Genomic DNA, 72,089 nt, shown 5'->3' on the forward strand with positions numbered 1-72,089 from the left:
GCACGCTGGTGGGCTAACAGAAGCTCAAGGAATGGTGTTGTCGGTTTGAATTATAAATGTTATCGATTGTCATGTATTATCTATTTTCCCAGCGGACTCGTCACCACGATTTTAACATTCTGTACACTTGTTTTGAGCAAGATGTGACTGCCATCATTTACTTTTGTTTTGAGCGAGATGTATGCACTGTTTGAGTGCGTTGCTGGGTTGCCATGGTCCCGCACACAAGCGCTTGCGCGCTTAAGTGGGCCATCGATTTCACTGTACAAAAGACTGTGCAATAAAGGATTTATTATTATAAAAAAAAAATGAGAACTCGTGCAACAGGCGCAGGGATGCGGTTGCGAAAACGCGCCAGCGAGGCTATTCCGTTTTCTCTCCTTTTCGTTATCGAAACCCCAACTTTGCGCCTCCTGCAGGAGTGGTAGGTGTATCCCGCTACCATGATTAGCGCGGGCTGCAAATATCTTGAAAATCTCACTAATTCAGTTGTTTACGTTGACTTTCAGTAAGTCTCTAATTGGAATTGTATGTTTATTCTCACAAACTAAGATATAAATAACAAATTTTAGTTAATTATCTGACTTATGTCGAAAAGCCCCCTCTAATATGTAACGGAAACAGTAACTATAAAGTGAGTGCAGAACAGGGTTGCCAGCTATTGCCCCTGCTTTTAATGATACACTGAGCAGAATCGTAAAGAAAGTAGAAAAGTGTAATTTAGTAATCGGCGTGTCGTATATGGAGAAAGGGTAACAAAAATACCAATTTATACCAGGATTGTTGTTAAACAGAAGACATGTTATTGTAAGCAGATAGCCGGGTTGGATTACAAAAGCTGACTAAAATTTTTGGTGAGGAAGGAGACTTTCTGTGCTTGGAATTCCGTTGCGACAAGTCCGTAATAATTTGTTTTTAACGATGAAAAGGGAGACCGAGTGGAAATACAAGACACTCCACTAGAACATCAGGAAAAGTAAAACGATCGGGGTGTATGATTGATTGAGAGAAAACACCATTTAGAAGAGAAAGGAAATATGCTCAGGAAACAAAAAAGAAACTGGGCGATAATGAAGCATGAAGCATTGCGGAATAAAAATAGTATTTATGAAGTGCTTTTGGGAATATAGAAAAGATTCAAGATGCCGGATTTCTTTCTTCTGAAATCTCGGTAGTATGCACGGAATCTGAAGCCCTGTCGAGTGGAGAGTTTTGACAAAGCAGCGTTGGTAGATTAACACTGAAGGCACATGGCAACAGACCAAATGAGGGAGTGCAGGAAGACATGAGCTTGACATCTTTCGAGGTTAGAGACACGACCAAAAAATGTCTATTTGAGCAAAGACTAGGCCCAATGGCGGGTACACGATGGGCAAAAAATGTAGATGAACATTTATATAGGAAACGTCTGAACAGTAAATGGTCAAATGGAACACCGTAAGGTCAAATTTAAATACCTACAGTCAAGTGCTGTGGCAGAGCAGACTACCTCGGCAGAAGAGGAAGTGAAGGAGGCCGAAAGGTGACTGCGGGCGAAAGGAACGAAGGAAAAATCGATTTCGTCTACGTATAGGGGACGAAAACAGAAAATAACGAATGTACATTTGTATGATAATTTACGAGGGAGTTCGCTGTTGTGTGATGCAAGAACGGGGATCGAGAAAATTAGGACATATAGGATTCAGTAGGAAGAAATAATTAGGCGGTGTACCGTATGCAAGCGGGAAGACAAGACAGTAAAACATACGGTACTGAAACCCACGGGGCCTATTCCTCCGCCTCGGACGGGGCGACAAATTCAAATAAAATTAAATAGTTTATTTTCCCATTCAGCAAAATGGAGGGGAGGCCGAAGAAAAAAGCTGATAGATTAGCTTGACATGTCCCTCCACCGCCCTACAGAGGCAGTGGCGGCGGCAATGGAAAAATATGCACAGAAGAGTAGAAAGTAAAATTGTGAGTAAAAATACAAAAGGGCGTGTCAGGAGCAATAGGTAAAAGCATTAAACAACATTGAGAAACTGACTAGCTTGTCCCTATCGCTACACAAAGCTCGACCTTCCTTAGAAAACCCGAACTTAAAAAAAAAAAAAAGTCAACCCAAGTTAGAAGAGGACATACTAGAAAAAAAAAGGTTGTTTAAAGCGTAGATCTTCATTGCCTATTTAAATTGCAGGAATATTTTTAAAAAGAATGAACACCGTACGAGTGAACCACAATAAAGTGCACAGAAACGGCCAACATCCCAGAAACGCGATGGAATACGGTATGTAATTCAGTACACCGCGAGATAAACTAAAATGCATAACACAAATTGAGGGCGACCAGCGCCGCGCGAAACTTTTGTTTTTTGTCGTTTTTCGTGGTTGTGAGAAGTTCCGTAATTGTTTAATTGGTGCGTTATGTATATATAGCTTATTACTTGACAGATGAGTTAACAGTTTGGGGAAGATGTCTCTCAACATTTGATCTCCGTATGCAGTTCTGTTGTGGTCACCTGCCAGCATTCCCGCCTTCGTGTTTCGTACCCAGGGATGTTTTTCGTCAAGTGTGCTAATTTAGAAATTGTTTCAATGCGATTTTTGCTTTGAATTTAGTACGTAGAAATGAACCTATAGTTATACATATTCTGAACTGTCAGTGCGTCTAATCTTCTAAATAATGCTTCCCTATGTGAGTCGTAGGGGTCGTATCATTATTTTCTGAAGTAGGTGTAAATTTTGTTTAGTTTAGTCATTGTGGTCGTGCCCCAGAAGAGGTGCAAGTAGCTAAGGAACAAGCGAAACAACGATCTGTATATTACTTTATTAACGAAGAGCGGAAGCACGAAGCGGTTTCTATATGTTAATCTAATAGCACCAGCTAATTTCGAATGTATACTTGTCAAGTGTTAGTCCCAGGTCATATGCTATTTGAAGATCACACCTATGGTTTTCAAATCTTTAACCATTTCAATCGGTGAGTTATTTATCAAAGATCAGCAGGCAGGCTTTTACACTCGTTATACTTGAAAAATATATTGGAAACACCACAGGGGGGTCCGGTGGCCGGAGAAAGTGAAAGACGCCGTTCGAAAGGGTGGTATTTTCAATGCTCACCAGTGAAAGCGGACCGGCCACTGGCCGGGGAATTGCTCAGGCTTCGGCCAGTACCACCGTAATGACGATTGAAGAGTACCGGACCGTACATCCCCGTCTACCGGCAGCTAATTTGAGCCTTAATTGTGTCTTTCAACACAGAAATCTCGCTGCGTAGCCATACCGAGCAACAGATTTCCGAGACGCTTTGCGGAACGTGGTTGACAGCCAGAATATCATCGGAATCGTTCGATTCCAGATGAGTCACGTCTGGATGGTGACCTGCGCAAACACTTTAACCAAGGCCAATCTTGTAACCAAAGCAGAGCTCCGCGTTAAGGGGCGCCGATGCCTAATCATTGACCCGGACACCAGGGACGCAAAACTGAAGTTTATTTGGCTACCAGTTCACTTGGAGAACCAGTGTATCGAAGAAGCACTGTCGCCTTATGGCACGGTGCGTTTGATTGTTAGAGAAAAATTGCGCTGCGCCGGAAAGGGACAGAGCGACACGCACCACAAAAAAGTGACGTTGACCCTTCACTACGGAATTAACGCGAGCCAGATACCGCACCAGCTCACATTGTTCGGTTGTCGAAGCATTGTGCTCGTGCCTGGCCGCCCTCCACTATGTCTAAGATGCTACCGAGCTGGTCACATTTGTCGTGAGTGTAGGACCCCGCGATGCAGTCATTGCCTGCGCTATGGTTCTGCAACAAGTAAGTGCGTCACGACCTACGCGGACAAGCTCCGACAAGCGAGAAGCCCAGATGAAGATGTTGTTTTAGAACACCTAATGGACATAAGCGAAGTGGCCGATGCAACCCCAGGAGGAGTCATCCCTTCCAGCACCACTTCAGGGGAACAGTTGGCAGCCCCACTGCACCCACCACCTAACGTGAGCACTGAGTTGGCGACGATCACCGCTGAATATGAAAAGTCTGAATCGTTTCTGCAAGACGACTCTCGCAGAGCTCCCATGGAGTTTTTGTCAGACAGCAAATTCACCCCTTTAAGTACGACGTCAGCGGTTGCTTCATAGGAACCATTACCCCGACGAGAGCGCTCGACCACGTCCAATTGAACATATCTCGAACGACCGGCCCAAACATCGAGAAAATTATCTCACTCGTCTACCAAGAATGTCGCGATCGGCCACAACAGCGACTAGAGGGGCGATACAAAACGCAGGCCAGCGGGGGCGTGTGAGCACCCTTACACTAAAGGCCCGTTCACACTCTTGCGACCGAGTACGACTGAGAGAGACGAGATCTCTTACAACTTCTTAAATGTGTCTAGAATGAGGGAACACACTGGCATTGTGGCGCCATCTATGCGGTGACCCTGGAACTGCATTTCACAAGAGCGAAGGTTTTGCGGGATTTCCGAGGTCAAATGTGCGTAATACCCATAGAAAGGCTCGTTTAGAACATTGACAAAAGTTTTTCGAGCCAAAAAAGAAAGGATAATGCGCGAGAAATAAAAAAAAAAATATGCCGGACCGCCGAGTTTACACTGCCTCCCAATAGATGGCGCCAGTGTGTTCTCTGGTTTAAGAAGTTTTAAGGAACCCAGGTTTAAGAGGTCGCAAGAGTGTGAACGGGCCTTAAGGCCACACTGCCTGCTGACGTACTGGAGGGCGCTGATAAACTACCTCCTTAACTAACACCTCCCTGGCACTTCCTCCCCTGAGCTTCGTTACCATCAACGTTAGAGCTTTGTGTTCATGTGCACGTCTATCCCAGCTGTAAAGGGTCCTCTCAAAGGAACAGCTTGACTTTTCTGCCGTCCAGGAGACAAAAATTTCCTCCGGCGAGGACACAGCTCGTGCTTTGGACCTTTTCCTCTCAAGTTATGAGGTATGTGTGAGCCACGCGGATGGCTTGTCGGGAGAGTGCCTTTTGTTCTTTACGAAGAGTCTTGAATACTCGTCATTTTAACATGCTCTGGAAGATAAGGGCAGGTTCATATGCTGTGATTGTTTTTTTTTTAACGGTATCTCCTGGCGTTTAATTTTTGCTTTTATGGCTAAAACGATGTTCGACGGAGACTTTTTTTATAATCTCGGCCCCTTCCTTTACGTTTATAGGCAAGTTGTTCTGTTTGGTGATTTCAATTGTGTCTGTAATATCAATGATAGATAGTGACTCCTACAAGACCTGACAGCAGTGCTGACATAATAAACAACCTCACATATGACTTCCACCTATTTTATGTCGGAGCTTCTCAGGTTGCTGGTGCCCGATTCACTAAAATTGATGCTTCCAGTACCGCGAGGCTTGACCGAGTTTACGTTTCAAGACAATTTTTTCAGATGTGGCTCCTTATGAAGTAAAACCTACGTAATTTTCTGATCATTGCCATGTAAAGGTTCGCAGTGGGGCAGACGTACGTAATAAGTCACGTCTAAAATGGGAATTAGGGAAATTGAACACAAGGCTTTTTGGTATTAATGATCTTCAAAACCATGATTGTGAATATTTGAATATGTCAACAAATGAAAAATTTTGGCATTTTTGCCTAATGGCAAAAAATATGCTTGTATTTCGTATTTCATGCAAAGAAATACGAAACTGCCCTTTTGCGAAACCTCACTAGCCTTCTCGAAATAGAGTATGAAAAACCTGGTGAGTTTCAGGAAGAAATCCTACTTGTCAAAAGTCAGCTGCAGCGCTATGTGCAGAATCGCTATAATGGTGCACTGGTATGCTCCAGGTGTAGGCGTTTCTTCCCATCTGAAACACCCTCGCGGCGTGCCATTGATGATAAAAGGCGCCATAAACTTTCAAAAACTCAAAAAAAGTTGAACTTTTGATCAGCGACGGAACCCTCTGAACCAATGATGGCGGTATAATGCGCCCATTCAAGTCGCACTACAAAAACCCATTCTGGAAAACACCATCTTCTAACAGTCAAATGGCAGAGACTTTAGTTTTCATGTTGCCTAAAGTAATCGAAATTCAACGCGAACTACTTACTGGACCAATAGCTCTGGAGGACATTCAGTGTGCGATAGATGAGTTGCCTAACTCTAAACCGCCAGGACCGGATGGACTCCCAGCCGAGTCTTAGGAGTATAAGGAAATACTGTGCCCTTCCTTACACAACGTATTTCTGGAAGCTTACGATTGTGAACGCTTATCACCATATTTTTGTAGCAGCCATGCAGTATTAATCCCCAAAAGTAAGGATACCGATAAACTTATACACGTAGAAGGATACCGCCCCATTACTCTCTGCAATGTGGACTATCAAATATTTCCTAAGATTCTGACAAAACGGCTTCAGTTCGTCGCTTCTGGTGTTGTGGGCGACCATCAGATATGTGGAATTAAGGGTCGAAGCATAGATACCATTATAAACGTCGCACGCTCGTTCATGGAGAGCTGTACTTGCCATAACGATTAGGTCGCCATAGTTCAAGTAGACTTGGCGAAAGCCTTTGATCGCGTATCCCATGACTTTCTTTTCGCCATCTTTAGACACATTCACCGGGGACTAACGTTGTTCAAAGGAATCAAACGATGTTACCGAAGTTGTGCTATCCGTCTCATTATTCATGGTTCACTCTCGACTCCTATAAATTTAAAATCGTCTGTTCATTGTTTGTGAATGGGGCCAGCTGAAGGTGAAAAACACACAGAGGAAAAATATATCATTCGCCCCGCTGAACTGGCAACATTTCATGATGCCTCTTTTTGCTTCCCTACTAATCCTTGGTTCCGGTTTTCTTTTTCTTTACACGAACTTAGATTTGTCAATCCTTTACAATTGATTTAGGTTTTCTTTTTCTTTACACTTAATTCGGAATTTAGTTTCCTTAAACGCATCGACCTTTCTGCTCTCGGATTGTTCTCATCCTTTTTCTTCTGTCTTCTTTAAGCGGCCTTCCTCTTCTACCTTTGCCTGGAACTCATGTCACTCAGCAGGCAAATCTTCTCTGAGTTGTGTAGTGCATCGGAAGGGGCACTAACACAGTCCTCGCCTTCTTCTTCGAAAGCTAGGGCTTCCAGTAGATCACGGGCGAGTTGATCTTAATGTCGCCCCAAAATGTTTAAGTTGCACAACGTTGCCTCGCATTGGCATACGCGACAATGGGCTGCAAGGTGTCCTGCTGCTGTCCAGTTTCGTAGAGATGTGGCATGCTTCCTGGTTTCATCATTAATACAGCGCCCTGTCTGCCCAATATAACATCTTCCACATGTTAATGGAATGTTATAAATGACTTCTTTTTGGCACTGGGCGTACCTATTAAACAAGGATGTCCTTTATTCCCTTTTTTGTTTCCTTTCTACTTAGAACCTCTTCGTTTGAGTGGACTTTCCAACCCTACAGTGGGCGGTTATTGCTTCTATTCCGCGGAGTAAAATGTTGGCCTGCGCCGACGATATAGCGTTTTTCTGTGCTGTTAAAAAAGTGTCAATAATATCCTTACCGTAAGTCAAACATTTTCAAACATTTTGTCAACCATCGGAAGCGTTCGTAAATAGCTAAAAATGCGATGGCTTTTGGTGCGGACAGTGCGCCACAGCCTATACGATGAGTGCTGGTATTTCGTGGAGCTGTCTAGTTCCTCAGTATTTAGGAGTTCCCTTGAACTGCATTCTTAAAAGTGGTCACTACTGTTCTGAGCGTGTGGTAAAGAACAAACGTAAAACCAATATAGTGAAATCAAATTGGTGGTCAATCCTTGGAAGCGGAAAAGTCTGTAACATCAGTCAGATTAGCAATTTATGTTAATCTGACTGATGTTATGTTTCCCTATACCTTTGTATCGAAGAATATTTGGTAATGGTCAGGAACAATATGTCTTTTGAACCTTTGAAGAAAATACGAATGTCACCTTCTACAAGAAATTTTTTTTTTTTTTTAGCTTCATTCATCTAGGTTATTAGACAAGCTTTGGCTTGAAGGAAAAGGCATTTTCGTTCCGTGGTCAGTGAACTGCCGCTGTGAACTGTGAAAAAGACAATTAAACATAAGTGCCTAAACAATCCGTTTCTTATATTTAAGTAGTGAAAGCGCACAATAAAGACGAATACAAAGACGGAGAAGCAAACAGGACGAGCGCTCGTCCTGTTTGCTTCTCCGTTTTCATATTCGTCTTTATTGTGCGCTTCCACTGCTTTTCAACATGCATAACCAAATCGCCTGCAATTGCTACGTTAGTTCTTACAAAAGAAGCTATCCGAATGACAGCTTCTCTAGTGATCTGTTTACACTGATGGGTTTGCATAGTCTCTGGAAAACGAGAATGATTGACAGAAATGCTGACGCTCCACGGACAACAAACTTGAATTTTATAAAAACTGTATCACATTTACGAAATATATTTGACCATCTCGGTGAGGGCCCAAACTGGTATGCTCTATTAAATCGATGTATTCATCTTCCGAATTTATAGACTTATTATTCAATATAAATTACTGTGCTGAGTTGTGAAACCACACTCGAACCTATGAGTGGAAATAAACTCCCGCGATGGTGTGACCTTAGATGAACAAAATGTGTCGACGCCTGAACAAGAGACCTGGCGACAACCTTAGTGTATCGTGATTTCAAGTGCCTTGTGTTTTCTGACCGAATTTTATGGGATAAAAGAAAAATACAAAAAAAAGGATCGGTGGCTGAGTAGGCTAAAACGCACACCCAGTCCGACGCGCGTGGAGCACATCGTACAGGCGTTTGGTCGTGCATCACAACTGCGTGAGCACGTTAATTACCCCCCAGGTTAGCAGTCGTACTGCGCTGGCAAAATAGCTTATCTACAGTGTAGACCAGTGTCGCTACTCCCGGCAGACCTTACGCTGTATAAACACTACGCTGTATAAACCCCACACGCTTTTTTTTTTTCATTTGTAACAAATATACTTTACCCAGAGGGCTTTCATGGACATCTTTTAAAAAACGTTTAATTCCGTCAATAACGCAGGCTCTGCTTTTATTTCTGCTTCTTTTTGCTGTCTGCATATAAGTAATGCGGTTATTTTAAAAAATGCCTTATAACAAACAATAAATGCTATCGTGGGGATTATCATAATTTGTAGGCACCCTAGGCTTTTTTGGAGTGTTTTAGATAGTTTTTACTGTTGCTTAGATTGTTTGCGGTATGGGCTGTGAAGGGAGGTTTGTGCTGTAGGGTCCGCACTTCCCGCATTTACAAATCTAAAAAAAAGTAAAATTTTAATTAGGGTTTTATTAATAATACGCAGCTTGGTAATGTACGCTGGTTGAAGAAATAGCTAGAGAACTAAAAAATGAAAGACGTTTACAATAATCTGTAACGCCGAACTAGAGCGCAACTCGAGGAGGAGGACGGGAAGGTGCGAAAAGGAGCTGGTATGCCTCTCCTCCTCTCCTGCTCGCCTCCCATTCAGCGGTAATTGTTCGCTAAATTTGCCATTCAATTTAGCGGAGAAACTTTTCCGCTCAGTTTCCGAGGAACTTTTTCCGCTAAATTTAGCGGGAAAAATTTTCCGCTCAATTTAGCGGGCAAATTTTTTCGTCGAATATAGCGGGGAATGTTTTCCGCTAAATTTAGCAGGGATTAGGGAGTTTTCGTAGATCTATAGGGAGTTTTCGTAGACCGTGTTTCCGCATCCGCTAAGAACTTCGCAAAGAACAAACCGCTACTGCGCCTGCGCACTGGTCGACTTGGGAGTAGAGTTCCGGGTATCGTAGCGAGTTGCCGAGAGATTTGCGGGATGGCGAAAACGACCCGCGAAAACTCCCTGTTTTCGCCGTCCCGCAATGCTCTCCGCAACCCGCTACGATGCCCGCAAATATACAGCCAACTCTATCGGTGCGCAGGCGCAGTGGTTTCTTCTTTGAGGATAGCTTAGCGGAGAGGGAAGCGCGGTCTACGAAAACTCCCTAACTTTTCCGCTAAACAAAGCGGGAAAATTTTCCCGCTACGTTTAGCAGGGAACGTTTTTCGCCATATTTAGCGAGTAAATTTTTCCGCTAAATTTAGCGGGAAAACGTTTTGTTGGCATTAGCGGGGAAAATTTTCCGCTAGATTTAGCGGTTAATTTTTTCCGCTAAATTTAGCCGAACATTTTTTTTCACTGGATTTAGCGGGGAATTTTTACCGCTAAATTTATCTTAAAAATTTTCCCGCTAAATTTAGCCGGGAAAATATTCTGCTAAATTTAGCGAAGAAATTTTTCCATTAAATTTAGCGGAGAAATATATCCATAATGCAACTCGCAGTGACATTACGAGTGACGTCACTGTTGACCTTCGTGACGTCACGCGTAACATCAAATGTGACGTCATCATGGGAAACGTCCCATAATCCACCCAGGCAGCACAGAGTATTGCGCCAACATTGGATTTGATGTGACAAAGAAGGGCCCAACAATGGCCCAACTGAGCCATATGTTTCCCAAAATTGGAATCACATTGGACAATAAAGGACTATCAAAGCCAATAGTTTTCCAATATTGGTGATACGTTGGCATAGGCTGTTCAACATTGGACTGTCAAAGCCAATAGCTTTCCAATATTGGATATACGCCGGCATAAGTTGTCCAATATTGGACTGTCGGAGCCACTGGCTTTCTCATATTGGCTATACGCCGGCATAAAATGTCCAATATTGTACTGTCAAAGCCAATAGCTTTCGAATATTGGATATTGGCCGGCATAACTTGTACAATATTTGACTGTCAGAGCCAATGGCTTTCCGATATTAAATATACGTTCGCTTAAGCTGGTTAATATTAAAATGTCAAAGGCAAGAGTTTTTCAATATTGGTGATGTCTTAGTATAGGCTGGTCAATATTGTACAACCATAGTCAATGGCTTACCGATATTCGTGTCGCCTAGGCTATAGACCCGCGACTCTCTTTTTTGCATTGCAGAGGTAGGAAAGTGGAAAAGAGTCATTCATACGCTCGCTCGGGGCGAGAATTTTATTTAGCAAACTTCATGTGGCGTTCGTCGCCGGCGCTTTGTAACCGCGATCACAAATGCATCTTTAGTTGCCTATAGGACTATTGCACTTTATTTGCCGGCTGCCCTCCCTTTACTTTGCCTTACATCGGCGTTGAGAACTTAATTCTGTTTTTTTAGATTTAATTATTTATGTATTTTCCAGTGTATTTTGTATGTATATGCATTACGTAGCGCTATCGTCTTCTACTTTGTCCGTGCCCCTGCCATGTTAGTATTTCTTTCTGCTTGCTCTATTGTTTTTATATTTAACATTTTTGTGCATATTTCGTCATTGTCGGCGCAGGTGTCAACAAACATAAAGCCGCCGCTTACGCCACAACCGAAGTGACTTCTACTCTCAGTTTTACGAGGGTCTATAGCGCTATAAAGTCGCCTATTAAACTCGAATGAAGTCTCGAGAGTGCTGCTTCGACTGTCAGTGCACATGCCATTAGTGTAGGCAGAGCGACGACGTAGCAATCGTGACGCGAGAGCCTACTGCGCCTCGATCTGGCCGGCCGCGCTCGCTCTGCGGAAATGTGAGCGTGGGACTCTCAAGCCTCGTTAGCTTACTGAAGTTGCAAGACGCTACTTTGTCGTCGCGAATCCTTTGCCCTTCGAACGTTCGCGAAGCCGTTGCGCCCGTCGTATACCCTGCGCAGCATCTTTCAGAAACCGTTCGCGCAGCATCGCAACCTTCTGTCTGCGAGCGTCGGCGATGCATCGTGCGTTGAAAGTCGGACGACGTGTTCTCCGTGCCATCTTCTGTGTGTATATTGTTCGTGAAAAATTTTGAAGTTTAAAAACGCGAACCTAGCAGTGTACAAATAATTTTAAATTTAGTGACAAAAAATAGATATTATTTATATATATATATATTTATTTATTTCTGGCCATTGTGCGCACAAAATTGTCGCACTAAGTTCTTAATTGCTAAATATTAATGTGGGTTGTACGACGTAAATCATAGTGTCTTCAAACTTGCCCCGTGTAGAATCACTTTTGGGCTTTACAGCTTCTTTAGAAGTTCAAAAGCTGGCCTTCAAGGAGCTGTCCCCGACCAGCGTGTGCTTGGATGCCCTCTTGGGGGTCACTTTTGGGTTGGTCAGTTTCTTAGGAAGTATGGAACTGTTTTGTTCACTCGGTATTGACAGCAGGGTAAACGCTATGCGTGCTTTAGGCTAATCGTGTCTCCGGTTAGGGTCACGAGACTACAGCCTCGAAGTTGGTGATAAGGCAGAGCACGGAACCTGCCAGCCCAAGGCTACGCATAGCATCCACTGCACTATCAACCTTGGGTACGAGTGACAAATCCGCTCGTATTCATTGTTGGGATGACCCTTAAGATTAGCCTTTGTAAGCGCACCCCCGTTCTGGCCTGCATCCTTTCTGCTCCTTCTTTCGTTCTCTCTCTCCCTAAGCTGAAGGCATGGTAGGCGGTGCGTACTCGCCGGACCACTGAATCGTATAGACGCTTTCAGGGAGTCAGCTACTCGAGCTGCCACCAGTCGACGCGCCTTTGGCGCGCTTTTCTGGCCGCCATATCCGGCCTTCACTTTCTGGCCGTTGCTCCGTGTTGTGTGCTGCACTGGCCACTACCGGAGCTTCGTTTTCGTGTTCTTTTACGTTCCGCGTTGATCTTGTATTTTCTTTAGATCTTTTCGATATTTAGGACTTTCATTTAATCATTTGATATTTATATTTCAACATATCTCTTGTAATTTCTTATTTATGGCATGGAATCGGACAGCGAATGGGCCGACGATACAAGAATAAGAGGCTTCAATGACCATGCAAGTTCATCCCATTCTTACGTTTTTGTCGCTAATAAAGGGCAGTCAACACTATTGCAACTGATGTAAATTGCAACTGACGCAGTAAGGTTATCACAGTCGTGCTTCTCGCTGCATCTGCGCGCTCGTTTCCGCAAAGCCGACCCGCATGTAAGCGAGTTAGCGTGCGACGAGACGAGCGACGGAGATTTCTCACTGCCGCCCATCGCATCGCTCGGTTTTGGAATTTCTAGAAAACGTCGCTCACCGTCTTGGTCGCTTGCTCCGTCGCTTCCATGCGGTTTGCCTCGTCGCGCGACAGACAGCGATGGCGAAGCGGGCCGCCGTCGCTTATCTGGTCGCTCGCCAAATCGCTTACGTGCGGTTTATACTCAATTAATTTCGATGCACACAGCATTGAACCATTGGCGCCTCGATATTAAGTATAAACCGCGTGCGAGCGATTTGGTGAGCAACGAGACAAGCGACGGTGACCCGCTTCGCTGTCGCTCGGGCAGTCGCGCGACGAGGCAAACCGCATGGAAGCGACGGGAGCAAGGGATTTAAACGGTGAGCGACGTTTTCTAGAAACCCAAAAAAGCGAGCGATGCAACAGGCGACAGGGAGAAATCTTCGTCGCTGACTCTCGTCGTTGTCGCCGTCGCTCGTCTCGTCGCACGCTATATTGCTCACATGCGGGTCGGCTTTATGGAAACGAGCACGCACATGCAGCGAGAAGCACGGCTGGATAGCCTCAGCCTTACTCCGTCAGATGAAATTTGCATATGTCGCAATGGTCGCAATGACTGCCAGATTATGGCTGCAGAGGGCATATGTCGCGATGACTGCCCTCTGCAGCCATAATCTGGTATCGTCGATCCATTCGCTGTCCGATAAGAAAATACAAGAGCTCTTTTGAAATATAGATAACAAATGTATAAATGAAAGCTCCAAATATCGAAAAGACCTAAAGAAAACACACGACTTCAGCGCGGGACGTAAAAGAACGCGAAGACAAAGCTCCGGCAGCGACCGGTGCAGCACACAACGCGGAGGAACGGCGAGAAACTGAAGGGCGGCTATGGCGGCAGGGTCACGTGACGTCAAGATGGCGGCGCCCATGAAGTGTTGCCTGAAAGGGTCTACACTTTTTATTGCTTGAATCCGCTCTCTGTGCGCGGGAAACGGCAGAAGCGTGATCACGTGGTTTGACGGATGACGCATTAGCGGTTGACAAACCCGGTATGCCGGCGAAGACCGGACCTTGTTCCGCGTGCGATGCGGCCTGCGGGCTTGCTGTGGACTTCGCTTCTGTGGGAAATGGTATCTCGTTCTAAAAGTCCTACCCGTTTCGATTTCTTCAAAGAAGCGCAAGAAATTCTTGTGAATTGTTTAGTGTTAGGTTCGGCAAACGGCAGCTTGTGCTACATCGTGTTGAATCTTAACGGATGACTTTCTTCTAGTTTTTGTGCTTGAGTAGTTGGTCTGCAGTGCCCGTGTCGACGCATATTTCGGTTTACATCGTTCAAGTCCGGTATTTTCAACGTAAGTGCGCTGCATCCTACTTGGTGATCACTTTTCGTTCTTCTAAGGGTACTCTTCCGGATAATCTCTAGAATTAGGCAGTGCCTATCTGATGGCAGCCGGGAGAATAATTTCCCCGCAATCTTACCGACAGTCGCCTGCCATTATCTGTCTGAAATAATGTAACAACTGACGGTAGAATACATGGCTTCCTCATTCACGCTGCGTTTCGCGAAAAGAGTTCTCGTGGCCACCATTTTGTGACCACGTTGCGTCGACATTCGTTACGCGAATTGCACGCTGTACGGGTATTTCGTCGCGCGTGTATTCCTCAGGCGCGCGTTTCCTCGACATTCATTAAAACTTTGGTTTGGGCTAGTTGGTCCATGGTAGGTATAAGGTTTAAAAGCGCAAACAGACAGGGACATTAGAAAATAACACAAACGACAGGGACAAGGCGCTACTCTCAACTGCGAGCTGCTTTTAGAGTCAACAACGTTCTTGAAAAAAAAACAAAGAAAAATAGAGCGGGGTATTATAGAGGTTTTCTTTATTAAAAAGAAAAATGATACGTGCATCAGAGCGCCATCTGTTAGCCTACTTGATAAAGGAGTGACTTATCTAGATGGTTGTTTGTAAGGAGTTTTATTGGCTGTTGGCGTTGTTTGAAATGTAAACGGTAGATGAGTGTACCATATAAGCGTTGAACGGTCTGGCAATAAATCAGTTCAGAGTAGCGCCTTGTCCCTGTCGCTTGTGTTATTTTCTATTGTCCCTGTCTGTTTGCGCTTTTAAACCTTATACCTCGACATTCGTTACGCGAATTGCACGCAGTAGGGGAATTCCAAAGCGCGTGTACTCCTGAGGCGCGTGCTCACTGAACCAGCCCACCCATGCACGCCGCTTCATGGTGAGTCTGCAACAGTTCTTTGCAAAAGAAAAAGAAATGCTACTCTGAGTTTCTTCAGGAAACATCGCGTGTTGATGAAACGATCTGTCGATGAAATGTCGTTCGATGAACTGATTTCACCGCCAATGAGGGGCGAGTACCGGTAGAATTTCGGGAAAAAAATTCTGCCAACTGTCGGGAGACTGGACGCTACCCAACAATTACCATGGTTGCTGTTTGCTTTGCAATCTTCTCAGTTGTATAACAGCTGAGTAGTACCTCTTAACATATTACAAATTGCTTAGTTTGTACTTTTCTACAGAATAAGCTCTGTGTAATAAACTTTTAGGAGATTTCAAAACAATCCCAGGCAGCACAAGGTGTTGGGCCAATATTGGAAGAGCATTGGCAAAAAAAGGTCCAATGATGGTCCACTTTAGCCAATCTGCACCCAGTCTTGTCTATGCCATTATATAGCATCTTCAGTGATGGCTCAGCTTCTCCAATGACCAACCAATATTGGAAGCACATTGGCATAAAATGGGCAATCTTGGCCTGTCAGTTCCATTCACTTGCGAATATTGGATGAACACTGGCATAAAATGGACAATGTTGGCCTGTCAGTTCCATTGGGTCGCGAATATTGGATGAACACTGGTATAAAATGGGCAATCTTGGCCTGTCAGTTCCATTGGCTTGTGAATATTGGATGAATAGTGGCGTAAACCGGACAATGTTGGCCTGTCAGTTCCATTGGCTCGCGAATATTGGATGAACACTGGTATAAAATGGGCAATCTTGGCCTGTCAGTTCCATTGGCTTCCGAATATTCGATGAATACTGGCGTAAACCGGACAATGTTGCCCTTTGAGTACCCTTGGCTTGCTAACATTGGATGAACACTGGAATAAAATGGTCAACGTTGGCCTGTCCGTGCCGTTGGCATTCCAATATTTGATGGGGACTGAAAATGGACACTGTTGGTTTGTCTGCAGCATTGGCTTGCCAATGTTGGATAAACACGAGCTTATAATGGTTACTGCTGTCTTGTTAGTACCATTCGCTCATCGTCATTTCAAAAACACAGTGGCATATAGACGCTTTGCAGCAGCTGTGCATGGACGCCGCCATAACTGACCTTCAGTTTTTGTTTCCTTTTATTAGGTTTATTTCACTTCATCATTACTATAGCAGGCCAGGCTTTTACATATTAGATTCAACTGTGTCCTTTTCTAAAGCATCGGCCTTTGTAGAGGATCGTCAACTACCGTTTCAGATGCTCGGCATCTCGGTAAGACAAGAGAAGGTCAGCAATGGCGGCTGTAATTTGGCGCGTTTGTAAAGCGTCTATAATGGTAAAAGTGTGTTAGTCTCACAACACCATTGGCGTAATAGTGGAAGCATGTTGAAATAGGCTGGTTTTTGGCAAATTTCGTTTTACCTCAACAAGTTGAAATTGCTCGAGCGATTGTCAATTTAATGTTATTTTTTCAAAGCGCGATTCAGGTGCTTTTTTGCAAAGTAAACAAAACATTAACTACGTACAGAACTTAATGGCGATGTTGTGCTCCTTCACTGTGCATACTAAGGAGTCGTGAGCGATATGGGCTCATCAGAACCGCCCACTGGGAAAAAAAAAGAAGAATCGATGTGCGCGTTATAGTCACCATAATAGATTATTATGTTGACTTTATGATCTCGACAGAAAAGCTTCGTACTCTAACTACGGGCTTGTGGGCTTCACCTCGTGTCAGGTGAAGAACTTCTTTGCGATTGATTGGAGCGAGACTCTATTCTGAAATGTGGTTGTACAATGACGGCTCTATGACTTTACGGCACTACTGGTGCTACAATAAGAGCCCTAATGCCTCCTACATGGCGCCAAGGCACTGATAGCAGACGACAATGTTGGTTTGATTTAGAGTCTAGCCCCTTTCTTCCGCATTTGATTTATCCCTGTCTCTTTTCAATTTTGACATTAGGCTCCAAGCTGATTTCAGAGCTTCGTGTCTGTCAATTCTCTCCGTCCTCTTGCTGTAGAGTTTATCATGTATAGACCAACACACTGTTTACAAACAAGCCTGTGCTTGCCCACACCAGGTGTGGGCATTGCGCAAGCGCACAAACCAGATTCCCGTGAGTTGAAGCTTCTGCGCATCCGCCGTGGCGACAACAGGGCCACCGCAGAGGAGCGACGTCAGAGCCGCGTGTTGGTCTATGAGCAATCTCTTATACCATAGCCTTTTGGAAACCCGGATAGCAAATACCAGCAGAGAGAAACGAAAGAATTCGAGAGAGAGAAGTATGCAGGGGAGGGGTCGCGCCGACGACCTCGGAACTAACGTCCCTGAACGGCTTCCCCTCCCATTTTCCCCACGCCGTCACTAATCTCTCCTTTGTGGGTGAAGTGGACTCGACGACCTTGAGGGAGGAGTACACTGCGCATTCCTAAGCTGACAGTGCCGGGGAAGCTACGCGCCGGCCGGACCAGTCAACACCTGCACCGCTCTCTGCGCGTGGTTACGGGAGAGAGTGTGATCACGTGAATACAAATAAACCTGAGTTTGGTTCACTGAGCTTCTTAGCTTCCTCTGCACTCTCAGCTTAGGGGTGATGGAGTCCAGACCGCGAAACACACGCACACACGCACATACGCACACACAAGCACACAGAAAGTGGGATCGCGAGCACCAAGGCCACACGATAAGTCAACGACTGGAAGGCGGTGGGGACGGTCTCCTCAATTTCCAACACGCGCATCCGCGAACTGCAAGTGGGCAGGTGCGCTTCGCAAATTATGCATGTTTGTTTTATTTTTATTTTTTTTGGCACAAATAGCTTTTTTCTCGAAGAAGCAAGAATGGCAAGTTAATCATGCTGATACCAGGACACCGTGGGTCCGTTTCCAGGTTGTCCGAGTGCATTTGATTGCTTAGCAGACTGCTTTTATCGGGCGAAGCGGCTCGGCATCTCCGCTATCCATGGGCAAGAACGGTGGTTCTAGAGTTCCGATCACCAGCAGCGCATTTCGTCTTAGTGCCAAGTGCGATCTTCAACATGCGGATTGCCAAGACCATGGATATTCTTTCGGCAGCACCTACATACCGGTGATCTTCCTTTGTTGTGGGCATACATGTGACCACTAGCTTCGACGGACCGAAGACACGACGGACCGCTTTCTCTTCCATGTGAGTGACAAGGAGAGGTCCTCTTGACCACTGGGGATGGGTATTCTTGCTACGCAATCTACGTTTTGTCACTTTCCGATGAGTTTGAACCATGTCGGACTCTCTGCCAGGGATCTCCGACGAGTTCAACGCGGAATCCACAGCGATCGGCCCGAAAAGCCCTGTACAGCGCTATTTGTAGTGCTTTTTATTCTAATAGACCGCGAGAGACATTCTGATTGGTTATTTCTGTGCTCGAAGTTTGTTTTATTTAATTTTTCTTGTTAAAATACGGCTGCCATTTCGGCGGCAGTTGTGTGCTGCAGTAAAAAGTCCTCCAGGTATGTCCAAAGCCGAATACCACAAAGCGTTGAGTAGTGCTTATTTGACAAGGTTGGGCTTGTTGGGTGCAAGTTGAGTGTCAGCTATGTCACCGCGCTCTGCGAGTGCAATTGCCACTAATTGTCTTTACACGGCAAGCTATTTTATATTCGTGATTTTTTTTTAATTCTTCGTTGATTCAAGCATAAAATTTTGTTCAACTGTCATGTTCTTACGTGTAGAAATATCGGTGTGAACTTAGAGGGCGAGATTATAATTCTTAAAACTTCTTAAAACTAGATGAAAGGTTAAGGGACGCCATGATGTTGCAAGATTAGAGCTAAGCAATTGATAAAATAATCTTCGTACTATTCGAATTTTTTTTTTAAATCACTATAAATATCTGAATCTAGATCGATCGAGCTTTGAGTAAGGAAAAGTCAGACGAACACAACAATAGTAAGCGCCTGGGCCGTCTTGCTAGAAACAGCGTCTCAGAAATTCTCTTCCCCCGAGACGGGGGAAGAGAATTTAAAGCACTGTCAAAGCCAGCGTACGAGCTGAACGGGACTCAAACCTCGACTGAAGACGCTCGCGCGTTCCATCCTTTACAGTGTTTTCTTTTACCCAGTCTGAGCTGAGACACTGACTTCAGCAAGCTGGCCCCGGTGTCTTACCTGCGCATCTATTTCTTTTAGAAGGCAGTACTAAGTTTTTTATATACTAAATAATGAAAAATAATTCACTGGAAAAGACACTTTATCATATAAAAAAGTAAAAATAAAAAAGTCGGTAGGCTTTTTCGAGATTTTATACTTGAAGAGCAACTGAACCGATGAATCGAATAGTTAATTAAAGGGCACCGATTACTAATGAAGTTATGTTTTATTTTGATATTCATTATTGACAGGCGTAAGAGAGCTGAGAGCCTCTGAAACCCTTCACCTGAATCCAACCCCCGCTTCTGTCTCGTTCAGAATCCTGTGGTCATGCCCCTGTGTGGTATCCCCTTCCTCGCCCAGCCCTCTGCCCTGTCATCTACCGAGCCTGCCGCCGACCCTGCCACCGAGTCTGCCCAGGCTCCGTGGTTGCACAATATTTTAAATATATTTATTCGATCTAAATAAATTATGAACTGTCAAACGTTATGAACAATTCATTTGCATGCTTTCATGGTTTCTAATGTGCCCAAATATGGTCAAATCGCCGCATTATTAGATTTTAGTATAAGAAAGAAAACGGTGCTTCAGGAAAAAGGGAAAGATACTTGCTTGGTTCTCTGCACTGTTTTTGTGACACTGGTTAGAACACTGGCTGAAAAATAGCATCTAATAATGTCATAGACAATGGATGCAAAAAATTGCCAGTGTATTAAACTGGATGCCAATATTGGAATAGCCGATATTTAAGCCAATGTTGGAAGAGCCAGTGTGTAAGGCGTTGGATGCCAATGTTGGTTCAGCCAACGGTGAAACTTCTATGCCAATATTGGATAAAAAAGCGGAAACCACGTTGGTCCAACGTGGGCTAGAACGTTGGCAAACCAGTGGTCCAACATTGGCATCAATGTTGGACCACCATTGGATCGGGTACCGTTTTCAAAAATGCGAACGTCAGACCAATATAGGAACCATTTTTTGCCAACATTGGGCCAACGGGGGTCCAACAATGGTGTGCTGCCTGGGATCCCTTGTGTCTGTGCACCTTCCTGTTTGCAAACAACTTGGCGAGCGCACTTGCAAAGAGCTGGGCGAGTGCAACGATGGCCAAAAATCAGCCTGACGGCCAACATTGGATCGGGTCGCGCCTCCTGTGTTGCCCAATATTATGCCAGTTTTTGCCAATATGGGACCACCATTGGCTGGCACCATGGTTTAGCAATGGCCCAACATTGCCACCTACGATGGGGCCGACATTGGCTGGAACGATGGCTGAACAGTGGTCCAGCATTGGCACCAATGACTTGGCCAACGTTGGATGTGGTAGTGCTTCCAATATTGTCCAATATTGAGGCCGGTGTTTGCCAATATTAGGCCAATGTTGGACCAACATCGGTGTGCTGCCTGGGCACCATGCGAATACACCGATGGCGACGGTGACGCCGACTCTGACGCCTCTCAAGCCGGAAGCGGGCACCTAAGAGCTGCGTTATAAAACACGGTTCTATAATGCTTGAAACCAAAGCTAAAAGAAGCGCCAAAAAGAAACAAGTTTGAAATAAAGAAATAAAAAAACTTGAGAATATGGTCAATATTTATTACCGATAGTGTAGTCTTCTAATTTGTGTGGAGCGATTGCCAAAGAAGATAAACAGCTTCCTAATCGTTTCCCGCCTAAATGCATTTATACACCACTTTTTCGCAGCATGCTCTACCGCCAAACCTTCATGACGCCAGGTGCAACATTCACCCTGTTAAACGTCCCGCTGAATAGTGCTCCGACTGGTGTTTTGATCCGCGCATCCCAGAGCACTAATAAGCACGTTAGAGCAACATACCCCAAAGTTTCTAAATGCCTGATAGCTTCATGATTGGCCCTGTATTTTGTAGCTTTGAATAGAGTACATCGTAGGATGAGACCAAGCATACACTTTCAAAAATGCAATCTAGTCCTGCAAAACGAGCCGCAAGTCTCGGTGCCTGCATATGCAATATTCGAGTTTTCACCACATGTGTGTTTAGGTATCATAATTTACCACGCAAAGTTTCAAGATGAAGTTTCTTTTTTTCATAAGATTAAGAATTATTTTAATAAAAACAATGGGAGTTTCTGCAGTAAAATGAGCGATGAGCGTAACCTGTGGCACCATCTACCGACAGGTGTAGCGAGCAAAAGATAAAATGCGTCATCTGCTAGCTGCGCCTGTCGGGAGAAGGCGCCACAAGTTACACCCAACGCTATGATTTGTTTACCCCTAGGCAGGCAATGCGGTGGAAGCTGCGTTCTCCAGGGACCAGTCTATTATTTGTCACATGATGACGCTCTCGCCAATACCCAGCTTAAGTGATTTGTTTAAAAAAAGCCGTGAAAGCTACACTTTTCCGGTTTTGGCCGATCAGTTATACAACCAGAAGGGCGTAGTATAGGGGTCTAATCATAACGATCAGACGGCTAACGAAGTAAAATTTGTTTTTTAACTTTTTAACTAGTGAAATTAGACGCATCACTCTTATTAAAAACTTCCTGTCCGTCATGAAAAAAACAACATTACATTGGCATTTTTAGAAATACTTTGAACGTGTTGGAAGCGTAGTAGGGCGCTGAAGGTACTACTCGCGCAGCAGGCGCAAGCCTGGGGCCATAATAAGAGACGGAAAAATCGCGCAGGCGTGTTATCGCACTCGCCTTGCTCTAGATTCACAAGTGGAAACTTTAGCGCGCTGCTTGGCTTTTCACGCGCTTTACGTCTTTTCAAATTTACCGATTTTATGGTTTTCGATGACGTTCAGTAATTATCTAATTGAAACCCTTCTTCCTAAAAAGGGTTTCAACTAGATAATTACTGAACGTCATTGAAAACGACTAATTTTACTAATTTGGAAGTTAATTAACAAATTTACCTAAGTAGTTGACAGATCGTTTCGATTATGGTTATGGTGCCTGTAGTAACTAGCGATAGATGGCGCCACGTCTCCCAGCGGTGCCGCGTTTTGAGCACGAGCGCGGAGCGCGCGCAATAAAAGATCATTCGTTCGAATCTCCATGCTGGCTGATGCGTAATGCTTCCTACATGGTGGCAGCGATTTAAGCCAAATTAGTTCCTAGCGGTTCAAAGAAACGAAACAACGCTGGACAGTAGGCCCGGAGAAGGAGGCGACCGCGAAGAACGCCAAAGTGAGCGAACGGCGACCACCATGACAAGCCTACTACCGCCGCCGAAACCGCTAGACATGGCAAGCGAACCTTGGAACGCATGGAAGAAGTGGCTAATGGAATTCGAGCTGTTTGCGGTAGCAACGCACCTGATGGACCAACCTGACAAAGTGCAAGCAGCAACACTTCTCGTCTGCATCGGAGAAGAAGGTAGGCGAATTTACACTACCTTCATATTCGATAACGAAGAAGATAGAGAGAAACTCGAGGTCCTGAAGAATAAGTTCGCGGCGCACATGAAGCCAGCGATCAACCTCACGTACCACGAATTCATCTTTGAAAAAAGAGACCAAAAGGAAGGTGAGAAGTTTGATGAGTGGTTGACGGAACTGAGGGTGCTTGTACGCAACTGCGAGTACGGTGGCGTCGAAGAACGTTTGCTAAGAAGCCGAATAATACTCGGAACTAAACACCGACAGTTGCAGCAGAAACTGATTAACGACAATCCTACCTTTGACAAAGTCCTGGAGATATGCCGAACAAGGGAACGAACTGAAGAACAGTTCAACGAAATCCACGGAAGGGACAAGCGACACGAGGACCCACTGACAGTAAAGGTGCTTAGAAGATCAGACCAAGCCACGTGCCACCGTTGCGGCTTTGTTCATCGCGCGAGCACGTGCCCAGCTACTGGAAAACAGTGCCTTAGTTGTGGCGAGCTAGGCCACTTTGCAAAATGCTGCAAGAGCGAGACCCACACACCAGACAGCCGTCACCGACGCCAGTCGAAAAAAGGACGAAAATTTGATCCCAAAGTACGACAAGTAGAGCGCGAGGAAACGGACGACAGCGATGAAGATTATCTGCTGTGCCATTTAACCGTAGATAAGATAGAGAAAGAAGACCGATGGAGCGAGACAGTCACAATAGAAAAAGATAGCGTACGCTGCAAGCTCGACACCGGGGCTAATTGCTCAGTCATCCCAGAAAGACTGATCCGTCTAATATCAAACAAAAAAGTCCAGAAGTGCGATACCACACTATCATCGTTTTTTGGCCACAAGAAAAAAGCATGTGAAAGAACAACACTGACAGTGTCGAATGGAGGCAGAGCTGTCCAGGAGAAGTTCTTTGTGGTCAAGGAAGAGGTACCGGTGACGTTGGGAGGAGAACTGAGTGAAAAACTTGGAATGATCAAGCGTCTGGCTTCTGTGTCAAGAGAACACGAAGACACAAATGCAGCAGATACAAATCTTTGTGACCCTGCCGGACCATACGCAGACATTTTCAGCGGACTGGGAAAGGTCAAGGGATTTGTGTACAACATGAAGGTGAAACCAGGTTCACAAGGCGTCGTTCGCCCAGCCAGGAAGGTGCCTGTGGCACTGCAAGAAAAGGTCAAGTGCGAACTTCAAAGAATGGAGAACCAGGGAGTTCTGACAAAAGTAAAAGAACCGACAGAATGGGCCAGTTTCATGGTAGTTGTCGCAAAGAAGGACAAAGTTCGTATCTGCATGGACCCAGTTGACTTGAATCGAGCCCTGAGGAGAGAACACTACCCGATGACGACAATGGACGACATTGCCGTTCGAATCGCGGGAGCGAAAGTGTTCTCTGCGCTAGACGCATCCTCAGGATTCTGGCAGATCGAACTTGATGAAGAGAGTTCAAAGTTGTGCACCATGAGTACTCCGTATGGAAGGTACAGGTTTAAGAGAATGCCCTTCGGAATAAGCACAGCACCTGAAGTTTTTCAGCGTGTCATGAACGAAGTACTAGATGGACTCACAGGAACAGCAGTCGTGATGGACGACATATTGGTGTGGGGAAAGACTCGCCAGGAACATGACGAGAATCTGCGACACTTGCTCCAACGCTGCCGTGAAGTGAATCTACGACTTAACCCAAAGAAGATCCAATTCGCGAAGACAGAAGTCCGCTACCTCGGACAAGTGCTAACTGGAGATGGAGTTGCTGTTGACCAAGAGAGAATCAAAGCCATACTGGAGGTCAATGAACCAAAAGATCGCAAGGAACTTCGAACATTTCTCGGAATGATCACCTACTTGTCGAGCTTCATACCACGACTTTCCGAGCGTGCGGCACCACTACGAGAACTGCTGAAAAAAGAGATTTCATGGGTATGGACGGTAGATCAGCAAAGAAGTTTCGAAGACTTGCGAGACGCTTTGACGAAGGCACCAGTGCTGGCTTACTACACTGCAGAAAAGCCGATTACGCTGTCAGTCGACGCAAGCCAATGCGGAGTAGGGGCCGTTATCACCCAAGACGGAAGACCAATAGCGTACTCATCGAGATCTTTGACAGCCGCAGAAATGAAATATGCGCAGATCGAGAAAGAGATGCTGGCCATTGTCCATGGTTGCAGCAAGTTCCACCATTACATATTCGGCCAACCAAACGTAACAGTAGAATCCGACCACAGGCCGTTACAGGCTATTTTCATGAAACCGCTGCATCAGTGCCCGATGAGACTGCAGCGAATGAAGATGGCTCTCCAAAGATACTCATTGGAAGTAAAATTCATACCTGGAAAAGACTTGCAGTTAGCGGACGCACTGTCACGGTTTCCCACGAAGGAAACAATGCAAGAAGAAGAAGAGAAATTTCAAGTCAACTCACTGGAGCACATATCTGTCACACAAGATCGGCTAAATGAAATAAGAGACGCAACTGCAGCCGATGTTAGGATGCGTCTACTGCGCGAGTATGCACAGACGTCATGGCCCGAGCAGAAAGAGCAAGTTCCTCAACTCGGAAGGCCATTCTGGTCCTACAGAGAGGAGATCCACGAGGAAGACGGCCTTGTGCTGCGGTCAAACAAGATAATAATTCCAACGGCCATCAGATCCAAGATTCTCAACTTGCTCCACACGGCACACGCGGGCAAAGACAGAATGAAGAGAAGAACCCGAGAAATTTTGTTCTGGCCCGGAATCAACGCTGACATTGACCGCGAACATGACAAATGCAGCAAATGCGAGAAGTACAAATCAAGAAACGCCAAGATGCCACTCCTCAGCCACGCACTGCCAACGCTTCCTTGGCAGTTGGTCGGGACCGATTTCTTCACTCATGAAGGAAAAGACTACATAATCCTGGTGGATTTTTACTCATTTTATTTTGAGGTAGAAGAAATGAAAAGTACCACAGCTTCCAAAGTCAAAGAGTTCTGCCTTAAGGTATTCGCAACACATGGACTGCCGTTGAAACTTACGAGCGACAATGGCCCACCATTTGGCAGCCGGGAGTTCAAGCAGTTCTTGAAAAACCTGAAGATAGAACAAGTTACATCAAGCCCTTACCACGCTCGATCAAATGGCATGGCTGAACGAGCCGTGAGACAGGCCAAACAACTCTTGCGAAAGAGTGCCAACACTGAAGAGTTTTACCGCTCCCTCCCTGAGTGGCGCAACACTCCACGAGACGATGTCCTCCAATCGCCAGTACAGAGACTGATGAGCCGACACACAAGAACACTGTTACCTGCGCGATCGGAACATTACCTGCCGGCTGTTGTGCCACCCAAGGCTGTCACACGTCGTCTCACAGAAATAAGGCGGCAACAAAAGGCGAGCTACGATAGAAGCTCAAGAACAATGCCAGACATTGACACGGGTTCTACAGTCACCGTCTACAACACCCTGCGGCGCACATGGTCACCTGCCATAGTCGTGGGACATCCAGTGCCGAGGTCCTACGACATTTTAACCCCAGGGGGTCGGGTCCACCGAAGAACCCGTGAACACTTACGAACGGCGACGGATTCTCGGCGAGAGCTGACCTCCACGGGGAAAGACACAGCCTGCACGGAACAGAGTCCCAGTGACTTTAACCAGAGTCAGCCTCACCCGGGAGCGCGGCCGCAAAGAGGAACAAGGAAAAGAAGGCCACCACAACGATACCAACCATGTTGATGGTAACGCTCTAAGCTGACTTTACCAGAGAAAAGAGATGTAGTAACTAGCGATAGATGGCGCCACGTTTCCCAGCGGTGCCGCGTTTTGAGCACGAGCGCGGAGCGCGCGCAATAAAAGATCATTCGTTCGAATCTCCATGCTGGCTGATGCGTAATGCTTCCTACAGTGCCCTACACTATGTCCCCTTGGCCGTCTAAGTCACCTGCACAAAGCGCATACGTGTCGCTTTCAGAGCTTGTTTTAAACAGATCTGTCCGGCTAAAAAAAAAACACCATGTATAAAGAGAAAAAACAAAGATGAATGGTTCTCAAGAACATTCCACAACCATTTTAAACGAAATTTCGGCACGTTTTTACTGCATTCCTTTCAGTTTTACGAAAAATGAAGAAAACAACTTGGCAGATGTATTTCATTCTTTTGCTCAAACCGTTTCAAGGAAAAACTAGTTCTAGGAGAAATGCAGTTATGTTCACGTGCAGTCTAGACCTTTCTGGCACCTGCCGGAACATATTTCGAAATTGTTGCTTGTCCTTTCCTGCCCTATTTTTTTTTTATTTTTTTGCGACAACATGCATAAATTGAGGCGGTGCAGCGTCGTGTCAGGTGATTAACACAACGGATGTTTTTGGCAGGTGATAAACTCTACTATATTGTACCTTTTTGCGGGAACCTTTATTTTTGTTTTTATTTTTACAACTAGTTTTTCGATATTATCGTTATATGTAACTTTCTGAAGGTCACAGAAGACAGAAGTACTCGAATAACGATGCAACCTTACGTCCTCTTTCCTGTACAGCTTGTTCCTAAAAGGAGAGTCGGCGTTTATGTTTTCTATACACATAATCTAATGAAGCACCGCTGAACACTTAATAAAGAGTTTTGTATATGGTTTTCGCCGTCCCGCAACGCTCTCCGCATCCCGCAACGGTACACGGAACTCTACAGTCAACGCCATCAGCGCGCAGGCGGAGTAGCGGGTTCTTGGTTACGGAGGGCTTAGCGGAGGTTAAAACGCGGTTTGCGAAAACTCCCTAGTAGTTTAGCTACATATAGCGCTAGCGGTCCGGACCACATGAGAAATTTTCCGAACTAGCCGTTGCCGTGATCAATCGTGTGCTTTTGTTTGGGAATCCCCACCTAATCATGGAAGTTGTCGGCCGCCATTTTCTCATTGAAATGCTTCAAAAGCTTTTAGTTATTATTTACATCATGGATCCCGCCCTTTCGGGTGCATAAAAAACGTAAAAAATACATGCCGCAAACATTTTAGTTACTTTGAATTTATCCGAAAAACTCTCAATTTCGCGCACACAATGACCAAATAAGAAAACAAAATATACGGTATTTCACAAATAACTTTCATGAAAAGAGAGGGGCAGTGGTTCGGAGGAAGTTGCACTTTACTTTCCTTTAAACTCAAGAACTCCTGTCAAAAGGGGTTCTCCTGTTATCTCGTCATAATTCCTTAGAGACGAAAGGAAACATTCTCCTCTGTTGTGGGTGAGAAATTCCTGCTCTCTTAATTAAAACTCAAAAACTGCATTTTCTGATAAAGTGCTCAATAATAAGGTATATATTATGACTTAGAAAACTGAAACAATATTCATGTCAGCGGACACTTCCGATAAAAGAGCGCTGCGGAGAATTGAACGCGCATGTGGACAATGTGTGTGGAATTTATGTGGCGTTTCATTCTCTAGTAGTTCGATGGATCCCTTAGTCGCTAAGCGTCGGTAACACTTCACCGTCTGACGTTGAAACTAAAATGTGACGCATTTATGCGCGCCAAGAATAAGACAAAAATGTGGGATGTTTCTTCAAGCAAGATATGGTGTAAAACGATAGTAGGGTGAAAAAGTTTGCTTTAGTCTTCGAGCTTTTTCCAACCTATGTGGGCCACGGTTCTTAACTTTTTCTTTCGGCAAGGCATTCCATCGACAAGGGTTTGAACAAAGCAGTTTACATCTCCTTTACCATAGTTTGGACAGCACAGGAACTTGCGATTTTTGTATTCATTTCTCTTCATAAAAAAAGTATGCCGATCAATGTGGAGTACCGCAACTGGTAGTGTTCAGCTTATGTCAGCGGTAACAGTACTTAAAAAACGATAGAATGCGCCCAAACCTTAATTATGTGACACATATTTGGCAAACGCCAAACATTAGTAAATATCTACAATAGTAAAGTTCATCCTGCACATGATTGTGAAGAAGAAGACGACAACGCTGGGGTAGTGGCGTGTCTGACCATTGCGCGTCACGCTCCTCGCGCACTGCCCGGCTCCTATAAAATATTTGTATCTCAATTAGCGGATGCGTCACTGTCATTTACTGCCGGCCGCACATCTGCGTAACAATATTAGAATTAATTAGAGTTCAAGTCCTAGTGGCGATTGAAGATATCCTTCCCCATTAATTTACTGAAGACAGCGGACACATGCCTCTGCCTTCCTCCACAACTCGAATGTCCTTACCAGCGCGTGTCTCGCGCATCGAGTAATCTTCTTTATTTTTTGAGTAACCAATAGGCGTCTGTGTCTGTCCCCATGAACATGCCTTCCTTAGCGAAGGTGCATGGCCGAGCATTAAAAAATACCTGGGTATTTTACGGTAATCAAAACTGAAGGCTCCAATCTACGCGGTGAAGGAGGCTGGACAGCGAAGCTGTGGTATTACCTGCAACGATTGCCCAGTGCGCTATACACCTTTTCAACAACGGCGCAACCATCTTGAATTTCGTTACTTCTGGTATGCGTTAAAACATTCGCTTGGAGTCTCCACGCCAGGAAGTTGTTCACGAAAACTGCGTGATTGTCACACATTCTTGATCGGCATCACCTATATTTTTTCGCGCATTCCTGGCTGAAATGTTTCTTTATTTTTTCGTTCCGTATACCAGATACGAAACCCACGTGACTGAGGACGAAAGAAGACGAGAAACGCCTCTAGACAACTTTTATGCCAAACGTTAACAGGTGGTGCTCCACGCTTTGACGTGCCAGAAAACTTTCGGTTTATAAAAAGTATGAACAAAAGCTACCTTAACACCCCCGCACAAAAAGTAAATAAAACGTTTAACCGCCAATTTTCAGGTGAACGCCAAAACACCGAAGGAGTGCGAGATGTGTTAAAAGTTTTCGAGTAGTTTTTTTGAAAAACAACTAGCCTCCTCCAAGATGTAATATTGTACAGCCGCTCTTTAAAGGTGCTCTTTAAATCTCCAGCTTTATTGTCCCTGCAGCATTTATACTTTTTAGTTCTGGTGACGTAAACAAGCTGAACAGGCTTTAAAGATGGTGTTACCGCAAGTCGCTTGGGACTCAAGCGGCAGTTCGTGTTTGTAAACAGCAAAAGTGTCAATTCACAATGATTGACGAAAGAAAAGTAAAGCACTGTACCAAGTAGTTTTTTTATACGAAATACTTCATACGCCGCCGTTCGCGCGACAGTTTATGCAACCCCCATCTTTACCGAGAAACGCATGCGGTGAAATATACGTGCTTCGCAATGTTAGTGGGGCTAGTTACGTCACTCCAGACGTTGCACTGCCGTTGCCGCGGCAACTCATGCAACCGCAGTCTACCGCTAGCGCATGCGGAGAGCGCGACGTGCTAATCATCTGTCACGTGGTTTTGACACTTCTTTGGTGGCTTTCCTATTGAAATAAGTCTCAAAACCACATTATAAGAGATAAGCGCGTGTGAGTTTTCTGTCGACGCGTAAAAACTAACTCTATCCTGCGACTCATGTGCAATTTCGCTGTGAAAATAAACATGAACACACTGGAAACGCTTTCTAGCGGTAACGTTGCCATTGGACGTGGGCCGACTTTTTTCAAGTCTCTTTTTTTTCAGTGTTTGTTGCATAAGATGCGAGGTTCACTGGTGAAGGTTCTAAATGGGCAGGTTTTAGCCGTACGAGAGCAGTTGTGTCCGGGTGTCGGGTGACCAGCACAACAAAACCCTTCAGGGTTTTTTTTTGAACCACTCGGTTGAGTTGGAATGTGTCATGAGCGCATACTTTATACTACAATGAAAACTCTCGACCAGCACCCTATTAATAAATCCGTCAAAAACTTCCAGTGCCATTCGGTGGAAACGGGTTAATTTCCACTCATTTTCGCCAGAAACTAGCGCAGTTTACCAGTTTTTTGGTGGCAATATTACCGGCCGCCCCTTTCGCTGGATGTTTTACCAGAACCACTTTCGATTACCCGCCGGTGGAATCCTACTGGAAGCCACTCTCGTTTGCCGGACACCGAACTTCACTGGAAGCCGACGCAAGGGGAGCGGCGGAAGGCAAGAAAGCCAAGACGAGAAGGGGGACGGTGTTTGTAATGGTGGCCGCCACTGCAGCGGCATTCTCGTGAGTGCCTGTTTTAGCTCGAGAAGACGCTGCAATCCTGCAAGTGCGTGCAGCGAACTGTTTTGACGATCCAAAAAGGTGGGCAGTTTCACCCGTTTTCATTCGAAACCAGCGTAGTTTACCAGTCTTTGCTAGATCATTTTCCGGAAAACTGATTTCGCTGGAATTCCACCGGCAGCGGGTTTCTAGATTTCGCTAGAATGTCACCGGCAGACACTTTCGTTTACCAGACAACCCAGTTTTGCTAGAAATCTTACCCGAAACAGGTGACTCGCTTCCCTGTTTACCGAACTTCACTCGACGCCGACGCGAGGAGAGGGGGACGCCGAGACGAGCCGGGAACTGGCTGTGTAATTATGGTGCGTACAACAGACCGAGGACGAGTCCCCACGAACCCTGTCTCCCTCGCATTGGATTCATGGGGAAAATGCGAGAGGGTCGTTTTGCTGACTGTTTTAAACAAAATTGGTTTCTTCGTCCGTCAACGAGCAACGGCCGGCCAGAAACGGATGCTCAGTCTCGGCTTCTCGTTCCATGTGTGCGACCTGTATATTCCCGAGCAGCGGGGTGTGGAGGTGAAAAGAAAATATTTTTCAGTGACCTGAAAGTGCCTTCCGTCGACGTCCGAAATAAAAATGAAAACACGGTAAGCCCCGGTGAATTCCGGCTTTACTGGAAGTGAAAAGGTCCCATCATTCAGTAAAATATATTTTTTTACTGGAAATAAAATTCCGGTACAAAAATGGTGACATTCCGGTAAAAAACTCCTGTTGCAATCGGATAAAAATGCCGGTGACATTCCGGTAGTTTTTGGCTTTACCGGAAGTGAAAAGAGCCCCATAAATCAGTAAATGAATAGTTTACTGGAAATGAAATTCCGGTAAAAAGTATTTTTCAATAGGAAGATCATTTGACTTGGGATGGACAGTTGCTGTCCGGGATCTTGTAACGCCGAAGTGTTGAGTAAACACGGCGAAGATGCGGAACTTAAATTGTCGCCCTCTGTTGGTGATAATTTCTGAATGACATTCGGAGCGTGCCACCCACGAGGTCACGAACGCTTCGGCTACACTTGCTGCTGCTGAGTCCGGTAGTGCTTGTGCTACCGGCAATTTTGTAAGGCGGTTTGTAAAAGTAAAAATGTATCGTTGCCCCTGCGAGGTTGGAAGGGGCCCTACAAGATCAAGTTAAACCTTGCCGAAACGGGCAACTGGTGGCAAGAAGCTCGGCTATGGAGGAACGGGATAACGATGTACTTTAGCTAGCTGACATGTCAAGCTTATGCCCATCCAGTCCCGCAGATCTGACTTCAGCCGTGGCCAAACCTAGAGGCTGGTCACCAGGTTCGGCGTCGCCCATACAGCGGGTTGCGGCAGCGAATGAATAGCATCAACAAGTTGTCTTCGTAGCCCAACTTGAGTAAACGGGCGATGTGTTCCTGTTGATGTGTCGCAGAAGATGGTTATGTCTCCAGGGAATTGGACGTCTTGGAGTCGAAGGAATGTACTCACCGTGCGCTGCTGCTGCAACTCTTTGTCGGAAACCTGATGATGAGCCATCTAGGTGACGTAGACGTGTAGAGCTGAAGAAGCGGCATCCATTCTGCTCAGCTTATCAGCAGGGACGTTGAACTTCCGTTGTACAAGCCGAATTTCCGCGGTGAGGTCTGGCAAGTGTGCGAGCTGCCGCGTATCTCGACGCCTGGAAGTGAAACCCGAATTACGGATGGTGTACGTTAGGAGCATAGGGTTTGTCCGGATGACAAAAGGACGACCTTCGACAAAATGTCGAAAGTGTTGGACGGCCAAATACACTGTAACCTTTTGCTGTAGGGCCGCGCGGACAGTCGTGACTGATGCCTCGCTCATGATCGAGATTTGCGGTCAGACGGTGAAGTACGTCGCGATGTTTGTGACGAGTCCCTGCGGTCGGTGTCTCTCACGTTGTGCGTCGCCGAATCAACGTTAGCGACGGAGAGCGCTCTAACCTCCATCACAAATCTGCCAGGCCCGTGATATCTGTCAGTCGAGAGTTATCGCAGTAGCATGGACCCTGTAAACGTTGCAGGGAAGACGCTGCAGAAACATTTCTTGTGGTAGGGTGTCGTCTATTGCTTCTCTCATCAAAAAGTTGGGTCATTCGTTTCAGCAACTTTGAATGACGGCGGTCGCCCAGCACATCCGCTGTAAGTATATTTGTTGCAAGCGGTAGCGGACCGACACCGCGGTTTGCTGCTGGAAATTCGCCTTGATCTGGTCGAACGGAGTCAAGGCCACGGAGTGCGAATGACTGATATTTACTTCGTCGCCTGCTGCCGGTGACAGACCAAGTACGACATGACGATACTTGCGCTCCTGGCTGGTGAGGCCGGCAAGATGTATTTGGGATTCAGCCTGCACAAAGCAGACTCTCTGTTTTCTGCCCCAGTACGGCAAATGTCGAACCGCCACTGCAGAGAACCACCACTGCAGGTATTGAGCTCACCGATGCCGGTATCTTTCCCGGCAGGTGACAGAGATGCGAGGGAAATTCTCAGGTGACTTGACCTGCTCCGTGGAAAAACTATGTAGCGCTCAAGCCGATTCTGCAGAGCAAACTTGTCTTTTATTATCTCTTACTCTGGGACAGCAGGACATTTTATGAAAATAGCTTTACATGCTGCTCCTACAGTACAAAGAGACGGTTTTTTCGCCTGGCCTTTCAATTCTCGTTATCCTTTTTCTGAGCTGAAAAATGTGCCATTAATTATGGATGAGACGGCGGGCTTTTGGCAGTGGTTTGCCTGTAACGTAAGATACGTCTAGTTTTTTGCCCCCCCGAGCCGTCTATGTGACCTCAATATCCCTCACGAGGCTTTGTTAGCCGCTGGGTTATATAGCCGTAGTGACGAGATAGACGGCATAGGAAGTCGAAACTTACTCGCAATATCCTCAGGCGCTCCAAACATTCTCTATCGTAACAGCTGCGCACTTGTATTCAGATGAATGAGGTCGGCAGCAACATATATATGGCTGTTTTCATCTCACGTCAGGCATGATTTTAAGCTCGAATTTTAAATTTTTATAAAGCAAATGTGCTCCGGCACCATTCTTCATACGAAAGACAGCATAAAAGAGAAGCTTGGTGGATTTATTGCTCTCAAGTTATTGACCATTCAATCGGTCGAGGCGAAAACTGACGTTCCTTCAGCCTGTCGAAGATGGCATGTTTGATCACTCGGTATTTTGCTACTAATAAAACCAGTGCACTAGGACTCTTAGGTGACCAATTTTAAAATAGTTTTCATTGTGCCCATTAAAATAAAAAAAAATATAGTCTTTACAATTTAAAAAACCTCTAACTGTGTTCGCATATTTTTGGAGAAGTTTGAACATTTTTACACGTTACTTATTTAAAATATATAAATTAACTTAATATCATAAGATGTCGTAAAGCTACTTATATTTTTTATTATAAAATCAATATTCTATGTAAAACAAAACATTTGCTGCATACGTTTGAATTACCCAATGATCAAAAACTCTTACGAATTCGGGATCGATTTTCTCAAAAACTATTTTTTATTGTAGTATTAGTAAAGGATGCCAAAGTTTTAATAATAAAAATAAATAAAAAGCGCGGTATATTGTTTATGTATTCGAAATTAAAGCTTTAATCTCCTTAAATGTGCGTTGTTAATAAGCCTTCACGTGAATGCTAGCTATTATGGCCCATATCGTGGCATGAGTAGGGTTAATGATTTTATACTAGTATTAACCATCAAATTTAATCATTAATAAAAGAAAAATATACTTATTACGTAAGAGCAATTTTTGATTTGGGGCTGTTACAAAACTGTTCAGAATTTCACATTATGCAAAAAACACAAAAAAATGAAATTCCGCAAATGCTCAACAAACGAAATAACATATCAAAGAGTAAAATTAAATATAACCTTGCAGGAAGCAATGACAATAAAACACAATTATCACACGTAATAGAAGTATTTTAAGTCACGCTTGTAGAAAGTCATAAAACTTAGAATTACTAAATAATTATTTGCACTCTAGGGATCGCCGTTTAAACAATCAAGGTATTGAATTTCATTTACGTGTACGCACATTTAGTCACCAAGCTCTATGTTAAGAACTTATGCAAACTCGGTGCCAAAAAAGTGGAGCAGTATTATTCAGTGTATAAAACACTTCAAATATGGTTACCTAATGTTTCGCGCATGACGAATAAAGACAAAAAAAAAAAAAACTAATATATATATATATATATATATATATATTGGTACAAGTTTAAACGCAGTCAAATTGACGAAGTCGCCGGTTGGCAGAAATTATGACAGGCTGAGCTGATTTTAGGTGAAAAAAAAAACAACATTACGATTTTCCCGCTCAAAATGACGCCGGTAAATCTTCAAGTGAATGGAAAAGCTTGACAGATCCTAGAAACACTAAAAAATTATAGAACTGTGTCGAAATGTTTTCAAAGCTCGCACTGTGGTTTCACCAACAAAAAACGTCCTTTACTGTCCGCGTTCCAGTTACCATGGCTCTAAGTTCGTGTTAAGTTCGTGTTCAGATGCGTTTTTGTTAGAACACACCTGGGACAGAACGCAAACGGTACATTGCACGGGACTGGCGCTTCTCTGCAACACGAAAAGGTGAGTAATGAAATAGTCAGAAACCTAAAAAAGATTAAAAGTAGATTGTTACAATGAAGCACGTTTTCAGATACTAGTTCACAGCAATACAGGGTTAACTCTCCATAGGTCAGAATTCAGGTAATTTACCGTTGAAGAATTTGAACGATGCCGTCTTATGGTGTATTCGCACGACGGAGTTTCTTCCCGAGGAGAAGAGTAAGCGTCGTCGAGTTGTGAGGTCACGTGCTTTACGTCACGGATATTCGCTGATCCCTCGAGCTCGCGGTGTGCTCGCGGGGACCCAAGGAGAATCTGCGACAGGTCTAGAGAATATCCGCCGTTCCGTTGGTATCCGTCGGAGCAACCGGGCCCCCTTTTTTGTCCCCCTGCTTTTGGGGAGAGATAATTATCAATTAGCCCCGAGAAGTTCGCGTGGCGCCCCCTTACGGCAAACCGGGGCGACGACACGGCGAGGAGAGAATTTTTCCCCGACTCGCCCCGTTCGCCTTGTGGAGGCTCTGACGACGCTAGCTGCCGGCGCGCTCATTTCTATTTAATATTTTTTGCCGTGTTTTTCGTAGGAAGTGTACAATTTTATATGTGCCTTTATTGAGGTGCTTTTAGAATGGGTTCTTTAGACAATTGTTCTCTTAGCTTGTCAAAAGCCTCTTGTTCCTTTTTGCTCCAATTTACCCTGTTTGGTGCCCTCTTTCGTGTCAGTTCGGTTAGTGGATGAGAAATCTCAGCGTACTGAGGAACGAAATCCCGATAATAGCCGGTAAGGCCGAGGAATGATCGCACCTCTTTTTTCGTCTCTGGCTGTTTAGCAGCTTGAATCTTCTCCAGTGTCTCGACCTGCGGCCTCAGGAGACCATGACCAACGATGTGTCCGAGGAACTTCACAGAGGGAAAACCAACTTCGCTTTTTGTAGGTCGGATGGTTAAGCCGGCATCCTTAACCCGCCGGAAGAACAACTCGAGCGTCTCCAGGTGTTCCTCCCAGTTCTCTGTGGCAATGAGGACGTCGTCGAAGTAGTGGTAGACCTTTGGGAGACCCTGGACCACTTTTCTCATCAGCCGGGTGAAAATGGCCGGCGCGGTTTTGATACCAAAGGGCATAACACGGAACTGGTACAATCCCAATCTGGAAGAGAAGGCCGTCATCGGTTTTGCTTCCTCATGCATTGGAACCTGCCAGTACCCCTTCGAGAAGTCGAACTTTGAGAAGTACCGGCTTCGTCCTAATTGTGCAAACATCATGTCCACCCTTGGTATTGGTTCGTTGTCGGAGATCAGAGCCCTGTTCAGTTGTCGGAAATCAATGCACAGCCGCATTGACTTGTCTTTTTTCTTTACCACCACAACAGGTGATTGATACGGAGACTCCGATGGCTCAATTATGCCTTGCTGTAGCATTTGCTGGATTTCACTTTCCACAGCTTCTTGTAAAGAGAATGGTATCGGGTACTGGTTCACCTGAACAGGGGTGTCTGTTGTAAGCTTCAATTTGCATTCCACCAAATCGGTCTTTCCTGGAACATCTGAAAGACTCCCCTGGTGTGCCGCCAAGAGGGTAGCAACCTGAGTTCGTTGATCGCTAGTTAATTCCTCGGAAACTTTCACGTCTCGGTAAGTTTCCTTTTGGTGCAGCGTCAGCACAGGTACATCCTCTTCCTCCACTTCCTCGTGTTGGAATGCGGCTGACGCACGTTGGGGTGTCTGATCGGTTAGTGGCCTTTCTTCATACTTCTTCAGCATGTTGATGTGGAACAAGCTGGTTCTGGTCCCTAGGTCGATGACGTAGTCGACGTCGTTTCGTCTTTCTAAGACGGCAAAGGGACCTTTCCAAGTCAAGATAAGTTTGTTAGCGTCAGAGGGAAGGAGTAGAAGAACCTTGTCTCCGACAGAGAGTTGGCGCACTCTTGCCTTTTTGTCATAGTATCTCTTCTGTACGGCCTTCGCTTTCGTGAGATGTTCTTGGGCCATCCGGCATGTTTCCTCTAACCGCTGGCGCAGGTCAATCATGTAGCCATATGAGGTCTTCGTCTCGTCGTCTATACGTTCCCCTGTCCAGAGCTCTTTCAAGATGGCCATGGGTCCTCTGACGTATCTGCCGCACAGTAAGTCGAAGGGCGCAAACCCGAGGCTAGTCTGTGGAAGTTCGCGATACGCGAATAACAAAGGCGCTAAGTACCTGTCCCAGCTTTTAGGGCACTCCTGACACATCCGGCGTATCATTTGCTTCAACGTACCATTAAAGCGTTCTACAAGGCCATTGGCCATAGGATGGTACGGTGTGGTCGGCAGCTGTCTGAACGAGAGCAGACGACTGAACTCCTTCATGAGTCCAGACAGGAACGATCTGCCACGATCGCTAATGATTTCGCGCGGAAACCCCACGCGTGAGAACATTTCGAGGAGAGCTTCGGCTACCTTCTCGGTCTCAATGCTTGGCAGAGCAATGGCGTCAGGGTAACGTGTCGCGAAGTCCACCATGGTGAGGACATAGCGGTTTCCCTTCTCTGAGATTGGTGCTAGTGGGCCCACAATATCGATGGCTACCCACTGAAAAGGTGTAACAATGACTGGCATGTTTCCGAGAGGCACACGGCCTACTAAGTGCTTTGGCACAGTTCGCTGGCAGATGTCACACGACTTTACGAACCGAGTGACATCTCCCTGCACACCCGGCCAGTAAAACTCCTCGAGCACCCGATATGTTGTGCGCTTAATTCCCTGGTGTCCAGAGAGAATCCCCTCGTGCGCCATTTTCAGCACGAAGCTTCGAAGGTTGCTTGGGACGACGAGCTGTTCCATTTGCTTAGCCGATGGTAACCTGTAGTGAGGAAAAAAGAATTCCATTTGTCAACACGAACTTAACATCAGCTGCTCGTGACACCACCTCGCGTCCAACAGCTTCAAAGCAGCCGTTTAGCGAAGGGTCTTCTCTTTGCTTGGTTCGCAGCTCCTCTGGATGAATGTCCACTGGATTGACCGTTGCCACAGGGAGCCGGCCAGCTGCACCCTCAAGCTGCTTGTCCTTCGGATTCATAGCAGCCAAGAAGGAGGGCGTCTTTATACCAGTTGGTTGACTCGTCAGACTACTGTGGCTCTCATTTGAGGTCTCTGATGCAGGCTCTTCTTTCTGGGTTGGATCATACTGCTCTGCTTTCCAGTTGATATCAGGAGTAGAAACATCCCGTACGCCAACAACGTTTCCTAATACGACGTCGTACAGCGGATTTTCCATGCACGTTGCAGTCACTCTGCCCCTGAAATAAGGAGAATCAATGTCCACCTCCGCTTCTGGTAGACACCTGACTGTGCGGTCCAGCAGGTAGAGCATTCGGCTTTTTCCTGTCAGTTTGCCATCAGGAACTAATGACCGCTTTACTATTACGGAGTTACATCCGGAATCCCCGAGAACAGTGACAGGCTGTCCCTCAAGCAGTCCTGTAGCCGTCGGCATATCTTCTGCTTGAACCTCGGACCCCTTTGTCCTTGCCGTTCCCACCGGATATTGCTTCGACAGACAGGCGTCGGAGCCCAAGTCCTCAGGACGATTGCAGTGCATCACTGAGCACGACGCTTTACCGCCAACGTCTGACTTTTTGTTAGGACAAGCCTCGGCTTTATGCCCATTATCGCGGCAATTCCAGCAGAAATTCGCATTTTGTTTAGGTCCTTTTGAGTTGGACCAGCAGTCTGCGGCCCGATGGCCCAGTTTGTTACAGAGGAAGCACTGCGGCTTCCTCTTTTCATCTCGATGGGCGGGAATTCTAGCTAACCCCGAAGGCTTGCTAGAATCTTTTTCTTCTTTATTTTTTCCAAGGTTGGTCAACCCTTGGGCCTCGAGGTAGTGGTCTGTAGCCTCCGCTAGCTTATCGAGGCCCTGGCAGCCCCTTTCCTTTAAAAAGTTCGCGAGCTTCTCATGGCATTGTTTCAGGAACTGTTCGGACACTATTTTATCTCGAAGTGCGTCGTAAGTGTGTTCCGTTTTTGCCATCTTTTGCCAGTGGTCAAAATACCCTAAAAGGCGGCCGGAAAATTGCCTACCCGTCTCCGCGTCCTCCGGTCTCGCGCTCCGAAACTTAGTGTGGTACCCTTCCTCGGTGTACCGAAAACGTTGAAGGAGTGTCTGCTTCAACTTATTATAGTCCATGGCGTCGTCAGGAGCCATGCGTCCGACCACACTTAGCGCCTCTCCTGTCAGGCATAGGCTGAGGGACAAGGCCCATTTATCCGGGGGCCACTCCTGACTAGTTGCCACCCGCTCAAATCTTTGGATATACGCATCAAGTTCGTCGCGCCTCTCGTTAAATGCCGGTATTAGCTTGTGCGGGCTCCGATGTCCATGTACAGCACCAGTTGACGTACCCTCGCCAGCCGCATCTGGAACTACCGCTCCTACGATCCCCTGTTGCTCCTGTAAGCGTAACTTCAGCTCTAGTACTGCGCGTTCTGCATCTAATCGAGCGCGAGCATTGGCTTCCGATTCTTTGACAGCCTCGCGCTCTGCCACACGCTGATCTCGATCGCGAGCACGTTCATCGTCCATCCATTGTTTTAGTTCTGGCCCCGAAAGCCCCAACTCTTTGCCAACCTTCATTAACTTCTCGAGATCCATTCTCGGTCGTCACACACACACCAGCGAGGTGAAGCTCTTTAGAGTGGAAAACAAGAGTAAAGTCCTGTCGCGGACGCCAGATATGTGGTGGACTAGTTCACGCTCGCAGGTGTGTGACACAGTGAGACGGAACACGAAGACAATGTGGTTCGATACGATAAATATGATTAAAGATTTAAGACATTATATACAGATTATTACAAAAACCGCACAAACGAATGTCACTGACAGTATGAAATAAGAGTGTTACAGGCCTTGCCGGGGAGCGATGCGACAGTGTTCGAAGCCTGGTGAGCGTTGCAGCGATGGCTTGGTTGGATGTCTCAACCCGTCTGTTGACGTGTGGCTAGGAGGCGGCGTCTTCGTAGTCGGGTCTTGCGTGTAGCTGCAAGACTCCGTCGACCTGTCCACGGACGACCTTGCGTAAAGTTGCAAGGCACAGCCCGCCGGCCTGATGCTGTCCCGTCGAGTTCCACACTTCTTCTTCGACCTGCTTCTTTTTTTTTCTCCCTCAGTGAAGGCTTTCTTTCTTGCCCGTGGAAATCACCACGCTCACCCCAAATCACCACAATGACCTATAGCTGCAGGCGAAATTTCAACCAACATTTTAAGCATGTGATTGTGAATGGGGCCAGCTGAACATGGAAAACACACAGAGAAAAAATATAACATTCGCACCGCTGGACTAGCAACATTTAATGATGCCTCTTTTTCCTTTTCTGCTAATCCTTGATTCCGGTTTTCTTTTTCTTTACACTTAGATTTTTTAATTCTCTACTCTTGATTTACGTTTTCTTTTTCTTTAGACTTAATTCGAAATATCTCTTCCTTAAACGCATTGTCCTTTCTGCCTTCGGAATGTTCTCATCCCTTTTCTTCTGTCTCCCTTAAACGGTCTTCCTCTTCCTTTACCTTTGCCTGGACCTCATGTCACTCCGCAGGAAAATCTTCTCGGAGTTGTGTAGTGCAACGGAAGGGGCACTGACGCAGTCCTCGCCTTTTTCTTCAATGGCTAGGGCTTCCAGTAGTTCACGGGCGAGTTGATTTTTATGTCGCCCCACGATGCTTACGTTGCACAGGGTTGCCCCGCATTGGCATGCGCGACAATGGGCTGCAAGGTGTCCTGCTGCTGTCACGTTTCGTAGAGATGTGGCATGTTCTCTGGTTCTATCATTGATACAGCGCCCTGTCTGCCCAATATAACACCTTCCACATGTTAATGGGATGTTATAAATGACCTCTTTTTGACATTGGGCGTACCTTGTTTTGTGTGCGATGTTACATGCCTCTTGGTGCCTACGTTGGTTTTCGTTTACCCTGCCGCACATAGAATACCCTTTGTTTGGCGCAGAGCTTATCACTTGGACCCCTTGCCGGCCTGCGATCTTTTTTAGCCGGTGAGTGATGCCATGGAGATATGGTGCTACCACAATGGGACTTGCATTCTTTTTCTTTGTTGTTCGCTCGATGCCTTCCTGTCCGCGCTTCAACTTCTGGGAGATCTTTTCACATATTTATACCAGTAGCGTTTCCGGATACCCAGCATCAAGTAGCCTGGATATCTGAGTGTCAAAACTCTTCTGGATCTGGTGTTCGCAAGACTTCTTTGAGGCAGATGTTAGTGCCGTGGTGGCGACCCCACGTTTCACGTTCTTTGTGTGTCCGGATTCGAATGGAAGGAACCCTTTGCAGGATCGAGCTTGGTATCGCCAACAGACGTGGTCTTCTTTAAAGTCTAAGGCTAGATCGAGGAACCTGATAGATTTGTTTACGGGTAGTTCATGAGTGAACTCAGGTCCTGAGCAGCTCTGTTCAAAGCACCTCATGACCGACTCGCGGCCATCGTTGCCTTGTTCTTCTATTTTCGTGTTACAAAGTATTAAAAAATCATCAACGTAGCGGAAGATGACTTCAACCCGGGGATCTTTCATGCTTCGTTGGATAGCAAGTCCGCATGATGCGACAAACACATCGCTGAGGTAAGGAGCCACGCGAGACCCGATGCAAACGCCCCTTTTCTGCACATACTGCTGATCTTGATAGGACACCACCGTCGCCTTCAGGTAAGTACTAAGCAATTCCAAAAAGCTATCGAGGGACATGCCAGCCGCACTTTGCAATGATGCGAGACCTTGCTGTTCAATTGTTTCTCGAAGTATGTTTAGGAGGCCTGTATGGGGGATGGAGTAATACATATATTTTATGTCAAGGGAAAATCCAGAGGCGATGTTAGAGCCATTTTCTTGCAGAAAGGAAATCACACTTTCTGAGTTTGGAACCTTGAAAGGGTCTTGTACCTGCACTTGGGACAGTTGTTTGGCCAGAAATGTTGACACTTGTGCTTGCCATGTATTTCTCTCTGATATAATTGCCCGGAACGGAATCCCCTCTTTATCTGTCTTGGCTGAGAAAAAAACCGACAGTTGGTTATTCTTCGATCCTTTAACTTTTGTGACGAGAGTGCCTAGCTGGTTATTTTCTAGTATCTTCAGGATGGCTTTTTTTGTTGATGTAGTTATTTCTTGATCCACTGGAATGAAATTCTCTGTAATGGCCTGATGAGCTCTTTCTCCGTATTTTCCTTTATCGAGGACGACGAACCCTCCCTCCTTGTCTGATACGCATAGTTTTAGATCTTTGTTCCGCAATTCCTGCACTGTAGAGTCAAAACTCATTTCCTGATGTTGAGGGCTCCTTAGGCTTGCAAGGCAAGCAATCCCTTCATTTATGATCTGCGATGCTTTTTCTTCTGGAGCTTTGGCCGCCATGCGTCTTACTAGTGCAACCTTGTCAACGGCCTGAAGCTTTGGCGGTACTGCAAACTTTGGACCCTGTTCCAGTACCTTCTTGGCTTTTTCTGTAAGATTGACGTCACCAATGACGCGAAGCGAAGGCCTTTTAGTGTTTACTGTGGTTCTTCTTGCTAGGTGCTGTTTCCATGCTGGGAGGAAATGTTGCGTCCACATCCATTCGGCTGCGTTCCTTGTCATTTTCAGTTGATCTAGGAAGGTGTTGCGGCTGAGGCATTTTACTCTCAGGAAATCTGTGAGTAAGCGTTTGCATCGGGTCTCGCGTGGCTCCTTACCTCAGCGATGTGTTTCTCGCATCATGCGAACTTGCTATCCAACGAAGCATGAAAGATCCCGGGGTTGAAGTCATCTTCCGCTACGTTGATGATTTTTTAATACTTTGTAACACGAAAATAGAAGAACAAGACAACGATTGCCTCGAGTATGTCATGAGGTGCTTTGAACAGAGCTGCTCAGGACTTGAGTTCACTCATGAACTACCCGTAAACAAATCTATCAGGTTCCTCGATCTAGCCTTAGACTTTAAAGAAGACCACATCTGCTGGCGATACCAAGCTCGATCCTGCAAAGGGTTCCTTCCATTCGAATCCGGACACTCAAAGAACGTGAAACGTGGGGTCGCCACCACGGCACTAACATCTGCCTTAAAGAAGTCTTGCGAACACCAGATCCAGAAGAGTTTCGACACTCAGTTATCCAAGCTACTTGATTCTGGGTATCCGGAAACGCTACTGGTATCAATATGTGAAAAGATCTCCCAGAAGTTGAAGCGCGGACAGGAAAGCATCGAGCGAACAACAAAGAAAAAGAATGCAAGTACCATAGTGGTAGCACCATATCTTCATGGCATCACTCACCGGCTAAAAAAGATCGCAGGCCGGCAAGGGGTCCAAGTGATAAGCTCTGCGCCAAACAAAGGGTATTCTATGTGCGGCAGGGTAAACGAAAACCAACGTAGGCACCAAGAGGCATGTAACATCGCACACAAAACAAGGTACGCCCAATGTCAAAAAGAGGTCATTTATAACACCCCATTAACATGTGGAAGGTGTTATATTGGGCAGACAGGGCGCTGTATCAATGATAGAACCAGAGAACATGCCACATCTCTACGAAACGTGACAGCAGCAGGACACCTTGCAGCACATTGTCGCGCATGCCAATGCGGGGCAACCCTGTGCAATGTAAGCATCGTGGGGCGACATAAAAATCAACTCGCCCGTGAACTACTGGAAGCCCTAGCCATTGAAGAAAAAGGCGAGGACTGCGTCAGTACCCCTTCCGTTGCACTACACAACTCCGAGAAGATTTTCCTGCGGAGTGACATGAGGTCCAGGCAAAGGTAAAGGAAGAGGAAGACCGTTTAAGGGAGACAGAAGAAAAGGGATGAGAACATTCTGAAGGCAGAAAGGACAATGCGTTTAAGGAAGAGATATTTCGAATTAAGTCTAAAGAAAAAGAAAACGTAAATCAAAAGTAAAGAATTAAAAAAATCTAAGTGTAAAGAAAAAGAAAACCGGAATCAAGGATTAGCAGAAAAGGAAAAAGAAGCATCATTAAATGTTGCTAGTCCAGCGGTCCGAATGTTATATTTTTTCTCTGTGTGTTTTCCATGTTCAGCTGGTCCCATTCACAAGCAATGAACCAACATGCTCAGCTTCAGCCAATAACAATTTTAAGCATGGTTGACAGGGCAGGCAACGCGTGAATCACAGCTCGTATATGAAAATAAAGAAATATGGTCACAATTGCAGGAGCATCACTATAGATTTACATCTCGCACACTAAATCCTGCTGATGGTTTGAATGAATTGGCACGTTATGTATACTACTTTTTTGTATCTGTTTTTAGACAAGATCGCCGAAGCAGAAAAGCTGCATGCTGCTCGAGCAACATGCTAAATACAGCCTGGGTCATGGCGAAAGAATCACAAGTAAGACAGCCCAAGTGCAGGGGCAAAGTAAAAAAACAAGGAACATTTATTATATACATCGCATTTGACCTTTGTTGGATTCGGGTAGTATTTCAATGAACTACACGGGTGGTATCTGTGGACTTGTTTATATCAATCCTCAAGTAATGTATAACAAAAGTAAGCGAAGGTGTCTAGCTCGTTATTAGTCCCTTAAGCCCTAAAACTGAGATTTTACTTAAATCGAATTGTCCTGAAGCAAAAATACCAGAAGCTTTTCTCACGCAGACTCTCGCCCTTCACAGGTTCCACATTTTCTGCTACTAGTGCTGCATCTACCACTGGACAGACGTTCGGATGCTTGCTGTTCCTCCTATTTTCCTCTGTTGTCAGAGAGTCCAGCTGTAGGAAGTTTGGAGGCTGAGAAAGCTTTTGGACACTTGCAGCAGTTTCTCTTTTAATTGGAAATGACAATTCAGACTAAACGGTATATTTTCCGAATACCCAAGGCTGAAATAAAAATGTCAGGAAAAAGTATGAACATTCCAATTTACGGCACTATTGCTGTGCATGTTTTGGGCAGTTCAATACATATCATTCACGAAACTGGGGCGATTCGGCCGTTTTTGCTGCTACCATACAAACTAATTTCCACTAATAGTGCATCTTCTAAGAGATATGCCGGCATACGTGTATAAACTATATAATTAATTCACGAAGAAGCTACATTTATGTAAAACAACCCTGTTCCACGAGCACTTCAAAGATAATCCGACACAGGGCCTTTGAACATCTGCGAACCATCGCATGCGGAGTGGCAGCGCAGAGTCAGGGTCGCGAGCTAATTTGCCGACCACCCAAAGGCCCATGATATAAATGCCACTTCAAATGACTTAAAAGCGGGATGTAATATCGTCCTAAATCATGAACATGCAAGAAACAGACTTCCAGCGTCTGAAACACTTGCGCCATCGCTTCACCGATCCCTCGAAAAATTGCCTTGTGTCGTGTGGACGGACGGGGAGGTTCATCGGCGGAATTGGCTCCGTCGATAGTTTTCGGGATTCGTAACCCAATTTTAAAGGTAAAAGGGACAAGCAGGCTTATAAAATGTACGGAAGCACGTCAATATCCGCCTAACTCAACGTCTTGTACACCGGGTAAACGAAGTCCAGCTCCACGAAGAGCTTGCGACACACAACGCCAAACCAGGAAACCGGTGCTGGGAAGAGCGAGCGGATGCGAGATCGCGGAGCGGAGTCCTTCCCCTGACGTCACGGTACACCTCATCCAATCAGGGCGCGGCGACCGCAGCGACGCTTGTGTTCGCTCTCGGGGCTATCAATAGCTTTGAAGTGTGGGGTGCCTTTTCTTTGTTATTTTTTGCTTCCTTTTTGTTCGACGAGCCCCCGAAAGTCGCCAGGAGGCTTGAAGCGTGGTACGTGTTTTGTTTATCATTTTTTCCCTGCCTTTTTATCAATGAGCCCCCGAAAGTCGCCAACAGGTTTGCGAAAAGAAAAACTCCGGTGACTCAACTACACGCGACTCCGTCATGCGAATGCTCGCTTGGATTTTCTGCACTGCCTCCTCCTTCTCGTGCCGTTTCCTTCTCTCAGCTCTATGACGTACTCGGCTTTCTCCGGGGATAAAGATCTCTCGTGCGAATACACCATTACTGCCGAGGTCCCCCCCTGAGTGGGACGAAGGAAATTCATTGTTGAAACATCCTTGTCTTTCAGCTTCATGGTTTCAGTGTATGTGCTCTGCTACTCTGTAGTTTTAGTATTTCTTTTTTTAATATGGCGGAATTTCTCTTCGGTCCTTTGCTTTGCTCCACACGCGGACCAAATGCCCTTTAGATGCTTTAGTCTTCCTCCAGGCCTTCTTCGGATCCCGAAAACAAGTTATTTTTTTTAGGCGGTGGAAAAGAGACCTATCCCCTTGACTCTATGGCTCAGTTTCTCACCAAGCATTATTCCAATAATGTACGGCTCAGTTTCTCTACGAAGGCGCTCGCACCGGTTATAAAATTTGACTATATTCTTTTCAAATTACGCATTGATGAATGATGCTTGATAACACCGTCCACTCCTTCGCACGCGCTTTTTCCGTGCCCTCACGTTGTGTGGATTCACTTGGTGACATCTTTCTTTTTCTTGAATTTGTATAACCGGAACGATTATTAATGTAGCATGGAGCGCCTTCAGAAAAATAAATTATATCAAAAACAAAGACAGCAGCACCGTAAGTCGTTCTTCGATCAATGCGAGTGCAAAGAACGCGTGTGCAGAGTCGTGGTAAATGTCATCACTCACCACTTCAAAGCTTAGCGTTTCCTTTGTGGTCGTGGCTACTATAGGCGTCCACACCCACACTAGAGCTCCAGGCGCGTAGGTTGGGGCGATGCGTGTCAGATCTTAAGGAGTTTCACGGTGTGCTGTTGAAGAGTAGTGAGCAGTCGGGCAAACAGGCGACACTACTCCTCGCGGCCTATGCAGTTCATAAGCAAGTCGTCACTATTAGTCATACTTAGCAATATGGTGTGGGAGGTGGACGTTGCCTCTTTCTTATAAAGAAGGCAGGATTGAGAGTAACAGGTGGTGCTTTGTAGTGATCTGTTATATGCAAAGGCGATAAGGGACAGTATGGTATCCCAATTGTCCTAATGAAGGGCAATTGGGATACCATACTGGCTATCCTATCTGCCAGAGTTCGATGGAAACGTTCAGTCAAGCCGTTGGTTTGAAGATGATAGGGAGATGTGGTGCGATGGCCGACGTTGCATGCTTTAATGAATTCTTCAGCAATTTCGGACAATACCTTTTGGTACAGCATGGCATATTAGAATGTTAAGAACAAAAATAGTGCGACAGATTCGCCTGAAGCACTTGAAAGTGAAGCTGTTTCAGCGTATCGCATAAGGTGATCAATAACAGTAATTATCCAGCGGTTTGGTGGTGAAGATAGTGAAAATTGGCCGAATGGCCCATCTCCACTATCTTCACAAGGCTCTCCAAAGCAACAAGGTTGTTATATATATTAGGGCGTAACTTCAAGAAGTGTCTCCCAAAGTTAAACAAAACTCATAGTTTACAGATACGAGGCCCACTCCAAATGGACCAAATCGTTATAATGGCAGATTTTGACAATATAACTGCTGCAGTAATCCGGCCTGGCAACTGGTATGGCGCTTTTCTTTTGGCATTATAAGCATGCTTTTACGTATTTTAGGACAGGACCATAAAATATCGGGCCAATAATAATGTTCCTTTAGTCGTGCATAGGCTTTAGAAAAACACATGTGGCCATCCGTAAGTTCTTCATAAAAGTCAGGAAGGGGGTTGGAGCGCATCTGTGCAGGAACTACTATAATCCAGCGGTTTCCGGAAGACAAAAAGTTGTGTCGAAAAAGGATTCTTTCAAGTAAGGAAAATCACTGCACTTGTTTTCGCAGCAATTTACTTAAGAAACTGTTCGAGGCGTTTGGGAAAAAAAATTTCAAGAAGTGTCTCCCAAAGTTAAACAAAACTCATAGTTTACAGATACGAGGCCCAGTCCCAAATATCCCTGGGTCTGTAAGCATTTAAGGTCTCACATAGATTGAAGTTTCTTTCCAACTTTACGGAGAAAATTAACGTCGCGTAGCTTCTACATTTTCTCACTTACCAGTAAATTTGGCGGGAAATTGATGACAAGTTGTCTGTGCACCAAGTCAGTTTCCCCGCTAAATTTATTTGGGAGTTGGACATCACGTAACATTTGCATATATTTAATTTTCCACTAAAATGTGCGGGGAAAATTACATCATGTCACCAATACATCTTACGATTTTCTTTCAAAATTTAATAAAACTAAATAACAACATAATTTTGTTCTCAGTCCCAAAACTACTGTTTGCTGTCGTTCTATCACAAATTAAATGAGTGGTGCTTAAAGGAACAAAATTTACTTAAAGAAAGTTGAATATAAAGTGGCCTGTTGGAACACGGTTCCGAGAAAAAGCACTTTCGCCGAAACAAAAATCTTTTCCGCAATATTTAGGGGTGAGATTTAGTTTAACGTCGCCACGTGCTTAACATTAGGCTTAGTTCGGGTCGATACATTCAAATTTTAGAATCTCTTCGTTTCCAACATATTTTTCACAGCATTGATATTGCGGTAATTATATTTGTTAAATTGAGGCGGGCGGGGATTTTATGAGATACTCCTGCAATTCACTAACTTAAAGATATTTTGGTATATTTTTTTTGTTGAGGTTGCTTTTTTGTAACGCACGTCATCTACCTTGGCACCTAAGACATGTGGTCTTCTGTTTCACTTTTGAAAATGCATTACCGTAGTGACTACCTCGAGCTCAGCTGGTTGGTTTGACAAACTTCCGAAGGTTTCCAGCTGAAGGTAGAAGTAAAAACGATGAAGGGGAGAAGAAAAGACACACAGTACTTGACTGTCAACCATTTACTGAAAATCATTTTTTTTATTGTTTTCTTTTCTCCTTCGTTTTTACTTCTACATTCAACTGGAAACCTTCCGAAGCATTGCCGTAATATTTCTAGTGATAGCCTATTCGAAAAATAATGCAGATCTGGTGAAAACAACCGGTGGGCCATCTTGTGGTGTACGATGAAAAAAAGTTAAAGTTTTAGACTTGGTTACCTGCGAAACTACTGTTTGCAGGGAGGAGCGATGAACCGGAGACGACTGCCCTTCCCAGTCAGCAATGTTCACTTATCTTGCGCCGCGGCAGAGTAACACAATTTATGCCGATGTCGCCATTGGCCAATTTGCTGCAATTACAAGAAATTAGGTATATTTGGTGCTTTTTGGAAAAATAGCATATCGTGCCACAAAATATGGCTTGGTTTAGGCACGTAGCCAGGATATTGTTTCGGGGGGGGGGGGGGGCACCCATGACAAAATGCTGTATGAGGGGGAGGGGGGAGAGGAGATACCAGCAAAATGGAAGATTTCGGGGGGAGGGGTGGCCCGGGCCCCATGCCCCCCCCCCCCCCCCCCCCCCGGGCTCCGTGCCTGGCTGGGTTATTTTTCGGGGGTGGGACATTTCTTGGTATATTAGGCTACATCCATTATTGCGACTTGGCGATAAAAGTTGTTAATGTTGAAACTCAAGGAAGTGTGCCGGCGAACAGGATTAATAATTGCATGGTAACCGAAGAGCGGAGTAAAAAAACTTAACAAAAACACAGAATATGTTGAGATGCTACGCGTCTTTAAGAGCGATATCAATAAGTTAATTTTTTCCATCCCGTTTTTCTTCCATTCCTGGGTTTCCTTAAAGGTTGTTGCCATTTTTTTTCAATTGGAGCCTTCTTGGCCCACAGTCGACAACGTTGTACCAAAGGAATCGATTCTTATGTAAGACAACTTTTTCAGGATTTTTTATTAATATTATTCCATAAAGAAACCTCGTGCATAGTACACAGCAGAGTTCTATTTTATTACTGATGACTGTAGCATTAGCTTGTTCTGATGTTCGGAAACTGCTGATGTAGCATTTATTTGAAAATTCAAAGAAATCATAAAATGTGACCATGGTAACAGGGTTGTGCTAGTTTAAGTCGCTCATAGCTAAATCATGTGCAATTTTTTTCCTTTTTGTTATAACTCCTCATCTAAAAACAGTTTCTTTAGAAAAAATAGAGTAAGCAATAAATACATCAAACGCGTCCTACGTTAAAAAGAAAAGCTTTCATCTGTTGAAGAGAACATTGCCAAAAAGAACCTTCATGGGGGCCGCCGAGTGACGGTGCCATAGGTATCCCGAGTTAGGCAAATATACAAGCCACCTGGTTCCAAGAACTTTGCACGAGGGAACTTCACCGTCAAGAGCCATGCCTATTCCGGGGAAGTAAAATAAAGTCAAAATCAGTATCGACGAATATACAATTGCTGTTATATTGTTCTTATGAAGTATAAATTTATTTATGGTCTACGAAACTTGATTTATGGTCTACACACACTGGGTATCTTAAAAGGATGGAGTCATAAAGTTTATTTTCAGGAACCCTATACATCATTTTTCTTATTTCTCACTCACAAGGCAAAGTGAACTTCACAGGTTAACTAGGTTTTTCATTTTTTTTAAATATTACGTATTACTTAGAAGAGAGTATAGACACCATTTTATTATATTATCTGTTATAATTTTCTAAAGCAGGTGCATGAGGTTCTACCTAAAAATTAAAAAAGCAAAAACAAGTGACATATCTGTCATTCAAATTGTTATATTAAAAAAAAGAACTAACAAAGATAAATCCCGATCAACAGCATCCTTCAGTATACGACCACATATTTTTTATTAAAAAAAAACACCAGAGGTCATGAACTTGCGTGTCAATGAATATGGTGGAAAGTTTAGGTGTATTGAATCTAGGAATTATTTTGAAATATTAGAACGCGATTTCACATTTCAGTATTGGATACTAAGGCACAAGCGGTACGCCTCTTTACGGTGAAGCTTTACTCGGCTTGTTCAAAGTAATGTCTGAAGTTCCAGCGAAAGGTTTTTTCAAAATTACATGAGATGAAATGAAATATGATAGTGTCATGTACATGGTTCAAACCTGTCAGCGTCTGTTATTGATCCCAAGTTTTTATTTTTTTTTAAGTCAGACTGCTGCCATCAAAAAAACCTAGCGTGGCGGAAAGTCACCCCTTAGTTCAGTAACGAAAGTGGTTCATTTTGCTGCCTTTCAATGCTGTGTCTGAGTAAAGTGCAGTAAAGCGCATATGTCTTGCCCGCACTAATAGTGTCGCGATGTGTACGACAACTGTAGAACATCTACTCGAGTACATTATTACGGACGGTTGTGCCATCTCCCGATAGGCGCACCAAACAGACGACGTACTCATTGATCTGCTCGCTTCACTTGTTTGGAAATGGCACCACAAGTTAGATCCATCGTTTTCTCGAACGTTTGCGAAACCATTCACCGTTGACCCTGACCAATTGCTTTATGTATCTAATGAAGCTTTAAGGTATAACCAAATTGCCTCACCTAAATTCACACTTCGCGAAATTTCAAGCATTTCCTGTGCAGGTGCCGAGTCCTCTGGTTTATTTTAGAGCGCTAGGATTCATTGTGTAAACCTTTTATGTGTGTTAGATATATTGAGATGTATATTTGAGAAATATAATTTTTTGGAACGCCCCTAACTATTATAAACAATTACTTGTCTATTGTTAAGTCGTTTTAAATTAAGGGACACACCTTTGCTGACAAATTTCACATGCACTTCACAAGTGGGGCACTAAAAGCACAATGTCTGTGTAAAACTGCTGTTCATGGTTGACCTGGACATTTTTTTCATAAAATATTGCTGAACAAGCATAGCGCAATGAAATTGGTGGAGGACATTAAGGTCATTTGTCTTAAATATTACGCACCTGGAATGGCGTATTTGACGGGTGCGCAGCATTTCCAGGTAGCGTGGGGGACAGCCGTGTGTCTGTTGCCATGGAGCAGCGGTAAATGATCGAAGTTTATGTGAAGGAGAAAGTTAAACCAGCTCGATTGGCAAAGGATAGCAGCCTGTGAGAAATCAACACATTGGTACCTTCGTCCAACTGAACTCATGTAGATCAGTTGTTTGTCTTTTTTTTACGCCAAATGAATCAGGAAGAGGCCGAAACAGAGCTCCTGTAGACCATTTTGCCACCTCCGCTACGCTTTCCCGAATGAAGACGCCACTATTACGGATGAACGGCGCCAGCCTTGCCTGCAGAGTCCCAGATCTTGGTGGGTGTTGTGGAGAATGTTGCGGGACATCAGAAACAATCTGCGAAAACTCCCTAATAGTTGTGGAGTCTGCACACATACGGGGAATGCTTCGGAAAAAAATGGCATAGCTTCGTGCCTGTTGAAAGCTTCATTAGGTTTGTAGAAGTAAAAGTCCCAGCAACCTTGAAAAAAACTGGCAATTTTTTCACTTGTCCTTTCTTTTTACGAAATTAATTTTGTCGCAGGCACTGATTTGTAGATCTACAAACCTTGCAACAACAGTCAAATAGTGTTAAAAATAATAATTCTTACAGATGTCTCAGCTTGTGAGCTGCATGGATACCCCAGAGTACATATGAGGCACGTCCTCGATCAGACCGAAGCGATAATTGGGTTTACAGAGTCCCTCCAAGTATGCGCGTCCTGAACATTGAGCAACAAATTAAATTGGACGTCAAAGCACTCTTCTTCAACAATGATTATGGTTGCTATTGTGTTACCGAAACATCAACGGACTTTGGAACTACAAAACCAATAAATGGGAGTTTAATATAAATCAATATTACAAACCTGAGATACAGGATATAATATTTGTTATATATATATATATATATTTTTAAATGGTTCAGTATGTTCACATAATTAATCAGCCTCATGACGCTTTCCTATCTGCATCTGATGTAAAGTAGCGAATGTATGCTCACACATATAATCTCTTAAAATCAAACTACCAAGCAATATCGTTACTCCTATTTAATGCAACTTCCACAGAGTTTCTTCGAATGAGTTAATAAGTTGAAACCTGTTAATGCGTATGATGAAAAGATATAGTTACAGAGCTAGTGAGTTCTGCAGTGCTCCGAAAGGGAAGGCCTCACAACAGGGAGAGTTTTCGCACCGATCTTCACGGTTTTGAATGTGTAATCAGCCAGGTTGAATTATACATCTATACAGGTGTACCCCTGAATAGGGCTTAATTGTTACAAGGAATACAGAAAACAAGTAATTACAAAATTTTCCAGAAACGGCAGTCTTAAAGTTTCCAATATAAAAAGTCTAATTACAGTAACTTAGAAGTAATGCCGAAAAGAATTATCTAGAAAATTATGAGCAAAAATTGCCTTTCACTTACTTTCCGCTGAAAGCATAAGCTAGGCGCACAAACATATTTGCGTACCTACAGCATGTTGTTTTGTTTTAACTGTGTAAATCGTAAAGCTGAACGCCCTGTATATTGTTTCTGTGATGCATTAATCGTAAAAGTACGCGAAAGTACCCAAACAGCAAACTTCGGATATAATATCAACTACTTTATTTCTTGTTACTCATCATGTCACTCATCTTTATGGGTTCCAAAGAAGCTTTTGCCGAAAAGTTCGAAAATTTTTCAACAGCAAAACGGGAAAAAGCAATGATTATTAACAAATTAACGGCCCTCCGTTCCGCTTAGAACTCCTGCTTGCCGCACTGTCTTATGAGCGCGTATTCTACGAGATTGCTGTCTCTCATGTCACTGTTGTGCATGTTTAAATGTGTTAAGTCAGAATAGATGCGACTGAGTTGCGAGAAACTATGATCATCACTTGTGATTTGCACAAGAGGGCTTGCTGCTTTTGTGGTCTAAGAGCGTGTCTGGTGCTGATAATTACCGCAGATCTTTTAGATTAAAGAACTGTTTTGACGCAAAGAGGGTGTGTTTTAATCGATACAAATGTTTAGATAACGACGCACAAGTTTTAGCCATAAAGCAGAAGCCATAAGCCTGTCCGCGTCCGCAACTTATGAAGACATTGAACGTGCACGTTAGCTGGTTCTGTCGATAGCCGAGTTACATCGAATGGTGTGAAAAATGCCTAGCAAATAATTCAAGGCTTTTCAATAATGCTCGACAGAGTTAGGTTTGCAAAAGTTTAGATTAAAATTTATTCTACAGCCCAGGTGCGAACAATGTTTAAACATCCTTGTATACAAATGTCAATATTACCGAATTCACCCGACAATTAAGAAAAATACATTCTGAAAACGCCTATCCCTACCTGCGAAATTAGCCAAGTTCCGCTAAAATAGGGAATAAAATATTACTTCAAATATACATTTTAATGAAATAAGATCCGCGGGTGAATCCTTGGGGGATGCGTTAGCACGACCCTTGGAGAACGCCACGCACGTCTGCCTTTGGGAAACGTTGACGGTGATACTATTACTTCTTTGTTTGAGCTTTCTATTTTGACTTTCTCTTTTGCTTCCGGTTTTTACTGCTGCCTCTTCTTAACTTAGTTACGGTGTTAGTGTTAGCGTTTCCGGAAGAGGGCTGCGTGCGGCGTTTCCCAAGGGTCATGCTGATGCACTCCCTAAGGATCGCACAATAAATTTTCCTTTTACTTTTTCCGGCTTCCGTCGCACGCAGGCCCTCGTCGGCTTGCCGCTTCTTGTGCCACATTACACCCAGCCGAAAAAGGCGCTGCTTATTGGTGACGTGAGCGCTCAAAAGTGTCGCTGTGGTCGGCCCACCACAATTGGCCGAATGCTTACTTCGACGTCAGAGAAGGATGTCTCATCGACAGAAATAAAAGGAATGTAAAAACTTCAATTTTGACGGTGTTTCAGTGTTGCTTTGAGGGCGCTATGATTTCAGGCTTCCACCATGCCCATTATAACGCCATGGAACTTGCTGTTCACAAGGTAATGACGTCACAAAAGGTAACCGAAGGAGGGCGCCACCGAGACATCTCGCCACTATAGCTGCGAGATGTTTTGACGGCGCCCTCCCATGGCTCCCTTTCGGGACGTCATTACCTTGCGAACAACAAGTTGGGTGGTGTTTGCAATGAGCATGGTGGAAGCTTGAAATCATTACCCTCTCAAAGCGACACCGCCAACACTATCAAAATTCAAGCTCTTGTATTACCCTTATTTCTGACGATGAGAAACCCTTTCTTGACGTCATAGTCAGCCTTCGGCCAATCATGGCCAGCCGACCGCAGCGACACCGTGCAGCCGCCGGGGCTTTATCTAATGCAGCTAGCTCGCTCTTTTAGCTATAAGTCAATGCCTGTTCTATATGGGATTAAAAAAGAGCGTAACGCTCATACGGTGTGGATATGCCATTTTTTAAATGAGAGTTATGGGTTGTTAGTACTCGTTCATCCTCCGCACAAGCGTCTGTTCGACGGACGGGTTTGTCAGCTGAAAAGCTTTCGATCTGTTCGTTTTTATGTCGTGTTAAGCTTTTAAGCATTAGTTCCTCTCTTTCAAGATAAAGTGTAAACTCTCCTTTCAAGAAAATAAAATTGCCTTAACTAGTACCTGGATCAAAGGTAGTGGCTATTTATCATATAATTTTAATATTTGTAACAAAAACAGCGCTCTGTCTCTGTCCTCCTTCATCCAGTCCGTCGTGTGTTTTTTTTTTTTTTTAGCTCAATGCTTTGTTTATGTCCTTCATCCAGCTTTTCGTTTTTTGCGGTGTTTTAATATTTTAAGCTTGTAAACCACGTAATTTATGGTGGTGTGTTGGTCAGCATGTCAATAGTGCAATCAACTGTTTGTGGATTCAGTAAAATTAATGCCGACGTATGTCTCACTATTGCACGTGTGTGACGCCAACTGCCGGGTCATGAGCATCGACCCGCGGTATCCTGGGTCGGTGCACGACTCCTTCGCGTGGCGCGACTCGTGGCTCCAGAGCAACTGCGAGCAAGGCCGGCTGATAGACGACGGCAGGTTCCTGCTCAGTAAGCATACTCCATCCATTTGTTGGTTCTGTACATGACGGCTCTGCACCACTTAGAAGCTACAATATCACACATACTACTCAAAACAGAGAAAACTAGTATGCGCCCTGGCCATACCTGTGTCACGTCTCCTTGGAAACACTCCGACGCAGCTGTCAACGACAGGGGGGAAGGTTGCAAACAGCAGTTTGACCCGCTTAGTTATCAACCATTTTAAAGGGATATTACAACGAAATTTCGGTGCTTATTTTTTGGTCTATACGGTTTCAAAAAAGCAGTATCACATCGGACACATCAATATCTTGCTAAAAAGACACAAAAAGGCCTTTAAACGAACCTGGCGTCATCCCGACAGCCTTACGGCCAGCAGAAGAGAAAAGGGGCGAGAGGAACTCCGCACTCAACGGGACTCTCTTTTGTGTGTCCCAACATTATAGAAAATTAACCCGTCACTCAAAATTCACACAAAAGTAGCTTTGGGGTTACTCGCGGTGGCCCGATCGCTGGCGTGCTTCGACCGCTTTGGTTCCTGGAACAGCTAGGGCATCCGCAGCTTTGCTCATCCCGAGACAAACTACATCACAGTTACACCGTTTGTGACGTGTTCTCTGCTGTCTGCTCTCCGAGCGCTTGCCAGTGTGGGCTGTTTATAACGAAAAATACAGCCATCAGGCACAAAATACAAATGTGCGATTGTCATTTACGGGTATTGTGGATCATGTTCAGCCTATTTACGAACACGACGGGTATGTTTCGAGTTTTGTTGAAGTATTCTTTTAAAGAGAACATTATTAATATCGCAGATTTCCTTCTCTGAATATGCAGGTGACAGTGGTTATGCCTTGGAGCCTTGGCTCATCACCCCTGTCCCTGGATTCTACGCGACCTCCACCGCTTGCGGTCAGTTCAATAAGGCGCATTCTTCAATAAGGTCCGTTGTGGAGCGCTGCATTCGGCTGTTGAAAAGCAGATTCCGGTGTCTGCAATGGCACAAAACCTTGTGCCATTGCAGACACAAACATTGCAGACACCAACAGCAGTCACTGCCATTATATCGGCGTGTGCAATGCTCTAAAATATCTGCCTTTCATCGAAGGGGCCAGAACCGGAGCCAGACTCTAACCGTGACGAGCCAAAGCTGGAGTCTGGGCCGAGCTCGGACGGTTCTGAGTCGAGTTCGGAGGGGTCAGCGGCGGATGACGAGAGGCTGGCTCCTGCTCACCCTCGGGTCAGCCTTTGGACAGGGGGAGGGCTCTGAGGCAGCGCCTTGTAACCCAGTTCCAAACCCGCCACAACCGTGCCTCCTCGGAGCCCCACGCAATCCCCGGTGGCAGTCCCGCCCGCCAGGGACAGCACCAGCGCCAAGAAGTCCGTCGCCCCAACGGAGGTCCCGCCCATCATGGACACCTTCGGCGACAGGGAGCCCCTCATAGTCCTCGCCACGGTGCCACTCCCGCACACCAGGGACGCCACCGGCGACAGCGAACCCCTCGTCGTCCTCACCTCGATTGACGCGCTCGCCACCAGAGAAGCCCTCACCGTGGTAGTATGTACTTCACTTGTTGCTCCACACTCATGGCCGTCCATAAGCTCCACAATGCCAACTTCAACGCCTTGCGCAGTTCGTCGCACAACCACCGTGCAACCTTTACAGACATGTAGTACTGCCTCCGAAAAGCCATTCGGTGCATCACGGTGATGTTGATAGAGCCTTTTTTTAATTTGCAAGTAGGGTGCATAAAATGCCTGGGACAATAACAGAATGTTTTGTAGGGTTATGTAGCTAGCCAATGGGGCATCTGGCTCGCCCTTGCAGGAAACTGAGAACTCAATGAGGCTACTGGTGAGACCCATTTCCCTTCTTTTACTGCAATACATTGTTTGTATCGGGTTTGGACATTTATTAATTTTCTTTACACTTCCACTGTCCTGTTCCATTTTACAATCTACTATGGCTACCATAGAGCCAGGTATATTACTCGATAATCGCATATTGGATTCGTGTCAGTTTAAATGTATAAAGAAGACAACAAGCAGTTTGTTCTTGAAAGTGCTTTCTTCTTTATATAAAAATTTCGTAATGTGAAAAATAAACATGCTTGAAAACACAGTTTGCAATACTTTCTTTACAGTGAAATTGAGCATGTACTAGTAAACACCGTATAAATTCTTTGTCGTTATCGGGGATATATCACAGACATTATTTCACACTTCACTTAATTCTGCCATTTCGTTTGTGTTTTGTCACACATGGAAGCATGACAGATTCCATAGTAGAGGCATGTTGAGATCAACAGTGATATAAGAAAATAAAAAAAAAAAAGAACACAGGGACACAGACTAAGGGAAACAGGACAAGACGCACTAGAATGGCAATCTGGGCTAGTTGGTTCATGATAACTTTCAGGGCGCCGAAAATACACAAAGACAAGATACAAGAAAGGAGACGTGATCAAGGCGCACTCGCAACTAGCGTTTATGAAAAAACCACTCTCTTATATACTCATGGCAAACAACACAGTCATGCTACACAGTCATATTACGTCCGGTGTAGCCACCTTCGTAGAAAAGTGTCCTCTTTTGCCGATAGTGACAAAGACGTGTCACTAATGCAGTCTTTGCCTTTTTCTTTTATTTCGAAGGCCTCGTGCAGCTCCCTCGATATCCGATTGGCGTATCTGGCCAAAAACCTTGTGTCAATAAATGACGGTATGCAGGAGCAACGGCTGCAGTGCGTGGCGAGGTGTCCCGACGGGGTAGCCCGTGTAGCCGCAGCATGTTCGCGGGCGCGATCATTAAAGCATCTGCCCGTTTGGCCAATGTACCATGATCCGCATGACATGGGGATTTCGTATATGACGCCCGTGGCACATTCCGTGTACCTGTTGCGGTGCTTCGTATTGCAAGGATCTGCGGACTCACGGGGATTGTTGATGCTGCGACACAGTCTCGATAGTTTGTTTGGTGTGGAGAACACAATAGGCACATCGTACCTATCAGCAACCTTTTTAAGATTGTGGGTTAGTGAGTGTACATAGGGAATTACCACCGGCCTCACTGCTGCTCTTTCACGGGGCTGCCTCCGTGTACCTTTAAACTTTTTTATTAGGGCGTCCGCTACATCCACCAGAACTCTCTGCGGGTAGCCCGCTTTTTGCAACCTCGCTGCCTGTCTCGTGAAGCTCGCTTGAGCGGTGTGTGCACATGATATTCTTAGTGACGCCTCGAGACAACTAGATGCAATTCCTCTTTTTACAAGTTTCGAATGGGCCGAGCTGAACGGAAGGAGGCCCTTCTTAGAGCGTGGCTCATATGTCCAGCATATGTGATTTTCTTCAAGACTTAGCCTAAGGTCCAAGAACTGTATATGCCCGTTCACTGGCTCTTGATGCGTGAACGACAACCCATCCCCGCATGACCTAAATATGTCAAGCACTTCAACCCCGCAGCTCTGTGCGTCAGCGTGTCTGCCAAGGACAAGAAAGTCGTCCACATATCTGAAGATACGACACCGGTTCGCGTCGCCCAACCTCTCGCAATCTTTCTTCCGCACACACTTAAAAAAATATTGGACAGTATCTGCGCAACACAAGACCCGATGCATATTCCCCTCTTGCACATACATCTCTCCCTCAAAAGGGACAAACATGGTCTCTAGGTAAAATGCCAAAAGTTCCAAAAAATGTTCAACGGAAATGCCACAAGAGGCTTGGAACGGTCGAACACCGTTTCGTTCAATGCACTCTCTGACAGACTCAAACAGGGGCTTGTGCTCAATCGAATAAAACAGATCTACAACGTCGATCGAAAAAGCGCTGCGCATGCCGTGTTTTTCATCACTCAGGTATTCGATAATGCAGTCTGAATTTCGCGCAAAAAACGGATCATGCAATTCCAGCAAGGTCAGATACTTGCTAAGGTAGCTGGCAACATGAGCCTGCCATGACCCCCTCTCCGTGACAATAGCCCTGAAGGGGATATCTGTCTTGTGCGTTTTCGCGGTGAAGAAAATGTCAAGTTGAAGGTTCTTACTGGACTTGGCACTTGGAAAGACGCACTCTCAACTGAAGTTTATTGTAGATTCAACTTCAGTTGAGAGTGCGTCTTGTCCTGTTTCTCATCGTCTGCGGCCCTGTGTTTTTTTTTTTCGGCGCTTTTTTTTTGTTGGCAATGAACCAACTGGCCCAAATCTCCACTTTATTGCGATATAAAAAAGTGAAAGCCGTTTACGACTCCCTGTAACACCGGATTAGAGCGCAGTTCTTGAGGAGGAGGAGGGAAGGGTACTGGGGGGGGTGAAGTGACCTGGGGGGGTCACGTGACCCTGGGGGTGGTCACGTGACCTTGGGGGTCACGTGACCTTGGGGTGACCTTGGGATGACCATGGGGAGCCGCGTGACCTTGGGATGACCTTGGTTACGCCGACGCCGCTCAAGCCGGGAACGGGCCCCTAAGAGCTGCGCTCTAAAAAATGGCAAACCCGGAGGCTGGTTTCAGGCGGGTGGCAAGTTCTGGCTAGAGTGTAGACCTCTTGGTTTCAATTAAAAAAAAATACAAGTATAACATTCCGATGGCACAAGCCACTTGACACATTTGATGAAAACGTGCACACTACATATTGCTGGCCTAGAAAGATGAGGAATGGCTAGTTTTAGCACATATCTGTCATACCTCTCTCCAAGAGCATATTACTAACTGGCTTTACTGGTTATAGTGACTCCAATAAATACACACATATGGCACAGTTCTTCGTAAACAAAATATGCACTGAAAAACATTGAGAGACTTTCCCGTAATGTCAGCATTGTTGTAAAGATGTTTAGACAGCAGGATCAGCCTTCCTTTAAGCGGTGGCCCACTCAGTATTATTCACTGAATAGCGATCTCAGTGTATGCAGGAACTTGTCCAGTAACATGCACAACATACCAGTGGCACAAAAGAACATATTTCTTGTCCTCACCTGGAGAACAAAACAGAAACAAACAAAAAAATAAATACCGACTTGGCACATAAATTAATTGTCCATTAAACTAAATTATTTCTGGCTGGGCTCGGCGGTGCTGGGTTTGGCGCGGCTGGGCTGGACGAGGGGTGGCTGGGCAGGGCTAGACAGGTCTTGGCTGCGCTGGGCTCGGCTGCTCTCGGCAGTCAGCAGCAAACGACCTCGACGAGCACGCGGGTCGTGTTCTGAAGTTCCAGGGCCACCGCGTGTGTTGCATGGGCTTGCCCTCGAATGACCTCCCAGACACCCTCCATGCGTTGGCTGAGGGTCTCAATTGAACGCAGGAGCTGGGAAGAAGGGGCATTTAATGCGGAGCAACAAACATATTTCTAGACACCCAGAGGGCGTGAAAGCCTTGCATATATCACAGTTCGGTTAGCATTATGATTTTGTGGATCTCCATTACCCTCTGTCGTAGCCCCACTTTCACAGTGGGACTGCAAGGCGCAATTGGCCGCACCCGGGGCCTTGCAATTGGCCTCACATCTGCCAGGAAACAAAGAATGCTTATGTCGTGTCACACAATCCTAGTTGTCCTCATAAGAGATCTCTACCCGTGAGGTGGAGGGCACCGGCTCAGCTGCTTGCTGCCCGTGACCTGCCAGGGCACCTGCGGGCCTCCCCTAGAAGGGAATTTATAGGTTCTAGTCAGAACACAGGATTGTCTGCATTTTCTAGATATTGAGAGTGGGTTTGTTAGGGCTAGATTCCACTCAGGGGAAACAAAATTAGACTGATTCAGAGGTAGTGCCATTCATGTCAAGGATTGACTACCAGAATATGACTAGTGGCAGCTCGAAAGGTTGCAGCTCGAAAGGTTGCAAGGTCGCCACCGCGAGGGATAGGTTGCCATCGCTTCACTAAAAGCAGACAATGCTCCTCCGGTTGCCACAGAAACGGACGCTTGTGTATGGACTAGGTTCCAGATAGGCACCGCCGGGAAAGCGTAGATGCGGCAGGTGGAGAGCGTAGCTACTTCCGCCCTTCGGGGGTTTGCTCTTGACGCCTCAAAAAGTGAGTGACAGACGCCAATGTTGCCATGTCGTCATAATGTCAAAGAGGGCGGTTTCGCGGCGCGCACCATTGCTTGGTTACGCTCCTCCTGCCGCTACGTCACTTCTGTTTCTAGTTTCTCGCAAGTCGAAAATAGGTCCCCTGGATAGCTAGGTTCGATATTGTGCATGTTACTTTTAAAAGTACACGAAAGTGACGACTTCACGTCTGAGTGGTTGGAAGCAAAAGTGACGTAATTTCCCCAGAAATATATGGGCGGAGTCAGCTACCGGACGTGACAACATATTGACATTTCGTTTCGTACATAGTACTTTTCAAAAGGTACTAGCTCCTGAGTACCTGTCTTTTGTTGGTCATATTTTCCAAACCCCGTCGTCGTCGGGTGAGTATGCCACTTTTCAACTAATTTAGTTATTGTTTTCGCCGGGGAGACTTACCGGCAGCACCGCGCTACATTCGAGCTCCCGGAGGATTGCAAGCGTGGGACGCAGCGCCGGCAGCGCGAGACAACTTTGGCGCGAGAAATCGAAGGTGAAGAGTCTGCAAAACGAAGCTCGCGGACGTTCACGACTGTGGAGCTTCAAATGTTGTACGCTTCGTTTCTACGCCACGGAGTGCTTTCAAGGCTTGAAGGCGAGCGACGAGCACGTAGCGTGGGGCTAAAACAGCCGGAGTCTCTGTCTGCGTCGTGTCCGTCGCTATTGTGCGTCGTGTCGAGGTCCGGCGCGGCTGGCTTTGCTTCCCCGAGACGCCGAGCGAGAGTTATGACGTGGAGACGGGCCTCACCTCGGTCGGATATTTGGCGTCATTGGTTGCGTGAACGAAACGATGATCGCCATCGTCGGCCCGTCCAAGAACGACCCCACCGCCACGAAGGCGGTGCACTGTGCCGCAAGCATTCCTACCTCCTCAACGTGATGGTGGTAATAAAAAGCTCGTATTCCGTACTCAAAATCAGTTCCATCTGTGCTAAAAAAATACAGCGTAACGCCGGTACGGTGTCAATATGCCATTTTATAAATGAGAGGTGCGGCTTGTGTGCTCCGCCAGGGACGGCCGCAGGTATTCATACAGGGGGGTCAGGTTTTTGGCCAGCGTATCACATGTTTGAGAACCCCTCCCCCTTCCACCCCGTTTCCACGCCCTAAATTTTTACTCATACAGAATTTAAGAGGGGGGTCAAGACATCCGGACCATCCCCTCTGAATCCGCCTCTGTAATCCAAGACGCATGGAGAACGGTGTCTTGGAGCGGTGCACGACTCCTTTGTATAATACTGCTCTTGGCTCTGTGGCAACATCAAACAAGGGCGGTTTGTAGACAACGACACGCTCCTCCTCGGTGAGAATGCTATATGCATTTCTTTTGCATACGGTGGCCGTGTACCACTTGAAATCCACAGTACCACAGAAAATGTGCTGTACCGAACATCAACAACTGTGCAGGCCCTTTGTCTATACCTCTGGCACGTCTTTGTAAATACTATCAAGAGGAGCATAGTACCAGGAAAACACAAACTTGCAATCAGCACTTTTAGCTACTTTCTTGCCGACAATTTTAAAGAGAACAGATTATAATAGGTTCCGTCCTCTAAACGTGCAGGCGACTGCGGCTTGGAGTCTTGGTTCATCACCCCTGTCCCTGGGATCACGTGACCTTCAGGGCATGCTGCCGGTCTAGTCAGGCACATTTCTAGGTCAGGTCCGTTGTGGAGCGCTGCAGTGGGTTGTTGAAAAACAGGTTCTGGTGTCTGCAAAGGCACAGCACTCGGCATTACCGTTCATCAATAGCCACCAACACCATTACAACGGCACGTGCAGTGCTGTACAATGCCTGCCTTGTATTGAGCGAGCCAAAACCGGAGTCAGGTTCCGACCCAGAAAAGTCAGAATTGGAGTCTGAGCCGAGCTCGGAGGGGCCAGCGCATGATGGCGACAGGCTGGCTCCCGCCAACCTTCCGGTCGGCCACTCGGACGGGGCTTTGAGGCAACGCCTTGTCGCCCGTTTCGAGACCCGCTGCAGCCGTGCCTCTGCGCAGCGCCACACACGCCAGGATGGCAGTCCCACCTATTAGGGACGCCGCCGGCATAAAGGAGTCTGTCGCCACGACGGTGGTTCCGCCCAAAAGGACACCGTCGGGGAGCCCCTACCGCCCTCGCCACGGTGACGCCTAGCACGGACGCCACCGGCAATGGGTAGCCACTCATCACCACGACTGAGCCGTGCTGGAACATCTCGATGTTGAAAAGATGATAGAAAAAGCGTCATACAAGTGTAACCGTAATATAAGACATCCTATACCAGCGAAAAGGCGGTTCCAGTATAGTGGATTAAGGCGGAACGATAGAGGCTGTCGGAAGCGTACAAGCGTGTCGTGTTATGGGACGTCCTATACCAGCGTAGTGGATCGTGTCGGAACCGTGGAGGAGGACGGAACCATACACGCATAACGTAATATGGGACATCCTATACCAGCGAAAATGCGATACCAGCATGCTGGAGTCATATGGCTCCACCATGCTGGTATCTCCTTTTCACTGTTGTCCAGGGCGATTTTTTTATGCTTTACATATATGTTTAAAAAGGTCGTGAAAGCTATACTAATGTGGTTGGTGCAGGCGAGTTATATGGCCAGGGGTACATAGTATAGGGACTTCATCGTAACAATCAGTCAGATAATTAAATACAATTTTCAATTCAATTAATTTTGAATTAGTGCAAATGAACATAAGGTTTCCACTAGAAACTTGCTGAGTCATTGAAAACCACTAAACCAGTTCTTTTTAGAAGTATATAATGCAGGGATAGCATTTTACGCATTCTGTAAAAACGTTTCGAATGAGTTTTTAGGTTTCGATTTTTTACCGGAGCACATCCCTGCGCCCACTGTCCTGTTCCCCAGGGGCTAAGATGCGCAACAGACGTGCGCCCTGCTTCCCTTCATCCTACGAGGGAGGCGAGGGGATGGCTTTGCCCTGCGGCAACGGGCAGCAGGTTCGCGGGTACAAACATGCGCTCTGATAAGAAATTGAAGTCTGTTCGCGTCGAAATCGTTCATTTTTTAGAAGGCTGTAACATGCTGCTCCTGTCTCGTATCTTCACAAAAAGTTGATTTAGTGTTTTTCAATGATGCTTAGCAAGTTTCTAATTGAAATAATGAGTATATTTTCTCAAATTAAAGTTTTAAGGAAGATATTATACTTAAAGGCAAGGTGAAGCAGTTTTGTATTTGAGGAAACACATTTAAATCTTCCTTTTGACCTTCAGGATCTCAAATATCAAGATTATTTGGTAAGTTGGTGAATCGAGGCTGCATAGAATCCCTTTCAATGTACCGCTGGAGAAACTCTTCTCCAGAGAATGACGTCACAAAAGGAGCTTTCAAAATCTCCGCTCACGCACCTTCAGCGCCTATCAAAGCTATGCACGCACAAACTATTTTTAAAAAGGGCAGGAATAAATGCCACGACTGGTGCTGCACTCTTAGAAAAAAGGGTACGTATAGTCCTCCCTTACGGGAGGAACGGTCTTGTAACCTATGTTCCTTTAGAAAGGGAGAAACCTTCGTCCCTGAAGCAGGGGAGCAAAATTCCTCCGTCACTTGCATCTCAATATGGCTCCCCGAATCGAGCAAATCGAGCCCAATAAGGCTTAACGAGGACGCTACGTCTCTTGTACGGGACGAGAGCAGCAGCAAATGAAAGCGTAACACGAGCTTTCCGCAAACTGTGTTTATTTCCGAAGCCAGATTCCCCCTACAGGTACAGAAACCTGCGTTTCCAAAGCAGTTACTCAGTCTTCTCGTCGACAGCACTGCGATGTTAAACTGAGACAACCGATACCCAGTTACTTCGCGCACTTTGCGTCTTACCTTTGGTGTTCCTCGAGTCAAAATTCCTTCGTCAACCGCACATCACGGAGAAGGGCAAACTCACTCCGCAAAACCAAAAGCCGCTCTCGGAAGAACGAACTCGAAGCCGCTGTTTATCGCGTAGCGTGAAAGAAGGTTAAATCGCTAGCCACCAGATGCGGGGTCAAGCAGAGTAATTGCAAGTAGCTAGGTGGCGCTAGGTACCGCCCAATTCATGTTCTACAAAAAAGTATTTGCTTCTCTTACGCCACTACTGCGCTTGAGGACCCTCTACTATACATACATGACACCCATACACAGGTGAACATACATTAAGCACATGCACTGCACACACAAATATCAATACAACGGAACACCACACTAACCCGAACACTACACCCTCGCTCTGCGTTTCCGTCTTTTATACTGGTCGTTTTGAACGTGCGGAACTTTTCGGTGACTCCCTAAGCAATAAAAAATATTCCCAGCATGTTGATTTTTTCCCTGCAATGTCATACCTCTGAAAGTATATTGAATGGCTCAGGGGTTGAATCTCTTATTAAAAAGTGAACGCTCAATCATGCCGTAATTATTTGAAAGCCAATAAATCAAGCCGCTCCAATGCGGTTCGAAGCCATGAGTTTGTTTCCCCACACGGCACGTCGTAGTTTGTATTTCTATTTGTTTTTCTATTTGTGCTGTTCGCGCAAAGCTGCAATTGCCGTTTGAATTAATCTCTGTAGAGCGGATATTCAGTCAGCTGGAAGTGATGCTTCACGGACTGAGAAATTGCTTTTCGATCAACTTGAATGCAGTCAAAGCCGCGACTTGCGGCAGGTTTAAGTGTACGGAACTACGCCGTGGCCAGCCCGAAAACTTCTAGCGCTCATCCCAGCGCGCCACGGAGGGCAGTTTCTCCAGCAACCGTAGTATAATTAAACAGCAAAATAAAGGGTAGCTTTTTTTTCGATTTTACCTACTATTGTTTTTAATGCCGAAATTCCATACTGTAAATATACGTACTTTACGTCACGATTTCGTACTGTTCAGTCCTTGCCCCAGAGCGCAATCGCTGTCGGGGACGAGACCATTCCGACAGTCACATTGGCCACTGTACGATAGGAGCTTCTACTGTTCAGACCAGCGTTCCAACATGACTATCCGCACGTTGATCGATTGCACGTAATCCCTCAAGTGGTATTAAACTTTTTAATGTAAAGCGGAATGTCAACCTGCGACACCCCGCCCCCTCCGATCACAACCCGACCAGCGGCATCAATGCCCAACAGTTCACGATCTCATCTTCTTGTTACACCACTGATACGCGAACATATGGTCACATCGGCGATAATTCCAGTCTTCTGCTCACAACCCAACACTGTCATCACGATGTTGCAGCTATGTTGCTGACACGCACAAACACAAAACCACGTTGAACGCCGGTTGCACTCGGCATCGGAAAACAGAACCGAACTCAGGGGGGAAGGCACCCAGGCAGCCGGCAGCAAAACCTGCCTGTCTTGGACGCAGTTCCTGCGGTTTCCATAACGTCGAAAACGTCGACACAGTTCCGCGTGCTTTCGCTACTGTAGTCTGTAGTGCTGCAGCCTGCAGTGGCTGTAGTTCCGTGCCGCGGGTGCCGCGCCAGTCACGCAATCCGGAGACGGCCATCCCCCAGTGTACGTGGCGCTGCTGGCACTGCTCCGGAACTTCGCTGTTTCTAGCGGCTTCGTTTGCTCGTTTGATAAAATTAGTGATAAAAATGTCAATGCAAACGAAATGTTCTGGACGTTTAAACTGGAAGACGGAATTACAGGCGGCCTTCGCTGCTGCTGAAGCTCAATCAACTCAACAGCTATTTATTAAACAACGTGCGCGACCTGCTCGAAAAACGAAACCGAAAGACGATGAGTCGGGAGGGCGAAAGCTTTCTCCCGTCTGCCTGGAGAAGGAGAAAAACATTTCGTTCCTCCCCTTTTCTCGTGTCTGCTTGGGGGCGCGTCGGTAGAAGGGGGGAAGGCGCGCCGTTGCTACTTTTTTCCTCCATTTTTTCTTAGAGTGTGCAGTGCGGGAGTATATACCCAGCAAGCTTGCCATTGGACGCGCGGCCCTAAAGCGAGACACGCTTGGCGGCCGAAAGATCCTCTTACGATGGCACTACTGGTGGGATGTTTTTTGTGTGTTTTCTCACATTTACTTAAATCTTTGGGTAAAACGAACGTGACGTTCAGATCCACGGGATAAAACTACACTAGAATCAACCTCCATCTAGTTTCCGTAAAAAGTCTGGCACTCCTCTTTAATAATTCCACTCATCATTTCAATTATCCCTTTATACTATGCAACCCGGCCATATAACTACCGTGCAAAGATCGCGAGAGTGTAGCTTTTACGGCTTTTTTTAAATCTGTAATGCATACAACAAACAACCTGTAGAATGTTCCCTAATACGATACGATTCTATGGTTCCTTTCCCGCTTGCATCCTTCAAGAAAGACTTGCAGATATTTAGCGTTCCATCAAAATGCTGGATGTCCACGAGTAACTACATCAGCGAGTGGTTTCAAACAAGCATGAGGTTTGCACACCAATAAGCTCTTGTCCGAGCTCCTCGAGAAGCACTAATAGCGGATACGAAATGAAGTTACACGGTAAATTTGGATGCAAGTATTTATTTTTAGAACTATTGCATGCAGCAAAAGCTTAACTTTGCTCAAAAGATGATAATTATAAAGTCAATACTAAACAATGGTGTACCTTGAGCTGTCAGACCGAACTCCCGCTCTTGCCACTCAGGAGTTCCCAGCTTGTGCGTAGAGGATCAGCACAACCCAGATTTGTGCTGCAAGCGCACCTGCGGTATAAAAATCGAATAAACATGAGATAAAAAAAAGAGACGTTTACAATTCTCTGTAATGTGAAAAGGAGGATGATAGCGAATACCCCTCCTCCCCCTCCCCTCTTCTGCTCCCTCCCATTTAGCGGGAAATTTCCCTGAATTTAGCGGGAAAATTTCCCCACTAAATTTAGCTGGTTAAGTTTCCCACTAAATGTAGCGCAGAAATTGATGTCACGTGACCTCAATACCAATGCAGTTCTCCCGCTAATAGTAGCGGGGAAAATGACGTCGCATAACCGTGTCACGTCATCCATGAAAAAATTCAGTTTCTCAGTTAGACTTAGCGGAAAAACTAATATTGCACATGACCTCATAATGAAGACAATTTCCAGCCAAGTTTAGTGGGGCAGTTACGCCGACAGCGACGCCGCAAAACGCGGAAACGAATTCCTAAGAGCTGCGCTCTAAAAGCTAATTGCCTCACATGAAATAAAGTGAAAATTAGAGATAAGACCAAAAAAAAGATAATCTAAGATAGAGTTCTAAGATCATTCCTTTTGTCCGTTCTCAAATGTTTTGATTTCAAGAAATGTTTACCTTTTTATTCACACCCAGAGAACCCCTCCCAGCTTCAGCATGATTGCAATAAATTAATGCAGAGTAGACCTCGTAAATTATACTGCACATGAAAATGAATGTTTGCCACATAGCCATGTATGCGTTGGTGCCTCAGATCTCTAAACACATTTGTAGTGAGGAACGCTCTTGAATAAATAAAGCTTAAAGGCTTTGAATTTGACAGTTTAGACATCCATAAGGAACACTGTATACCACTGAGTTTTTTGTGACACATCTGAAACGGCACAGGACTGTCATCCTTGCATACCTAAGAAGAGTTTTCATTTTTTTAGCATGGCATGTGCTATTCTTAATGCCCACACAGCTCTCTTTAACAAAATTTACTTTGTACAGCATTTTATTGGTTCTTACTTAACTCGCACGACAGATTCGGTGCCTTGAATTATCACTCGGCATTAACATTTTTCTATATTGATGTAATAGTCAAAGACAAGATGTATGGGCTTGAGTACGGCTCAACAAGCACTGATGTGAAGGAAAGTACTGTCGAAAACTCAAATGTCAAAATAAAAATTATTAGGTAAAATGTGCTTACAATTAAGGATATGGTCATGAATACAGTTAGCAGATCCAATATAAAGAATATGTGTTAGATGCATGCTCAATGAAACCTGTTGCATCAATATTCATGCAAATTACTTCGAAGAACCAAGCGCATGCACTCTCGAGAAGCAGTTCGGTGAGTGAGTCTACCGAAAATGAATGTAGACGGAAAAAGCAGTTTGATCTGCGACAATGAGCATTACATAAGCAAGTGGCGTGTCATTGTTACTGTTACAGTGCCGACTATTTCAAACTGTCAGCACGTCATTCAGCAAGTTCCTTCCGTACAATACAAGGTTTGGCTCTCTCGCATGCTTTGCGAGGAGGTTGATGAACTGGAAATATCTAGCGTAGTTCTAGAAAAACTATTTCGAGAATCTTATCTCAGCATCGTAAAGAATATAAAAAGTTTCTAAATACAAGGTTAGTGCAGGAGTTCAATGAAAGAAATACTTAGTTTTGCGAAATCAGCTTAACGTAGTAAATGTATATAGTTCCACTAGGTAGAGCTAGTCATAACGGATGATTGTGCGCACTGCACCGCATAAAAATTTAATTTGCGACCTACAATATCTACAGGATCAACAAACTCTGAATAAGTGGAACACTTGACATTAAAGATTGGTGTTACCATGACTGTCTGCAAACATCCATATAATCTTCCTGAACCTATGTATTTCAAGAAAATACTTGATACGAGCTGTTTAGAACTCCATACCACTTTTTAACACTAATAGAAGGCCTGTAGGCCACAACTTAAGCAGTTTTCGCTTCATTATGAAGAGGAATTACACATATGTGGACCTTAAATATAGGCCTGCATTGAATTGTCTTCTTAAGTTGAACGCGCTATGCTCTGTTCACTATATAAACTTTGCAGAGCTAACAATGCGCAAGTTACTGCTTTCTTATATTTCACATCTCCCGACTGCTGCGTGCGACAGGTACATAAGATTGATGACACCAACGTAACACAATGCTTATTTAAAGCATTTGTTTGGGTATAGAACGAGCAAAGCCATCCGCGGGAAGTTATTTCTGTGACACCGTCAAACCTACATCCGCAGGCTTGAAGTCCACATGTTAATCCTCTCCGCAGACTCCTTTTTGTAGTTAGAACCCCATCCAACCCGAAATTTGAATATGCCTTTTGTATTTTAGGCTTAGTAGTGCGTTTGCTGTTTCACTTACGGAATAGGTAAGAATAATGCTTATTTCAAGTGGCATACCTAACACCTGGTGGCACGAGGACTCCCCTGTCGTGACGCTAATCAAAAGACACAAGCAGGGAAATGCTGCGATGCTTTGTTGCTGGGATTACCTCCCCCATGGTCCTGGTCGGAACACAAAAGAAGACTCAGTCCAAACTTGTGGTCACTAGGGTCTCCAGATCTTGAGGCACCCAAGTAGCTGAAAAAAAAGAAAAAAAATCACACTCAAATACTTGGCAGAGGTACATCACAATGGCTAGCATATTCTTTCGTGATCAGCACATAGATCCATCTAATTTTATACTTTGTACTTGTGCCTATTAAACGCTGCTCTTTGACTGCCAGAGCCAGTCACCCCCGAGGAAAAGGCCATGTAGGCCTTGAAATGATGGGTACCGAATTAAGGCAAATGATTAAACGCATTCGTTTAACCCTCTTTCGCCACTACCTGAGAGATTTCTGTCTAATATTCACATTCAACTGTAAAGACTACAAAAAATATACTGCAATGCAGAGCCATATATTGGGAGAGTTTGGCCAGTGGGTGTGGCGACGCAGGCGTCGAAGAGGAGGAGAGGGAGGAGGGCGCTGAAGGAGCGAGAGAACAAAGTCAGCAAAGAGGAGACGACCGGAATTTTAACGCAACGTGGCGGCGTGGAGCACTGTTGAGGCTACGCCAGGCACGTAGCCGGGGAGGGGGGGGGGGGCATGGGGCCCGCCCCC

General features: G+C 45.4%; 1 protein-coding gene across 1 annotated transcript; it reads right to left on the bottom strand.

Annotated features, from left to right (window-relative positions):
• Positions 1–26,913: 26,913 nt before the first annotated feature.
• Positions 26,914–39,447, bottom strand: LOC120839981. The gene is made up of 4 exons (XM_042293384.1): positions 38,396–39,447; positions 36,850–38,277; positions 27,101–27,247; positions 26,914–26,941 (listed from the first exon to the last, which is right to left on the bottom strand). Exons 1-4 carry the CDS (start codon positions 39,445–39,447, stop codon positions 26,914–26,916), a joined length of 2,655 nt encoding a protein of 884 aa, XP_042149318.1.
• Between the last annotated feature and the right edge of the window lie 32,642 nt (positions 39,448–72,089).

Source organism: Ixodes scapularis, unplaced genomic scaffold (genome assembly GCF_016920785.2).
Source record: "Ixodes scapularis isolate PalLabHiFi unplaced genomic scaffold, ASM1692078v2 PGA_scaffold4__175_contigs__length_147842914, whole genome shotgun sequence".
NCBI lineage: Eukaryota > Metazoa > Arthropoda > Arachnida > Ixodida > Ixodidae > Ixodes > Ixodes scapularis.

Coding starts and splice junctions, on each gene's coding strand:
- LOC120839981 (XM_042293384.1), bottom strand. CDS start 39,447: ATGGCAAAAACGGAACACACTTACGACGCACTTCGAGATAAAATAGTG. Junction 38,278..38,395: donor CCAGAGGAGCTGCGAACCAA/GCAAAGAGAAGA, acceptor TCCTCACTACAG/GTTACCATCGGCTAAGCAAA. Junction 27,248..36,849: donor GAAATCCAGCAAATGCTACA/GCAAGGCATAAT, acceptor CTCTCCTTTTAG/GAACAAGCTGTACAGGAAAG.